General features: G+C 36.4%; 2 protein-coding genes and 2 long non-coding RNA genes across 4 annotated transcripts; 2 read left to right on the top strand and 2 right to left on the bottom strand.

Annotated features, from left to right (window-relative positions):
- Window positions 1–10,046: 10,046 nt before the first annotated feature.
- LOC125189830 lies at window positions 10,047–10,520 on the bottom strand. The gene has a single exon (XM_048087059.1). The coding sequence runs from the start codon at window positions 10,518–10,520 to the stop codon at window positions 10,047–10,049; it is 474 nt and encodes a 157-aa protein (XP_047943016.1).
- An 11,257-nt stretch (window positions 10,521–21,777) lies between these two features.
- LOC125187253 (exocyst complex component EXO70H1-like) lies at window positions 21,778–24,143 on the bottom strand. The gene has a single exon (XM_048083808.1). The coding sequence runs from the start codon at window positions 23,751–23,753 to the stop codon at window positions 21,939–21,941; it is 1,815 nt and encodes a 604-aa protein (XP_047939765.1). The 5' UTR covers window positions 23,754–24,143; the 3' UTR covers window positions 21,778–21,938.
- Window positions 24,144–37,266: 13,123 nt separating this feature from the next.
- Window positions 37,267–38,757, top strand: LOC125190761. Its single transcript, XR_007170956.1, has 2 exons — window positions 37,267–38,475; window positions 38,556–38,757. It is a non-coding gene; the product is annotated as an uncharacterized LOC125190761 (long non-coding RNA).
- Window positions 38,758–48,632: 9,875 nt separating this feature from the next.
- LOC125191145 lies at window positions 48,633–50,090 on the top strand. Its single transcript, XR_007171054.1, has 2 exons — window positions 48,633–49,808; window positions 49,889–50,090. It is a non-coding gene; the product is annotated as an uncharacterized LOC125191145 (long non-coding RNA).
- The last annotated feature ends 20,278 nt before the right edge of the window (window positions 50,091–70,368 follow it).

Here is a 70,368-nt window from a genome sequence, read left to right as displayed (position 1 = left end):
ATAGGCTAGTAAAATATAGTGTCAAGATAGAACTATTCATATGTAAACTTTTGTGTACATTATCTTCGTGTATTCAATGTGAGTTCCCAGGGTTCAATCCTTAGAGACACCCGGGGTATTCGAATATTTGGAATGTGTAATGTACTAATATGGAATTCAATCGTTACGATATTTCATTTATGCAAAAGTTTGAATGTTTGAGATGACTTGTTTTAGTTAATCAAGGATTGCACTAAAATAGGGGAGGATTGTTAGATATTTTAGTGTAATTGGATTAACTTGAATGATCGGTTATTGTTATAATGATACATCATTTAAGTATGGAGGTGCGGAGTGCATGCTTATTTGAATTCTTTATAATATTAGGAGCGAAGCTCCTAGATAGATGAACGGGGGTCCAAGGGGCAGATCCCCTGGCTGGGGTCGAGCTGTATCGGAAATTCATCCGAAAATATAATTTCCGAAAGTCGAAGGACTAAATTGCAATTTTGGAAACCTTTGAAATTCGGTTATTTTCGGTTTCATCTCCCAACAGGTGCAATGCTTCATTGCACTGTTTCATCTTCTTCTTCTACTGATCATTTTCTGATTCAAAATTATCGAAAATACAAACATATGATCTTCTAATACTCTGAATTTTATCCGATCAAACATTTTGGCTGAACCCCGAAATTGATTTGATCTGAAAGTGATAAACACGACTTTCAGATATCCAGTTTTTGTTTCTCTGTTTTATATTTCCCTAACACCTCTCCACACCTATCTCGATTCCACACCCCACTCCATGCCAAGAGAAATCAGCCTACAGCCTTCTAGGGACAGCAAGGAAGTTGTCCTCCAGCTGCCACATCAAGATAAAAAGTGTTAGAGTACATTCTTCAAAAAATAGAGTTAAGAGTGCAATTACTAGAACAAGTAAAAAGGAGTGACTAAGCTGCCAGCTCATACTTCTTAAATTTGGAATAGAAACAAAGAGAGAAAGACTAAAGGAGCTCATCTCCTTAACCTGAAGAGTGAAAAATCCTTTTCCACCACATGATCAATTAAGGAACTTGATCACCAAGTATAACATCTTCCAAGACTTTCACCAAGAAGGCAAGGTAGCCTTTATCAAGATTCAAAAAGAGAGTTTAGCAATAACCCAACGAGGAAATTTAAAAACCCAATGGCTTCCACAAGAAGCCAACACTTGTGGCTATATATAGAGCCATATCACACAAGTTCCTTCACCCTCAAACCACCCCCAAAATTTGAGAAGGAGCAGCAAGAGGGAGAGTAGGATTCGGCATCAAGCTGCGGAGTTCCGGCAGTCAAGAGGAGCCGACCATCTTTCTTAATAATGCAATTGTCATTAAAAGAAATCGAATATCCATCAAAAAACAATTTAGAAACTGAAATTAAATTTCTTCTAAAAGAAGGTATCAATAAAACATTCTTCAAAATAAAAAATCTATCACTAGAAAAACGCAAGTAAACGTCTCTCACTGCAACGACCTGTTGGGGTTTGTATACTAAAAGATGCTTCGAGCGTACATGCCTTTGTACAGTCAGCTTGTGCATGTATACGAGAAACGCCACGTCCACTTGTTTACCTATTTATGAGAATAAATAATATAATATAATGGTTTATTATTGAAATATAATAAACAAGTCTAAGGCTTTTTACTAAGAAGGTCAAGTAGGGAAATTCGATGAATCTCCTCATGAGTTTTCCAGTAGGGGACTTGGCCAGATCTAGTAAGAAGAAAAACGTATTCACAACCTAGATAGGCTTTGGCTACCTATTGGTACGGTTGCGGTGTTTGTGATAATTCTCTCTTACCTAAGATGAGATTAGTAACACCGGTGTGGTAAAGCACTGAAAGGATCTAATCCGAAATGTATTCTTTATTGCTATCTACTGAAAGAATATATTTCAGAAAGTTTTGTATTTTCTAGTCTATGATATTAATATCAATATTGTTTATTCAATCAAACGCCACTTTGACTTATCAATATGTGAGAGTTTGTACGTAACTCAAGTTCATGATATCTTGGGTGGTAGTAATTGAATAACATGAAGGTATTGGAATATTATTTCATAGAATTCGCGTGCCCAGTGTGGTATGATTAAATCCCTAAAAGGGTGATCCCCAATGAGGTGTTTGAAAGAGGAATTTATTATTCAGAAATCTGCGCAGTTGGAATTTATTCCACGAATAATAAATAAAGTTTCAAACTAGAAAAACTCTTTGGAGAATTAATTTAATTCTAGTCACATAGCAGACAAAAGAATTAAATTGATGGATCAAGATAATCTTAAACGCGGGAAATATTATAAAATAAAATGGACCCAAGTTATTTGTAATTTGGTGATTTAAGTGGGAGTGCAATATTATTCTTTAGTGGAACAAAATAATATTCCATTGATAATATATTAAATCATGGGTCATTTGATTTAATTAGTAATTTATCTAATGGGTGAGCCCAACACTTAAGTCATTCCATGGATCCCCATCCTAGCCCAACAAGTCCATGCTTATAAATAGTGTAGAGATGGGAAACCCTAGTAAGCACTCCACACATCACAAACCCTAACCCTAGCCGCCATAACCGGCGCTCTCTCTCTCCCCTCTTGCCTCGGTTTTCGTGCCTTTGCACGAGGGAGATTAGGGTTTTGGTTTTTGTTCTTGTTCTATCCTAATTCATAGGATTAGATCAAGACAATTTCGTGTTTGTGTTGGTTTTCCCTAGATCTCATATCACTTTTATTTGGTTCTTCGAGATCCGCCCACACGGATGGAGAATCAAGGACAAGGGAATAGGTTGGAAGATTCGTGGTCGATAAACCAAGGATCTCCGGGTGGTGCAGCTAGCAACGTCAATCCAATGATGGATTATGAGGTAACAATCGAATCTACATCGAATATGCATGATTATGTGTTTATTTGATGTTATATCTATAGATCTATGTTTATTGCATGAAATTGGAGTCGAATGCATAATCACCTAAATAGATCCGGTCAAGGACCTGTTTGGTTTCCGTGTCTTCCGCTGCGGTAGTCCCAACAACTGGTATCAGAGCCAATTTTTAGGCTCTGATTATGTATTTGATTAATTGAATTTTTCGAAAATTATAGTGTTAAAACTTGGGATTTTCGAAAATAATGCAATATGTGTTGGATCTATGTTTTTCTTGATTTTAATTTTGGATCTATGATATGATGTTCTAGATCGATGAAAGAATATTATGAATCTTGAATTTTATTCAAGTTTTTCACAAAAATATTCTAGATCTATGATGAACATCATTAGATCTATATATTCTAAGTAATATGTACTAGATTATATGTTTGTTGATTACATATATGTATGTGTTTAAGTGAATATATGTTTTTGAATCAAGAAATAAAGTGGTCCATGATTGAATACTTGGATCGATGAAAGAATATTATGAATCTTGAATTTTATTCAAGTTTTTCACAAGAATATTCTAGATCTAAACAAGTATTCATAGATCTATAGTTTTATGTTCTTAATATGCAAGAATAATTTAAATTGCTAAAAAGCTAGATGTTTAAATATGCATATTTGATATGAACATAAAAGATTGTTACAAATTAAGAAACGATTAATTAAGATTTAAGATCGCGGTCAAGCGAAGCGACCGCGATGAATCAAGTTAATTAAATTGAAAACGAATAAATGAATGCAAGGGTTTAAACCCTAGATGTGTTCAAGTGCCGGGCTGCCTTCATTGGGGATCCGAGATCCAGATCCGATGAGGGGAGGCAGCGGCGGTCTCTGTTTGTCGGAGAAGCGGTCAGCGGCATGGAGTTGGCGACGGACAGCAGCTTCGGCAGCAACTGCTTCGTCTTCGGACAGCAGCGCCGGACAGCAGCTGTGTCATCGGCTGACAGCAGCGACTCCGGGCAGCAGCAGCAGCGTCGTCGTCTTCGGGCGGCGGCGGGCAGCGGCGGCAGCACTCCAGTGGGAGCTCCGGAACAGGCAGCTGCGACAGTCATCTACTCCGGGCAGCGGCTGCACAGTCCAGTGACAGCGCGAACTCAGCAAGCGTCGGTGGCTGCTCCAGTGGGAGCGGCAGAGACGGACGGCGGCGGGCAGCGGCGGCGGCGGCTACTGCAGTGGGAGCAGCCGCAGGCGAGAGGCGGCGGAGGTCGGGCGCGGCAGCAGCGGCTGCTGCGAGGCCCGTGGCGGCCCAAACCCTAATTAGGGTTTTGGGTTGCATCGTCGTGTCGTCTCGTTTTTCGTTTTCGTGTTTTTGTTTCTTAAGGCACAAGTTATTTATAATTGTGGTTTAAAATCCTAAACCTAGAATAATTAAAATATCTTGTGGGAATTAGAATGATTTTGCAATTAAGTCAAGATTCTAATTTAAAAGAGAATAATTGTCTTCTTTAAATTTGCCAATTGGAATAATTAGGTCAAATAAATTGATTTAATTTGTTAATTAGTTGATTTTGATGGATTCTTTCCATCTAGATAATATCATGATAATTAACATAAGGAAATTCAATATTTGATTGATCTAATTTTTGGCTTTTCCTTAATTGGATGGAATTTTAAAGAATATTCTCTTAATATGCTTTCATGTTTTAATTTTAAGGTTTAATTGAAAATTGTCTATATTTTATTTGGTGTGTTATGGAATTATTTCCTAGATATATACCTAAGGAAAAGACATGAGTTTTTCAATTGTTTTAAACCTTCAAAATTTTCGAAAATTACATGTATAATAATTGGATGGATTTTAATTGGAATCCTATTCCTAGTTTGAATTTTGTCTTTAATATGATGTAGGTGAATTTTATTTCATCTAGATAACATCGGATTAATTAAAGAAGTGAAAAATTCATTTGGCATTAACATGCTACTAAAATCCTAAATTATTAAAGTATTAAATGATTAATTGGATTTTAATTGGAATTCAATTCCTAGTTTAATTTGAATTTTATCTTTAATTTTGATGAAGGTGAATTTGTTTCATCTAGATAACATCAAATGTGATTTAAAGGTATGAAAATTCATAGAGCATTAATTTTGCTATTAAAATCCTTAATTATTTATTTAAGTTGAATTTTGTCTTTAATTTTGATGAAGGTGAATTTTATTTCATCTAGAAAACATCATTTTGAATTAAAGATGTAATAAGATTCTTCTTGTCATGTGATTTTATGAAAGCTATGAGAATTTTAATTCTCAAATTTAATTGGTGTGTTTTAAATGGATTTAGTCTTAATTGGATAAATGCGGATTTATATATCCAAGTGGGCATTTTAAATTAAGACTTAGCTAATCTTTTATGATATACACCTAGACATTAATTTTAGGATAAGGATGAATTAATTCTATCTAAGTAAATCCTAATAGTATTAAAAGGTAATTCTAATAATCAAGATACGTTATTTTAACTAATAATGTATGATTGTTTAAGATTGGACTTAATGTCTAGATAATCTTGTTTATGTGAAGATAGAATTTTAATTCTATCTATTTATTTTAGATGCTTAATTAAATGATCAAGTTTCGTCATTATGTTTATGTGAACCTTTTGTAAATGTGTTTACATGTTTTATTGATGAATGATGGATATTTAATTTGAGTTATGATTTTATTTGTTAAAATCTAGTTTAACTCGTGCATCGCCTATGTACTTATTGCCTTGCATGCATAGCTAGTACATGTTTAATTATTCTTTGAATGTGGATATCTGCCTTATCTGCTTAAGTGATAATTAAACTATTAAAACCACCAACAAGAAAATATGAAGCGATAATTACAACACGTTTGTATATGGCCTCCATAAAATTGGTCTTAGTGCGAAGTAGTGACCGGCCTGTCTTTACGGGAGGAACATTACCAGTTCGTAAGTTTGGACTTCTCTAGATAAAGGTTATTAAAATCGTAAAATTAGTTTTTCAGTAATATCGCGACTGGTCTTTACCGGAGCAATATTGCTGCGAAATTATAAGGATTGTATTTTAATAATGCTTAGAGGGAGCTATAGGAGGAGGTGCTTGTCCGGTTCGACCTTTCTTTAGAGGAGTTCACGCACAAGTAAAGAATCCTTAGTGCTTAATTTTATGGTTATACGCTTTAGCATTGTTAGTCAGCCATGCCATTCTTATGGTCTCTGGACTATCTGTCGACATTGTGGCCAGTAAAAATAATGGATTTCTTGCATGAATAAGACTCGGCTTCCTCGTAGAAGAACGTTTGTGCTTGATTTTTGTGGATGTAAAATTGATGAATTGTTTTGTGGTTATTTGCAATTCTTTGAAATTTTACATGTTTATATTATTGGTATTTATTCTCAGCTTGAACGAAAGATGATTGATACTTGGGATATTTACTATGCCATACTTAGTTCGAGGAAGCATGACTCTGAATTGTTTAAGGAATGGAAAAGTAAGCTTGATGTTGATCGTTTGATCAATGACTTGAGGTTGATTCTCAGCAAGAATCGTCCGCCCACATACCATCTACAAGGAGAGGACAAGGAGTTTCGTGATCAGTGGCATACCGCGGAATGTCATCTCAAGGGCTTCGTTTTGGCCAGTGTTGGCAATGCCCTTGAGAGGTTTGACAAACCCAATAGGCCGTTGGTCAACAAGCCCACGTGGTTTGAAGAAAAGTCCTCTAAGGTAAGAGCTGGTATCGCTGTGAAGCATTTAAGGCATGATGTATTTGAAGAGGGCCAAGACGTGGGGGTATATGCCCTAGTCATGCTTGGCTACTTCAATAAACTTCACTTGTCGGGGGGGAAAGTTGACCCAGAAACCCAACAGATAATGATCCTTGATGGGCTTCCAGATAGCTTTAATGAAGTCAGAAATGAAATTTTGTTTAGCGACAAAAGGTTTTCGTTTTTGGAGCTTTATAACAAGCTTGTGATTGCTCAAACAAAGATGAAAAGAAGGGGTGGACTTTTGAGATGATCATGTTCAAGTCAGAAGAGTTTATTTTTGCTTTTATGTTTACATTGTTGAATTTTAAGAGTTTTTGATATTGTTTGGTTTTGATATCATATGGATTATTGATATGGAATTTTATTCCTAGACTATCAATTGTGTTTTTGGATTATCGATGTCATTTTATAATGCTTGCATTATTAGATAAATGAAGTTTTGATTATCCAATTATTTATGACATCAAATGTAACATGGTTAATATCAAAATGTTTACTTGTAATTAAATTTGTTGATTCAATTATTATGAAGTTTTCTTCTAGAAATATTGATTATTAAGTTTCTTTAATCCTTAAGTCTTTTGAACCATTATTTTGTTGATGAGTCAATAGAACATTAATGTTCGACATGGATTCAATACAAAATAAAATGATCTAATGATCGCGTTTGTTCAAATAAAGGTGTAAGAAAAATAATCACAATAATTGATTACAACACAAGTAAATTAAAATTCAACTAGAGACAAGATAAGTATTTATTATAAATACTAGAAATTCTTGTATAGTAAATATAGTGTGCACATTAAATTTATTTTAATGTTCCAAGCCAAGAGTTGACTATTTGATTAGTTATTATTTTATTTATTTTGTTGTGAAAGTGATAATTAAAATAGTGGGAGCTTTTCTTAATGAATGATTAAATTCTAAGTGTTTAATAAGAGCTTCATAGCTCGTTTTATTAAACTAGGATGAATTTAACTCCAAGCACTATTTAAATTGTTTTAATAGCCTTAAAGAATATTGAGACTAGTATTTTTCTACTTTTAAAAGTGGGAGCTAAATTTTGTCTCATAGAATATTCATAAATGGAATTAAGGTAATGTTTGATAGAGTTAAAAAGGGTTCACACCCTAGAATGAAAGAAGTGATGAATTGCACACTTTCTAAGACTCTAATAACATTAAAAGATATTTCCAAGTTAGCTATTAAAAATTAGAATTACTTTTGGGTTTCCAAAGGAAGTATTTCTAAAATTCACAACAAATGGTTAAATAAATGAACTCTTGGAATTTATGACTATAAAACAAAGAATGCAATCATTCGGTTTTATTTTGTCATAAGGACTAATTTCCAATTAGTCATTGTGATGAGGTAATTATGTTCATACATAAATTTACATCACAAATTATATAGCAAGGATAATACCAAGTTAGATTGGTATTATATAATTAAAGTTTTGGGAATCATATTCGACATGATTAAAACTTTATATGTTGCTATAGGTATTCTACTTTAATTAGTAGAAATTCAGAAGGATCAAAATAATGGATTTTGATAGAGGAATATGTATAAGTGCACTTGAGAAAGGCACATAAAATTATTCCACTGGATCAAAGGGCCTAGAAATATTTTGATCAAATTATCGTGCTCCTTAGCAAGAATTAAGGTTATAAATTACAAGTATATTTTCGTTTTATGTACTCTAGCAAACTATGTTGGTAGATTCTTTTAAAGAATTATAGTTTTGAGTACATAGTGGCCAAAGCCTGCTTTGAGTATAAGTGGGAGAAAATGTGTGTGAATGTGTAGCACAAGGCCAATAAAGCGGTTGGTATACTCGAAAGCATTCTTTGAGTATAAGTGGGAGATTGTTGGGGTTTGTATACTAAAAGATGCTTCGAGCGTACATGCCTTTGTACAGTCAGCTTGTGCATGTATACGAGAAACGCCACGTCCACTTGTTTACCTATTTATGAGAATAAATAATATAATATAATGGTTTATTATTGAAATATAATAAACAAGTCTAAGGCTTTTTACTAAGAAGGTCAAGTAGGGAAATTCGATGAATCTCCTCATGAGTTTTCCAGTAGGGGACTTGGCCAGATCTAGTAAGAAGAAAAACGTATTCACAACCTAGATAGGCTTTGGCTACCTATTGGTACGGTTGCGGTGTTTGTGATAATTCTCTCTTACCTAAGATGAGATTAGTAACACCGGTGTGGTAAAGCACTGAAAGGATCTAATCCGAAATGTATTCTTTATTGCTATCTACTGAAAGAATATATTTCAGAAAGTTTTGTATTTTCTAGTCTATGATATTAATATCAATATTGTTTATTCAATCAAACGCCACTTTGACTTATCAATATGTGAGAGTTTGTACGTAACTCAAGTTCATGATATCTTGGGTGGTAGTAATTGAATAACATGAAGGTATTGGAATATTATTTCATAGAATTCGCGTGCCCAGTGTGGTATGATTAAATCCCTAAAAGGGTGATCCCCAATGAGGTGTTTGAAAGAGGAATTTATTATTCAGAAATCTGCGCAGTTGGAATTTATTCCACGAATAATAAATAAAGTTTCAAACTAGAAAAACTCTTTGGAGAATTAATTTAATTCTAGTCACATAGCAGACAAAAGAATTAAATTGATGGATCAAGATAATCTTAAACGCGGGAAATATTATAAAATAAAATGGACCCAAGTTATTTGTAATTTGGTGATTTAAGTGGGAGTGCAATATTATTCTTTAGTGGAACAAAATAATATTCCATTGATAATATATTAAATCATGGGTCATTTGATTTAATTAGTAATTTATCTAATGGGTGAGCCCAACACTTAAGTCATTCCATGGATCCCCATCCTAGCCCAACAAGTCCATGCTTATAAATAGTGTAGAGATGGGAAACCCTAGTAAGCACTCCACACATCACAAACCCTAACCCTAGCCGCCATAACCGGCGCTCTCTCTCTCCCCTCTTGCCTCGGTTTTCGTGCCTTTGCACGAGGGAGATTAGGGTTTTGGTTTTTGTTCTTGTTCTATCCTAATTCATAGGATTAGATCAAGACAATTTCGTGTTTGTGTTGGTTTTCCCTAGATCTCATATCACTTTTATTTGGTTCTTCGAGATCCGCCCACACGGATGGAGAATCAAGGACAAGGGAATAGGTTGGAAGATTCGTGGTCGATAAACCAAGGATCTCCGGGTGGTGCAGCTAGCAACGTCAATCCAATGATGGATTATGAGGTAACAATCGAATCTACATCGAATATGCATGATTATGTGTTTATTTGATGTTATATCTATAGATCTATGTTTATTGCATGAAATTGGAGTCGAATGCATAATCACCTAAATAGATCCGGTCTAGGACCTGTTTGCTTAGAGCCAGAGGAATTAGGCGCCAGACTCAACATAGCTACTTTAGCTTGAACCATAAGGTCCTCCGCCGACTGAAGTTCAGTCAGCAGCTCAGCCAAAGTGTAATCCCACTTGTTCATCTCGAAATTGAGCTTGAACTGCTGGAAGCTAGGGGGAAGACTCTGAAGGATTATAGTAATCTGGGACTCGGGATCGATCGTCCCTCCCAAAACCTCAATCTGATTGAGGTGGCTCATCATCTTCATGACACGTTGCCACACAGATGTGCCTTCCTTCATAGACTTCGTCATGATACTCCGAAAGGCTTGAGACTTAGCCGTTCGATTTTGAGTACCAAAAAGATTTGCAAGATTTTGCATAATCTCGACGGCAGTTGCCATGGCAGAATGTTGATGCTTGAGTACTGAAGACATAGATGCCAACATGTAGCACTTAGCCATCTCATTCGCCTTATGCCACCGTTTATGCGCATTCTGAACTCCAATCGAGGCATTAGCCGCGAGAACTGGAGGCTGCGGAGTAGTTAGCACAAACTTATACTCTTCTGCTGTGAGAACGATATCCAAATTTTGTGTCCATTCTATGTAATTTTGGCCCTTGAGTTTGTTTTCTTTGAGAATTGCAGAAAGAGGATTAAAAGACATCTTGACGGATTTTATTGCACTGCAAACAGAAAAATTTACTATTTGTCATAAACTTATGTAAGGAAATTGAGTAGGTTAACCATAAAACTTTTCAAAGTCTTACAACAACAAAATTAATAAATTGTATCCTCCTTTGGAGGTTAATACACATTAAAATTTTGACAATTTTATTGGTCACAACACCGACGAATAGTCCAGAGACCACAAGACATGGCATGGCCGCCTAATGTTGCCTAAGCACGACCATCAGATTTAGCATTATAGAATTTTATTTCTACAACACACTCCCATAAAAATGTTCATGTGCTGATAACAAAACCAAGCTATCTCATAAATTCTGATTGAACCCTGAAACTCGCAGTTCCTTAGGATTATTGTCCCTACAAAGCAGGTGGCAATAATATTGGGAACCACTTTCTAGTTCATTCTATTTATTATGTGAGAAGTCCGCCCTTATGAACTTACTGTTTTCGTAGGATTATTGTCCCTACAAAGCAGGTGGCAATAATATTAGAAAATCAGCTTCACAAAATTTGGCAGTCCAACCGATGGAGACCATATATAAACTTTTAGTTCATAATTATCGCTTAGATATTTGAGTTATGATTTTTAATTAATTATCCTTTAGCCTTAAGGCAGATTAAGACTAATTAAATTCTTTTGGTATTTAATTGACTGGATAATTAAATCTTTTATTATCTTTAGTATCTTAGTTTAAGAATTAATTAATCTAGAATTTAATTCTTATTCATGTCATACTATAAGATATATCTAAAATAAAGTACATTATTTAAATCTTAATTAGACATGAAAAATTAAATTCATATAATTTCCATATTCAAGATTAGGAAGAAAATAATTTAATTAATATTTAATGTAATCTTATATATCTATCTTATTTAGGATTCTAGATATAATAATTAGGAAACTATTAAATTATTCTCATCTATATCATCTAGGATATAAAATATTCTTAAATATAGAAAATAATCAAAATATTCCTAAAATCTAGGGAAATCATCCCTAAATATTTTATTTCATTAAATAATATTATTTTTAATGATATCTTTTAATTTATGAATTAAATAATCATCAAAATAATGTTCCATCGTTATCTCGTTGTTCGAGGTTCGTTGTCCAGCCTTCTCCGGAGGTGCGCGCTCGAGGCGTGCCGCTTCCTCCTCCCTCTGCGGCGAGAAGACGCCGCGACTCCCTCTGTGAAGATTGACCAGCCCGCGGCTTTTGCCGCGATGCTCCGGCAGATCCCCCTCCCGGCGTCAACCTGCCGTGAACCAGCAGCAACCGCGTGCGGCGGTGCGGCTCTGGTCCGGCGTGGCTCATTTGAGGGTTCGACTTGGGTTTCGTCTTTAGGGGTTAGGGTTAGGGTTAGGGATAGCTCCTTCGGAGAAGACAGCCGCTTCTCTCGGTCGAGCAGCGAGCTCCGCCTCCCTCCACGAGCGTCGGCGACCGGCGTGGCTAAGCAAGAACCTGTCGCGGTCTCTGCGACGGCATGGACGAGCCCATGCTCGTGTTCATGTCTCCGTTGGATCTCGTCGTTTGCTCCCACTGTTCGGCGCCATCGTCGATCTGCAACGGGCCGCCACCTAGGGTTTGCGGTTTTGGCCGACGGCGCGCACGAGCCCACGCTCGTCTGCGCGTCGCCCCATCACCATCGACCCTCGGCTCCCACTGGTTCGATATCCTTCTCCGATCGCGTGTAGTGCGATTCGTCCCGGCACAAGCGCCGACGAATCGCACATCTCATACGATCGAATAATTCAAGTTCTTTGATTCGATAGTTCTTGAGTTCATCATGCATAAAAATAAACAATAAAATACAAGAACATGCTTCGAAATCAAATAACACATGCATACACGAATTTCGTGAAATGTAAATCCAAATAATCAGAGCCAAAACCTGGCTGTGATACCAATTGAAGGAACTGGCAGCGGAAGCGGTGCGACGGATTAACATAATTTAACTATTATTACTCGCACAAATAAATCACATAATAATCAGATCTATTTAGCAGATTATTTAGACAAAATCTATTCACGTAATTCTCACATTTATCATGCTCATAACTTGAATTAATCATGCTTTAAGAATATTCAAACCTAAAACATGCTTTTCTACGGAGCGCAGAAATAATACCTAATTAATTCTCCAAAGAATTGAAGATGGCTAGCAGCTTCTCCACGTCACGCTTTGAATACTAGACCACAGATCTTCTCTCTGGTTCCCGAACTGTACTCCGATATCAACGTGGGCTGATCTCACCAGAATACTAGGACTTAAATAAAGAAGAAAGAAGAAATCCCTTTTGGAATAGGAGAGAATTTCGAGCTCCTCTTGGACAAGGGGGGACGAAAATTATATCATATAAAATTATGATTTCTGTCTCTTTTATTCTCCTATTTATATTAAGTTCCTTTTGGGCTCAGACAGAGATCTATGGAAGGTTTTGGATATGAGCTCATCCAATTTACTTTTTACTAATTAAATTGAACCCACAATTTAATATAAGCTTTAATTGGAATATTACGAGCAGCCACTACAGAAGTAATATTGAACTCTCCCCATCCAAATCCGAAATTATAAGTAATCCGGGTTTTCGTTTTAACTTTCATTTCCCGCGCTTAAGATAAAAATACCCATTAATTAATTAATGTGTGCTATGGACTTAATTAATTAACTTCTTATTAATTCCAAGAGTGGACTTAGCATGAAACGCTTATTTATTATTCATAGAGTAATCAAACTCCAACTAGCTAGGTTCCGAATAATAAAACCTTGTTTCGTGGTCCTCTTGAGGACATTATCAAACGAGACTCTCCTCGCGCACGATTCAATATAATAGCAATCCTAGCACCGCTAGATATTAATCACCACTACCCAATATATCAGGGTTTATTGGGTTACGAAAAACCCGCACCATTTGATAACTCAAAGTAATGCATAATCAATACCGTATGCTCAATGCTAAACTACATTGATTAAGAAACAAATATTTATCAAGACCTCGCCTTTCAGTAGATAGCCTAAGGACAAGTCTTGCTGTTAGATCCGTTCAGTGCTATACCACACCAATGTCATCTTATTTCAGTAAGGCTTAGAAATATGCGGACTGACATTGCAACCTTTCTCGATGGATAATCTAATTCCATCTAGGTTGTGAAATTCTTCTTTTTCTTAGTTTAGGACTGGCCGTGTTACCTTAAAGTGGACGCCGCCCACAATCGGTCTACTCAAACAAAGACTTAGACTATGTTAAGTTAACTTAATACATTTAAACATGAAATTAATATCCATTAAATGTAAAAGTAATCTGTTTTATTCCTTAAAAAATAAAATAAGAGTTTTACAGTATTCAATCACTCGAAATGTGATTTCTAGTATACAAACTCTAACAGTTGTTTGCTCCAATTTTAATTGTTGCACTTTTTATTAATATTAAAAATAACTTTCAGTATATGAAGAGCTGCTTTATGGTGTGTCTAGAAGCTAATGATGGTTAGTGAAAGCGTGTTCTTAAAAATACTGAAGAAAACCCTCGGTCCATGAAATCCGCTAGACATTGGGTCTAGGTACTCAGAGAACCTTGAGCTACCTGTCGTCGGGCACACAATCACTTCCTTAACTTCCTCTTCAAAAATCCCTCAACCCGTTTAGCAAAAAAAACTAGTACGTGGAAGTAGGGATCGATTCCACAGAGATGAATGCGCAAGTAAACATGTTTAAAGACTTGGGGACTAATTTTGTTTTGGCTGCTGCCACCCAATTTTATGGTTGAGTTTTTTTATTTTTTTTATTTTTTTAATTTTTTTTATCCTAGACTTGGTAATTGAAATATGCTACTCTAACAACTAGATCTAGGCAGAAACTTAAAAACATGCATATAAACCGGAATAAGCGAGACAATTACTAGATCGAAAGAACTATTTCCTAAATTAACCTAAGCGTGGGAAAATAACCGAAGGTGGGGACCATTTTCTGAAAAGGTAGAGTACGGTTGAAAAGCTGCAAAATAACTAACTATAGGACTAACTAATAGCGACATCATCTTCTCCATGGCATGAAACAACCAGTTAAAAACAGAGCGAAAACGTAAATCGAAACGAAGCAGTCGGAATTAAAAGCAACAAAACCGAAGAACAGTTAAAACTAAGGCAGATCTATGGCTACTAGACGAAGCAAAGTAAAAACGATAGCAGAAAATCAAAGATCCATGCACAACTCAGTTCCCCTGTTCAGATCCACACTTCGGATGCTAAATCCAAGCAGCTGGGACAAACTCCGATCAAAATCATCTCCATAACTGCAGATTCGCCGATTCAACACAGATTAACAACAACAACCACAGATCAACTCAGATTTCCCAGATCAAGTACACAAAACATCCAAAGTTGAGAATAACAATCAACCTCCGAAACAAAACCTCAAAACATATAATCAACGTAAATCAACACAAAATCAACACCATCGTGATGTAAAATAAAATTCATAGATAAACGATAAGTAGCAAACGAGCAATCGACTTAAAACGGTGAAGTTCGACGGAAATCAAAACGCAAAAGCTGAAAAGTAAACAATTGTATCTTCTCCCTCCTTGAGGACGGTGTTGCAACAGAATTTCCCGAAGATGAACCTCTAAACTACCCGAGAATCCCCATTTTTCCCAAGTGTGTGAGTGTGTGTGTGAGCTGAGAGCTAAATCATGTATATCTTGTGTGTTGCATGCTCCTCTTTATATAGGCGTGGAAGTGGGTCCAGCAGGGGCTCTTTTGTGTGAATTGTCTTCTTTGCCCTCAACTTTGGACTCCCTTCGTCTAGCCAATTTCTTCCTTGATTCTGCTCACTTTTCGTCTCATTCCTTCGCTGGTCCACTGCCTTCAGTTCTTCCTGGACCTAGCGAATTCCTTCACACACCTGGCTTAAAAATTGTGTTAGACCCAGTAATTGGTGATTTTTCATCACATAACCGATGCATGAAATTAGCCTTATCAGTATACAACGTGGGGATAGTATATTTTAAAGGTCATTACCAGGATATCTATTCGGGCTATGGTGAACCATGCACATCAGAAGACTTTTATACATAAATAAACCAGACGAACGGATCTATTTGACAAATTATGAATTAATTGATTCACATGCTAAATAATTAATTGCATATAAGAACGCAAATAATTCATGCATAAAGAACTAAACTCAAATCATGAAATCTACGGTTTAAAAGTTATAGAACTGATTCTCAAAGGAATCAACGATTGCTTACAATGTATTCACATTAAGTTCTTCATACTCAATCACGAATCTTCTAATCTATTTTCCGAACTCAAGTTATGACCTTTGGGTAGGAAAAGCTGGTCAAAAGCCAAAAGGATTTGACTAGAATCAAGATTGAACTTCATCTTCGAGAAGAGCCTGAAATTTTGACCACCTATAGGAGGCATGAAATTTATGAGGGAATTTTCTATCTGTTTCATTCTAGTCTCTTTTATATAGAGTTTTTATGGCTCAGATAAAGTATCCATGGAGGTTGGACTTGAAGCAAACCTATTAGTTAAATTGAGTATCAACTAATTCAAGCTCAAACAGAATATTATTATCAGTCACTACTAAAAATTAATATTGATTGCCCGTTCAATCCCAAATTATGAGTAATATGGACTTTCCTCTTTAGTTAATTAATACCCTAAAATAGAAACAATATGATTTCTACTTTTTTCACTCTATTATTGTGCTTAAAAACAAATTTTTCATATTTAATGAGACAGAGGTAGTATCTTTTCCAAAAACTTTATTCATGGAATAAATTCTAACTGACCATGTTTCTGGATAATAAAACCTCTTTCTGAACGCCTCTTGTGGATATTATCAAATTAGACTCTCCCACCACACGATTCATTGCAATAATAATATTAGCACCATTGGATACTGATCAATGCTACCTAAGATATCAGGATTCTTGGATTATGAAAAAAGCGCTCCTTTTAATAAGTTAAAGTAATGCATAACTATATCGCATTCCTAATGTTATGTCGAAAATGATTAAAAAATAACAATCAACAAGACCTCGTCTTTCTGTAAATAGCCAAGAATGATATATCTACATTATTAGATTCATTCAGTGTTATACCACATCATTATCGTTAGTTGTTCTAGCGTAAGGAAACTTGTAAACTGACTCTGCTACTTTGCATGATCAGGTAGCAAAAAACTATCTAGATTGTGAAATACTCCCTTCGTCCCACAAAAGATATCACACTTTCCTTTTTAGTTTGTCCCTCAAAAGATGTCACATTTCTATTTTTGGAAAAAGTTCTCTCTCATAAAAATATAAAAATAATATTTTCTCTCTCCATTTAACACACAAAATAAAACCTCCTAAAATCCCGTGCCGCCCCACAAGTGTGACATCTTTTGTGGGATGGAGGGAGTACTGTTTTACTTCTATAAAGAACTGTCTGCGTCACATTATGTGATGACATGTTTGTTTCACGATTAGTCTATATGCTGAAGAATTATACATCCTCCATCTCCTAATAGATGTCACCCAATTTCTTTTTTTGTTTGTTTTACAAAAGATGTCACATTTTCTTTTTGGAAAAATATTTCTCTCACATTAATATAAATATACTACTTCCTCTCTATTTGTAACACAAAACAATACTCCCTCCGTCCCACAAGAATTTGCAGTTTCCAATTTGGAAACTCTTTTCTTTCCAATGTGGTGGGACTCATTCTCTCCACTAACAGTTGTTTAATTACTTTTTCTCTCTACCTCTCTCTTGCTTTACCATTTTTTGCATTAAAACCCGTGTCGAACCCAAAAGTGCATATTCTTTTGGCACTGAGGAGTAGCTCCTAAAATCTCGTGTCATTACCCTCAAATGTGCCATCTATTATAAGACATGGAGAGTACTTATTTGGATCTTATTCATTTAAATCTTTGAGAAAAAGTATAATCCACATTTGGGAGCCACAAATTGATAATTATGAAAATATGGATCACGCGTTGCTCTAGCTGCATCCCACTCAGACCAACTGCCAAAGAATGAATCACATGATGCTCGTGCTCCCCATTGTGAGTGCTCGTGGCTTGCACCACTCAACTGAGATTGTGACCCTGGGTAGACAGACCAACTGGGGGCATCGTACTCTGGACTCAGTGGCTCTGGTTCTGCATACTCAGGCTGCGGCTGCGACAACCTATGCTGTCGTGACTCGTGTATACACCCATGTCCACCTACCCGAACACCCGGCAGTCTATGACGCATTGAAGCTGGTGGGCGTGGCAGCATGACCACATCTCGCCGTTGCGAAGTTGGATACTCCATCACATCAGTATGGTTCGTCGCACGAAGGGCCACAACAGCCATTTCTCGAATCTGCCATAACCAAGGATCAGTGTCATGTTCAGAGGTCAAATGCCATATCCCCTGAATGGTCTCAATCTAGATAATACAGAATCATTACAACTAATCTATACAAACTTAAAACACAATACATTTTTATATACAATAACATACCAACACTTTCATAGATGAGGCTGATTCGTTCATCCCAGCAGTTGACTGTTTCCCAGGTGGAGTTAGGTACGACACTGTGATCCTATTGTACCACGCCATATAGCCTGGATTAATGCGACCATCCATGGTCTCCGTTGCATGGTCAAAAGTTGATTGGAACCTGTCGTGTCTCATATCCCACTCATCAATGAAGAATTTATGTTTCTTTGCCCAATCAGCGCCCTTCATCCCACGACGGTGACTTTTACACAAATGTCCAACATTCTTTAGCATCCTATCACGATATTCAGGAATAGGCTGGTAGCGGTTAAATTGTCGGCAAACTCGTCCAGCCTCGTGTGCCTCGACAAATGACCAACACACCAAGTAAGTGTCGCACAAGAAGGATGCAGTCGAATCAATGCAGTAATCAGGCAAGATACAATCTGCATACGGTGTCCACATAAACTACAAACATATAATATAAAAATCAAATTAGTTTCATAGTATAGTAAATTCATTAACTAAGACAACAAAAATAAATTTCACCTGGCCGGGACGAATCAGTGATAATTGATCACGATAATAAGCAACTGAATATCTGGGAGCATTTCCTATTTCAGTAACTCCATGCCACCTATACATAAAATTAATGTCAAAAGTTACCAAAAAAAATAATTAAGTGAGTTAATGTGAAAAATATATTACTTGGCTCCACACGGGGTATACGGCGTGTGCATAAGCGATATCACAAAGGATGGCCTCAATGTGGGCATTCTTTCCCACACCCATAGCTGCAAAAGAACCAAAAGAACCATAGGTCCACCCAAATCTCTTTTCTGCCTGCCTACAGATGCCTCGTATAAATAATGATACAGAAACGCTAAAGCAACACTACCCCAACTGATAGTAGACACTGCTTTCGGATCTTCAAAGGCATTTAACCACATAAAGGGGACCTTGCACCCTGTGGTGTCCAGTATAATAAGTCCCCCTAACAAGATCAGGGCATGTATGTGTGCCCTTTGGATGTATGCATAAGCATGCAGCTCATTACCCAAAGGTATCGTCACTTGGTGGATTAGAGATGTCATTAACAAACCGTCCTGCTTCGTTTCTGTTTCTACGTCAGGTATCCATCCCAACAGATCTCGACACTTGTTGGACCAATCTTCAAATCCGTTTGGGTCGTCACAGCTAGTGAAAACACGCTCGTCTGCTTTCAAACCCCACAGGCTTTACACATCCTGTAAGGTTACGGTAACTTCTCCAACTGGTAGGTGGAAAGAGTGTGTCTCAGGCCTCCAGCGCTCGATCAAGGCAGTAATAAGCTCGTTGTCCATCCTCATCGGCCTATTACATTCCAACACGCCTTTGAAACCCCATACATCAAGCCAATACTTCACATTTTCATGTATTTCCACTGCCCAGACCTTACTTTCCGTCCGACGAACTCTGAAAACATTTGATGTGCCATTTGCCATCAATGAGGCTGAAATGTGTTCGTTTTGATGAAAGAGTAGTGATGGATCCCCAGGTCCATAACATAACCGTCTTTCGGAACTTGAAGATGTCATCTGCTTCAAAATATTCACCCATTAACAAAACTAACATATTAATCAACAACTTAATATCTACATAGCACTCAAATACCTCAAAAATAATTAAACAAAATGTAGGCGACAAACTAAAATCTTTAGTAAGGAAGAACAATGAGTAACTATAACAAAAATTTGAAAAATATTGTAAAACACAACCAAACATCAATTTTTATCATAAAAACTCAACAATCCTACTTAAATTGCAACTTCAATTGACAAACAATAAGCTATATTCCAATTTGAAAACATAACCAAGATTCAATTTTTATCTTAGTAAAAAGGGGCGCAATCACAAAAACTGAATCACTTACTTCTACCCATTGAATTATATACATGTGAAACACACAAATAGGCAACAAAACAACAAAAATTGACCCTAAATTCATCAATTTCATCATAAACCCTAATTTTGCCAAATTAGGGAAAACCTACACAAATTAAGCAATAAAGGATCATTGTGGCCAAATTGAAGAACAATTACCGGAATATGTTTGTAAACGGTTGAAATTCGCCGGATGAGTCACTCCCTAAGTCGGAAAAGGTTGAAATCGCCACAGCTCCCCACCCTTTCACCTTCTGTTCTGTTCTGCGCGCTGCCTGCTTCGCGACTGATTTAAACCTGACCAAAGACACACAAGAGACATGCGTCACTACACAAAGACGCACAACAATTATGCGTCCCTATAAAAAGCATATTTCTTATGTGTCACTAAGTAAAAACGCACAATAGTCATGCGTTTCATTAGTAAAGACGCATATTGGTGATGCATCACTCCCCTGAGTAGGAATAGATCAATTGTTCTTCATTAAAATGGAATGCAATTAGCATCCTAGAACAAAAGAAGAATTTTCCCCCCACATTCTACTATGTATTTTCATTTACTTTCTTTACAAAGTCAAACAATTTTTTAAAATCCGTATCCATTAAATAGAGTTTGAGATTTCAAGGGAGTATATCTTTTTAAATATTTCATATAAACTAATAGTCATGTTTCAACAATATATCCCGGTTATCACGATTTTACACTTCTACAAAATCATTTTTCATATACATTCTATCTTTTCCATTAAAAATGAAATGTTTTCTAAAATGGAAACAACATTATCTCAACTTTTTTATCTCTCTCACTTTATTCTCTCATCATTAACTCACAAAACAAAACTGTATAAAATCTCGTGCCGAAAAATAAATACTTATGCAAATGGAACTGAGGGAGTAAATTGTATTACTCCATCGGGTCCCCAAAGAGTATGAACTATTTTCTTTTTCGTACATCTTTGAAAAGTTATGAACTTTCTAGTTTTGAAAAATCCAAACAACATATTACCCTTACACATCATTTTAATTACAATTTATACCATTACTATTAACAACTTATACCATTATACTAATGTAGACCCCACTCTCTACTAACATTAATTCCACTACCATTTTTCTCTCGCTTATTTTTTCCTTTATTTATTAAAACTCTTGCCGAATTCATTATTCATACTCTATGAGGATTCTACGAGGATGGAAGATATTAATTACTATCTCCTACAAACTATTGTACTCCATATTAAAGTCAAAGTGGAAAAAAATCAAGATTGCAACAAAAAATCTCGATTGCAACATAAAATCTCGATTCTATTTTGAAATCTTTAATCTTTTTTATGTATTCTATTATTTTGTCTTACTGAATATTTTCTCCAAACTAGTATGGGATGCGCTATATTATAATTTTTTAAATTGCTAACTCTGTCAATTCATTAATACGGTGTATTAATAATATTAACACGGTGTCAATTTATAAAGTGAACAAAATATATTGAAATATCAACAAAATTATGTGTTGACATTTTAATATCATCATGTGTGATTGATGAGTTAGAAGAGTTTGCAACTTAAAAAGTTTGCAATTGATCAACCTCCACTCATATACTATATTTAATTGTTGTAGAATTTAAAAGAAAATGTCCCATTTAGAGTAGCAGCTACGTCGGATCAAACTTGGACAATATCTCATGGATGGAGGAGTAGCTTATTTATATGAAACTAAAAAATCCATGCTTAAAAAAAAGTAAACTATATATAGTCAAAATGACAAAATCCAACTGATCAGAGACACCTCGCTAACTTCAACTTGTAGTGCGACGACGACAATGGAGACGCCGGCGGCGACGAATCCTCCAATATCTCAACAGCCGCATGGAACAAATCCGACAGATAATTCCCCAAATTGTCCGGCGATAACCTAACCAAAACCTCCAGATCCCGCTCCTCGTTCACAATCGCCACGTAGCAGCTCTCGTAGAACCGCCGGTACGCCGGAACAACCTTCCGCGCGATCGACATTTTTATCTCGTCGCGCAGCTTCGGATCCGGCACGCTCCACGCGCTCTGCTTTTTGCACGCCGCTTGGAACGCCGCGTTGAATCTCCTGAAATGCTCCTTGCACGCGGCGGCGGGGGACGATTCCGCCTCCGCAGCCGCCGGCAGCGCCGCCATCACCTTCGCCCACGCGACCGACTCGTAGCTCCCGGCGTAGAGCTTCACCTTCTTCTCTTGATTCGACAGCCATTCCTCGCCGAGGAGTAATCTCAGGGAGGTTGCTCCGACTCTGTCGACGACGAATTGGAGGTTGTTGGCGAGGAAGAGGTAGGAAAGCCCTATGTCTTTGTAGATCTCGGCTTTTTTGTCGAGTTTGCAGAGGAGGACGAGAATGATCCACGCGATTCGACTCGCTACTCCGGAATTGGGGGTAGGGCTCGCGCTGTCGAAGTAGGATTCAGGAAAAGGCGATTGAGCGGCGTAGTCATCGCCGGAGAGAATATCGGAGAGCGTTCCGGCGCGATCCGCTAGCAGAGCGACGTAATCCATCACTTTGTAGGTCAGCGGATGAATTCCACCGCCGGCGGGGGCCGTTTTCGACGCGTTTTTCTGAATCGACGAGACGAACTCGGCGAGAATCGCTTGAGTCGACTCGGTGAGCTTCTGGATTGAGGCGAGCGCCTGCGATTTGATCGGCGAGAGCGTTTCGTACGAAAAAATAGACTCGATTTCCGGCCAGAGATCGGAGATGGTCTCGAACAGGTTGATGAGGAGGACAATCTTCTCCGGCGATGCCTTGGTTTTAGCGAGGAGCTCTGGAAATCGGAGCAGATTCATACCTGCTTCCATGGTTGTATGCGCGATACATGTTTGATTCATTGTGTCTGAGACCGCAAAAACACGGTCACACAGCACTTTCTCGCCTCGGAAGATGGATTTCACCGCGATTTTGGCGGCAAAAATCCATTTGTCGACGTAACGCTGCAGGGATTTATGATCTAATCTCATAATCTGAGACGGATTGTAGGTTCTGATGCCGAGGCGATACACCTCTTCATCAACGATGGATTTCCTGGTGACTCTGTAAATGTTTCCGCACTCCTTGCTATATCCACAAGCAATCATTGTCTGAGCAATCATTTTCAAATCCGTCATGGCTCGGTCGAGCAGCAGGGAATCTGCATCCTCGTTGTCGTCCTCCTCGGAGTTGCTGAAGGAGAGCGACCTCGGGGAGAGGCGGGAGGAGCCGCTGGAGACGGATTGAGGGGTCAAGCAGTCCCTGTTTGCGGATAGGATGTAAAAGAACTCCTTCTCGAGGCGAAGCATGGCCAGTTTGATGAGATTGTTGGCTTCCCCGAGGAGGTGGGAGCAGGGGCGGTGGGCGATGAGGAAATGCATCGCGGTGCGCAGCTGCTCGACGCAGGCGATGAATTCCTGCGCTTGGGGTCGGTTTTGGTGGAAGATGGAGGTGAATTTTTCCCATTTGGCTATTAGGTTTGTGGCGTTTTGGATGGTTTCCTGGGTGGTAGTGAGAGAGAGGTTGTTTGTGAAGTGTGGGATTTCGGAGAGGGAGAGGAGAGCGGCCATAGTTATGATTGCCATTTTGGAGTAAGATTTGATTATATGATTGTTCTGGGATAGGAAGTGGTTAATATAGAAGTGGCAGAAGAAAGGGAAGGGGGTTGTGGTTGTGGTTGTAGAAGTTTCTTCTATTAGGTGGAGTGGACATTTGACTGACTGAGTTGGATGCTGGAATTTGGAAGTTAGTAGTCTCCAGTTTTTTTATGCACTTCAAAAGTTTTTCTGATTTTGCGGGCTCAAGATATGTGGTCGCGACGTTACGTTCAAAAAATAAATTGGTTATGTTAGTCTAGTTAAAATTATTTTGTATTTTTAATTTTATAATATTTGTTAGGTTTGTGATTTTTTCAAAAGTCCAATTTGTGACAACATATATTGGCGCACCTTTCAACATTACACTCCCTCTGTACTATATAAATAAGTTATATATCCGTCATATCTAGTTACAAGTTACAACAATATTTTTCATCCATTTTTACTTTATTATTATGTATGAACCTCATCACTCCTTACACAATTTAAACTATTATATTTCTTTTGTCTAACTTTACTAATTATACATTAAAATTTGTATCAATCTTATATGACATATTTCCATTGGAGGGTATATTATATCTGATGATTAACATATCATCTTCATTTCTATAACTATTTTAAATCTAGACAAATCTTAATGTTGTATATGTGAGAATTTCACTATTATTGAACATATCTTTATTTATTTAACTTGGATGATCAATTCTATCTATCACTGAAGTCAACCCTAATTAAGTTGGGAGATGACCAAGCTTATTTATTTTTCTAACACAGCCTATCGCGAAATCTATTTGAACTTAGGAATTTTAATAGGATTATTTTATGATCAGGTTTCAGTTTTATAATTCGCAAATCCTCTAATGTCAACCAATCCAAATACAATCGACTAAACAAATTCTTCCCGGAAGTTTCTTCCACATTCCACATTTCACGAAATTTCTAAGCATACATGCATGCGTTGAAATGCACTAATGCAGTCTACCCACAGTGTATCTATATGTGATTCTACATGAGAACTAGTGTGGAAGTCTTGATAAATTTTGTAGAAATATGTGACTGGAATATTTTCTTTTCCATATATACGTAGTATGATGATGCCATAACTCTTAATCTCTTATAACTTGGAATGATAACATGATATGGTAGTGATCAATGCATAATAAAAAAAATAATTAGAGATCGATCAAATCTCAACTATTAAATCAAAAAGTGGAATACAGGACCGAATGAATTTTGAACACATGGACATCGTTTTAAGAGTGTTTCGGTTCACTCCAACAGTGTTTTAGTTCATTTTAAATAAATTGTATTGAGTGCTATGAATTAAAAAGCCTTGATAATGAATTATGTGTTTTCAAATACAATAATTTTAAAGTTCAATCTCATTCTTCTCTTTTTTGATTGTTGTTGAGATTTGATCTCTAGTTATGCACAAAAAAGATAGTGTGATGTGAATCCTAATGTCTTAAAGAAGAATCAAAGAACCAGATTTGAATAAATCATCTCAAAAAGAAGGAGAAGATGATGTGCATCCGGGAAGCGCCAAACTAATAGAAAGAGTGAAGGCATACAATGAGCCAAACCGAAGCTAGGGTATGATTCAAACCATTTGTTGCCTGTCAAGACGATGTCCAAATTCTCTTATCTTACCATCATTATCTTCGTTCGAAAGAGCTTCACGTGGGTACTTTGTATGCTTCAATCGGAGCCGGATGAAGAAGTTACGGTCGTTTTGTTAGAGTTTGTATACTAGAAATCATCTTTCGAGTGATTGAATACTGTTAAAACTTTTATTTTATTTTCCAAATGAATAAACAGATTATTTTTGTCATAATGTTGTTATGTTTTACATTTAATGGATGTTTATTACATGTTTAAATGTATAAGTAACTTAACAAAGTCTAAGTCTTTGTTTTAGTAGACCGGTTGTGGGCGTCGTTCACTTTAAGGTAACACGGTCAGTTCTAAACAAAGAAAAAGAAGAATTTCACAACCTAGATAGGCTTAGACTACCTATCGTGAAAGTTTGCAATGCCTGTCCGATTATTTCCAAGCCTTACTGAAATAAGAAGATGTTGGTATGGTATAGCACTGAATGGATCTAACAGCGAGACAGTCTTTATGCTATCTACTGAAAGACGAGGTCTTGTAAATTATCATTTCTTAAGTACGTTAGCATTGAACATACGGTATTGATTATGCACTACTTTGACTTACCAAATGGTGCGGGTTTTTCGCAACCCAATAAGCCTGGTATATTGGGTAGTGGTGATTAATATCTAGCGGTGCTAGGATTGCTATTATGTTGAATCGTGCGCGAGGTGAGTCTCGTTTGATAACATCCTAAAGAGAAGCTTGAAATAAGGTTTTATTATTCGGAATCTAGCTAGTTGGAGTTTAATTACTCTATGAATAATAAATAATATTTTTTTTGCTGAGTCCTCTCTTGGAATAAATAAGATATTAATTAATTAAGTCCATAGCAGACGATAATTAATTAATAGATGTTTCTATCTTAAGCGCGGGAAATAAATATCAAGCAATGGAAATCCGGAGTACTTATAATTTCGGATTTGGATGTGAAGTGCAATATTACTTCTGTAGTGATTGCTTGTAATATTCCAATTATAAGCTTATATTAAATTGGGTTTAATTTAATTCGTAAAAAGCTAATTGGAGGAGCCCATATCCAAAGTCTTCCATAGATCCCTGTCTGGGGCCCAATATGTGACTTATTATAAATAGGAGAATAAAGGAGACAGAAAAGACACGTGTTTTTCACTCAAAATTTTCGTCCCCCTCTCTACATAGAAGAGGGACGATTTTCTCTCCTCCGAGGGAAAGGATTTTCGTCTTCTTTATTTAAGTCCTAGTACACTGGTGAGATCAGCCCACCCTGATATCAGTTTACAGTCCGGGAACCAAATAGAAGATCCGTGGTTTTGTACTAAAGATCTTCACGTGGAGAAGGCGCTAGCTATCTTCGATTCTTTAGAGAATCATCAAGGTATAATGGCTAAACCGTAGAAAAGCATGTTTTAGGTTTCAATTAATTTAAAGCATGTTTTATTTGAGTTATAAGCATGATACATGTGATAATTGCGCGAATAGAATTTGTCTAAATAATCTGCGAAATAGATTAGAATTATTATGTAATTGATTTATGTGAGCGCTTCCGCTGCCAGCCCCTACACGTTTGACGAAGGCTGCATGGAGCAGTGCAAACCGAGCGACGCGCTGGGTTCGCAAGGTGGCGACCTCCCAGATGCCTACAGAATTTTGACAGAGTCTCTTCCCATTTTGGGTGAGATGAATGTTTGGGATTCAAGACACATATGTTTGCCCCGAACTTGCTCTTGCAAATATTTCAATAACCCAACAAGAAATGAAACAATAAAAATGGTGGAAAAGGAAGAAGAAGAAGAATGTGTTTTTTTTTTGTCAAAGACACTCAGTATAGGCAGGGGGTTTAGGTAGACCCTCAACCCACGAAGAAGATGAAGGTGTTATGATTTAGATGGATGCTTTGAACCTATGAACCTTCTACAAAAAAAATGAAGACAACCCAAGCCAACTTTCACCAAAGCAAGAATTAATGGCTCCACAAAACTAGCAACACAAGAACTACTAAAGTATACCTTAACATTCAACCTAAGCCCGACAATAGATTAGAATGCAATCAGAAGGAATTTTGATAAATCTTCAAAGATGAAGATAAGTGCTCTCAAATGGAGTCTTTGTTCTTACAAAATTATTCAACGCTGCCCAAGAATAAACCCTTGTGTTGTATTTATTAGGGTGGAAAAATAGTTCCAAAAAGCTAAAAACACACGTCAAATCATGCCTCCGGACAAATCTGGTGGGTCACTAGGTTGGTAAGGGCGTGAAGCTGGTGACTCGCTGGTGAACTGCTTAAAAAATCCCGTAGGCATCTGGCAGGTCACCAGGTTCGCATTCCTAGCGAACCCAACGATTCGCTAGCTTTACACTGCTCCACGCAGCCTTCGTCAAACGGCCATAATTAACTTCTCAATCCGGGCTCCGATTGAAGCATACAAAGTATCCACACGAAGCTCTTTCTTAGACGAAGGTAATAGTCAAAAGATAAGAGAACTTGAACATCGTCTTGACAGGCAACGAATGGTTTGAATTAGATCCCAACTCTGATTTGGATCGTTGTATGTCTTCACTCCTTCTATTAGTTTGGCGCTTCGCGAATTCACATCATAGTGCCTCTATAATGCTAGTCTATAATCATATATACAAGTATATATGTTTAATGTACTCCTCTGTTCGCTATTAAGAGTCTAATTTGAGTTTAGCACAAGTTTTTAAGAAAATAAAGAAAGTCGGTGGAAAAAGATAGTGAAATGTGAGACCTATTTTTATATACTACTCATTCGTCCCACAAGAATATGCATTTTCCAATTTCTCTCTATTGAGGTGGGACCCATTCTCCACTATACTTTAATTACTTTTTCTTTCTATTTCTCTCTTACTTTTTCAATTCTCCGTTAAAATCCGTACCCAACCCAAAGTGCATATTCTTATGGGACGGAGAGAGTACTAGGTTTTTAATAAAAGTGAGTGAAATAGTGGAATATGATGTCTACCTAGCAACTATATAGTAAAAGTGATCTGAGACTCCTAATCATGGACTAACTAAAATTGTAAACCGAAGCTCCTAATGGCTTACAGAGTGAGTACTCCCTCTGTACGCTCATAGTTGAGTTATTTTTCCATTTTGGGAAGTTTTCTCATAGTTGAGTCATTTCTATATATAGTACTCCCTCTGTAACACCCCACTTTTTCGAACCCTAATTTTCGAGTCATAAAATTTTTGCATTAAATGCTTTTAATGCTATGAAGTATGTGGATTAATTGATGAGTGAATTAATTGCATGATTTCGTTGTGACCTAACTGCGATTTGGAGTTGAGATTTATTTGAATAGTTAAATATGTTGAGTATATGACGTGTCTGTTGAACAGTCAAAGATGTGGAAAATACGACGTGGCCGTTGAAAGGTCAATGTGTTGAGAATATGAGGTGAAATTAAAAATGGTTGATTTTGTGAAATGATTGTGTGAATATTTGGATGCGGGGTAAAATATATATTGTGGCGAATTATTTCCTAAGGGGTGAGTGAGACTAAATAGGATTTTCATAAATATCCTACACATTTATTTGGAATTTTCGACCCCCATGATTTATTGGAGAGGAAACCTATTTTCTTGGATATAATTATTTGCTTGGGATAATTATCCAAATTAAATTCAAAGTCCAATTATTTCTTATTTTCTCCATGAGAAAATCGATCCCTATGTTTATTCCAAGGAGATTTTCGAAAATCTCCTATTTATGGGAGAAGGGATTATTTTATTATATTATTTGATCCCTTATTTATTTTCTTCCATGAATAAACTTAAATATTCTAACATATCTTACCGTATCTAAAAAGATCTTGTCATATCCTATTTTAATTAAGATTTAAAATTGATTCATTGTGGAGGAAACATAATTCACGCCATTTCCCTATTTCTCTTGGGGGAAATTATTATTTTTATTCTGCTCCGTATATTTTATTCTACTCCGTAAAATACCAAATAAAATCATAGGCTAATTAAATAGCCTAGATTTCGAAATTCTCCTTATTCCTCCTCAAAAATCACGCCATCTACTCTCCAAATCTTCTCAAATCTTTAATTTATTTAATTAAAGATATTATATTTTGCACTCTATAAATAAGGGAGAAACCCTAAACCTATTTCTCAAAATCACGTCTCCCTCTCTCTCTCAATTCACGCCACTTTCTCTCCCACTCCTTCCCAAATTTTCTTCTACTTTTCTCCAAAATTTCTTCATCTTTTGAGAAGAATTCAAGTTGAAGCCTCAAGAATTATTGAAGAATCAAGATTCTACTTTGTTTCTACCGTTCGTTCTATCGAGAAAAGGTATTTTTATATTAATATTTTCTCATCTAACCGATAAATCGATGTTCTTGGACCCTCATGCATATAGATTGAGCGAAAAGGGGAAACAATTGATGAATATGAAGTGATGTGTGTGTGCGTGTGCATCGGTATCCGTGTGTGTGTGTGTGTGTTCGTGTGTGTGCGTGTGAGATGTGTTGAAGAACACTCATGCGTGACATGTTTTGATGATAGATCTGGAGTTGTGATGCGAATAAAATTGATTTGATGAGCATGTCTTGATTTTGAATGATAATATAAAACGAATTGATGGGAAAAAGGGAAACGTTGGGAACATGCATGATTTTTGAGTCAGATGATTGAGACTTACTTGTGATACGCATAAATTAAAGGTGATAACTCGCGCTCTCGACGTGATAGCAAGAGGAAGAGCGTACTTGTGATCTAAGGAGTCGAGGTGGGCTTTATTCACTAAACTCTTTTATTACCAAAGTAATGTTTGGTGTTATAAGGGTGGTTTAAAACGTTATGTCATGCCTATGATTGTTTTGATGATATTGTGTGTCTGATGCCTAGTTTGTGAGTCCGCTCCATTAGGCTATAGGGCTATATAAACGAATTCGGGTCTGAGTAGGGCCGCAAACCCTATCAGGCTAGTGTACACAGTTGGGATCGGGAGCCGTCCTTGCTAGTCGACCGGTTTCGTGGGCGAATAGTGTGGCCACACTTTCGTTGCACTATGGAATTGTTGATTGTTGAGAAAATGGGAGGAATTGTTTGACTGGCCAGTCTATGAAATTATTTTGTGATACTCGATGATATTCTTTTATAAATGCAAACTCGAGTTCACTATGGTAAGGGTGGCATATCTATTTAAAATGTTTTGGCATGAGTCCACTGAGTATGTTAAAGTACTCAGCTCTGCATGTATTTTCCCTATGTGCAGGTTGAGCGGCGACGAGCGGTTGACGGTGTTGAGCAAGTTAATTGAATAACATGATCATTTGAAACTCCGAGTGTAGTTGTGTCTTCATACATAGCTTCACCTTCTCTCTTGAATGCTTCCGCTGAACCATGAAACTTATCATCGTTTGTTTGAGTTTGAACTTATTCCTTTTGGTTTAGAATATTGAGACATAATGCGTTTTTGGATTATATTAAACCCTTGTCTTTTAAGCATAATTTATGATATTTATTCATGATTGATTTTTCTTACTTAAGCCGTCGTCTTATTGCTTTGAATAGTTCATTAATTACTTTGGTCAAATCCCTTTAAATGAAACCCTAGCCTATGTTCTTGTTGCTTTTAAGTCCGTCTAGGTAGCGATCGCCGTATTTATTATACCCTAGAAGGGCGGGTCGTTACACCCTCTGTCCCACCATAACAAGATTTAAGAAGTTGATATTTAAAAAGTTAAAGTGGAGAGAACAAAGTATGAGAGAGGAAAAGTAGAGAAGTGAGAAGAATAAAGTATGTGGAAAATAAAGTAAGAGATGATTTTTTACTTAAAATAGAAATGACTCAATTATGGTGGGACATCCCGAATAGGAATGTGACTCACTTATGGTGGGACATAGGGAGTAATAAGTTAACATATTTCTTTTCACCTCTTTTACTCTCTCTTACTTTATTCTCTTTTCATCTCTCTGTCTTTTTCATTTCTTACTTTATTTTTCCTTACTTAGCTCATTTAACGCAATTTTTCTTAACTTGCGTGCCAAAAAGAAACGCCTCAACTACCACAAAACGGATGGAGTATGTTTTATGATCACTAAGTTAAGGAAATGATTCAAGTTCCATTTTCTTCGGCAGTTGGAAGTCTTATTGTCCTTGGCATAGTAGGTAGTACCAGTCTAGCATTGACCAAGATCATTGGATAGTGGTAAAGATTATTCTATAAATTATAGAAGGACTAAAAGGCGTGGTTTAATTTACAAGGGGTACTTGTTGTGTTTTGTGGATCATACCAATTCAAACTTTAAGACTAGCCGGTACTTGAGATAATCGAACTCAGGCTATGTGTTCACTAGGAGATGGAGCTAAGACATGGAGGAGCGTAAAGCAAAAAATGCATCCCGAACTGCACCCCGAAAGCAAAATATATGGTTTCTTCTAAAACTGCTAAATCTATATTCATAAAAAGCATACCAAAAAATTTTGAATATTATTCTGCGTATTTCTAAAAGTATTATTTCCTCAGTCTCATAATAGATATCACACGTTTTTTTTTACAAAAAAAATTTCTCCCTCACATCAATATATAAAAATATATATTCTCTCACCCCTTAACACACAAAACATCTTTTATAATCTCGTGTCATCATCCAAGTGTGACATCTATTATGGGATAAAAGGAGTACAATGGCTACTCTAGTGAAATGACTTACTCAGGGGAACCACGAGCCTTTAAGGCTAATGAGCACATAGTGTGAAATTATCATATCAATAAGGGATTTAGCTCTAAAGTGAGACATTAAGGTTATCTAGATAGCACTAGAGAACAATCTAACTATTTTTTCACAAAGTGCTACCCAACAACACGTTAGATAGCACTAGAGAACAACCTAACTATTTTTTCACAAAGTGCTACATGACAAGACGTTTAAACGTCATATGGGAGGATTGGTAGTTCGATGGATCAAAGGACTAGACCTGTTTTTAGTGTAAGTGGCACATTTTGATAGTAAAATACTCTCTCCGTCCCCTATTAGGAGTCACTCTTTGATCGGGCATGAGTTTTAAGAAATGTAAAGAAAAGTTGGTTGAAAAAGTTAGTGGAATGTGGAACCCATTTTTTTATATTGGTTTTATAATAAAATGTGAGTGAATTGAGTTAGTGGAATGTGGGACCTACTTACTATTTATGGTAAAAATGAAGTGTGACTCTTAATTAGGGACGAACCGAAATGAAAAAGTGTGACTCTTAATAGGGGACGGAGGGAGTATGTTTTTAGTGTAAGCGGCACATTTGATAGTAAAGTATACTCGAAAGCATGTTTTGTGTGTAAGTGAGATATTATTAGGGTTTATATATTATAAATGATTCAAGCAGCTAGGATACGGAAAACTCAACATCCACTTTAACCCGTTGCGAGAAGAAGTTATTATATTACATTATATTTGCTTATTCATTACTATGGTCAAACATTTATGGCTAAAAGCAAACAAGTTTTAGTCTTATACATTATACATTATACATTGGGTATTAGGATATGGGTTTGTGTTAAAAATGACAACTCCTGTTAAAGTGACACTGTGACACCACTTATACAGCAATATTGTAAATGCTACATAACAATATTATAAACGCTACACAGCAATCTATAGATTGCTTTACTGCGTGTTGAATATTGCTGGCCAAGAAAAATTACTGTATAGTGTACAAAATATTGCTGGCAGTCTTTTTCAGATTTTTTTTTGCCACGTGGCAGCTTATTATTCATCCACGTGTACAAATGATTGGCTATAAATGATGGTATGATGTTATTTTAAGAGGTGGGGGCACCCTAACCCTCCCCTTAGGATATGTTCTTATAGTAGGTGACTCAATAAATTCCTCGTATTTTGAAGTCAAACGAGTCGTCAATATTATTATCCATAGTGATCTAAATCTACTAAAATTGAATTAAACTAATGCGCAATTAATTTGTAATCATCCAATGAGTATGGCCGGTTCAACTTTCACGAATCTCTAATTTGTTTAATCACAAATAAAATTTTCGAAAGCCTTAGTTCTTTCAAAGAGATTTTGAAACCTCCTAATATCATATGTTAAATCATACTGTATTGCTCATAAACTAAACGTATATAATACGCATATGTGGATATACCATGCGGATTCGATTAACTGATCAATATAAATACTGAAATACATACATCAGGAAGTATAATCTAATTAACGATATAATCTGTGACTAATAGAAATCAATATATTGTGAAAACAACCGCTTAACGACTAACTTGGTTTGCGCAATAAACTAATACACTCATATATAGACTGATTCTCTTGACTTATAAATATTACATTATTTTCCACTAAAATAGTTGTTTATTTATTAGTCAATAAAACCTGCGTGTCCTATATTTTCCACATATATTAAATCATTATTAATATAATTTATTACGTTAAGCATCTTTGACATTATTTCATGCACACATGTCATGCTTATAGTATACTTAAATTAATTTTTTAAAACTCTTTCCTATTTCAATCATGTTGATACATCAATGTGCATATATCTGACACACACATATATATAGATATTGATTTGGAATTCTGGATATATTGACCAAATAAGTACAAAACATACGAGTGGTATTTTATCAAGGGTAGGCTTAGGCTATATAATTTTCAGATCAAAGTTTGTCCATTTTTTAAGAAATAGTAGATCATACTTTACTTTATTGACAGAATGATATATTTAGGTTTATTTTCAAATTTTGATTGAGCTCACTTTTCCACTACTGGATGTTAGCGTTAATTGGCACCATAAAATTTGGTCGAATTAAGCTAAACTACATCGTATCTGGTCACAAGAAAATAATAAAAACTCTACACATCATTAATTCTATTCGAGTGTGATTAATTCCATGCAATTTCTCGATTCTAGACCAAAAAATTCAATCCCATTATGATTGGAAAACTATATCAATGTATAAGCTAAGTATTGTTTTTTAAATATAAAAGGACAATTATTAACCATTTAATGTCAAATACTAAAATCTATTAGAGACATATATAGCCAACGGTTCATCTTAATATCATTAATTCTTTTATCATATATTCGGATTTAGTGATTTTAAATTTTAATATCGACCACGACCATTTTTATCTTCATATATGTCCGGTATTCATAAAAATTAGTTATAAAATCTTAAATGAGTTAGTACGGTTGCGCACATCTCTTTCTCACCCTTTTGAGTAGTGATTAATTGGTCTTCATCTTTATATAATCTTGCTAACCCCATCTCCTTCAATATAATCGATTTCCAGTGAGATTTTGGATAAACCTAATTTATCTTCTCTGCTTAACCAATTGATTGATATTCGTAGTTGGTATATATCTTTCACAAGCCCTTCTTAGTACTCGTATTTATGTATTTCATATTTGCTTCCTTTTTTTTTTATAAGCTGAAATGTTTAAGCCAAAACAGTACATTAGAAAAGTCCCGCAACAAACTACACTAAAAAAAAAACAAGCAAAAATAGAAGCTAATTAAACACCACATAAGGATAAACCCTACCTCTCAAAGAGGTCCCTGTGAATCAAACAAAACACGAAGCACACCCAAATGAGATGAAAGAGCACGTACAGGATCACAACACTAAGTCAAGCCCAAAAAAGCAAGCAAACATCCAAAGAAAACTCATCCCATTGCAGCAAAACAAAACTAAGGCCGGGGAGCAAGAAAAGAGCAATACAAAAAGACCTCAGTCGGACATAATAACTTAATCACTAATTCAATAATGCAGCTTATGTGGTCACAATGAATTTGAAATTTCATATTTGTTTTCTTTGTTTGATTCATATCATTCTTCTCAAATTATTTTGATATTGATAAAAACTAAAAAGACAGATATAATAAGCGATAGATAAAAGTATTTGATTCGTATATGTTTGTAATATATTAATTGCACTTATATCATTTTGTTATTCTTGTCAAATTGTCAATTCATTTGACCGATGAGTTGTAAATCTTAAAGAAAAAAAAAACAATATTCAAGCTTAATTTAGTAGTATTTGATAAATGAATCAACGTAAGCAGAGCATTAAACTATTGAATTTGATTTAAATATCGAACGTTTCAATTATAGCAGTATTACTTAGTGGCTTGTAACTAGACATTTGTGAGGTGATCAATTACTTATAACACATGGATTTGACTCAAAAAACGGCTGACTTTACAAAGGAGAGGTTTCTTGTGTTTCATAAAATACAGATATTTATACACATATGGAGATTTTGATTCGTAAACATTGATTAAAAGTCTACGAACATTGAAAGTTTATCCTGAATCAAAAACTAATTTCGAATTACTCTTGATCATTAGAAAAATATAAAAATATAAGATCAATATCTTTTTATGCTAGAAAATTTGCTATTGATATGGCAAAAAGAAATTATTTTGATAACCAAACTCGTTTTATGTATACTATTACACTCTTTAGTTGATAGCTACCATAAGAAAAATAATTCCAATCAATATAAATAGAAATTAAGATTATGTCACGACCACAACTCCCTAGTGCTAGTGAGCGCAGTTATTTCGCGATTAAACAATTCTCAACAATCATAGGACAACATAAGAAGGGTGGAACCACTTAAAGCAATAGTCTCGAAGGCATATGGCTACATAGTCAGAACGAGTTCAGAGTATCCAGTTCATAACTTTCTAGCACATAACTCTAGATTGCAGCGGAAGAGTCCAAGACAAAATAGCACGTATGAAGACATGCTAATTTGGGTTACCTAACTACTTATTTAAAAGTCTTGTCCCAACACCTTCGCCTCCTCGTACACGTTCAACCTGCACATTAGAAAAGAAACATGCAGGGTTGAGTATTTGATATACTCAGTGGGCACATTGCCGAAACATAATTTTCGTAAAAGTTTTGTCAGCCAATTGAGTGATCACGGGGTTTTAACTTAAAAGTCCCGAGTCACTAAAAGTATTTTTGTTCGTAAAATTGATTGCACAATCACATAACATATATACCATATCTGAAACGTAGGTGAACCGGGAATGTGGCCACATTCCACGACGGTCACTGGATCGGCCAACTTAAAAGCTAGCTCACGATCCCCATATGTGTACACTAGTCCGAGTAGGCTTTACTTCCCCACTGGGACCCGAATTCGATTTAACATAATTGGCATAGCCAAGCAGATAGGTAATCCATAAAACATAAAATGGCATGACAAAACATAAATAGCATAATTTTCACATAATCATGCTTGAAGGCAAGTTCACATTTTAAAAGAAATGCCCACCTCAAAAGCTTAATTCCGTAGTCGAAAATTCCTTGACTTGATCTTAAACGATGTGTGAGGACGTCCCTTTAGAAATAAGGTAATACTTTAATTAGACTTTAAGACGTCAAATAACTTAAACATGAATGCATCCTAAGTGCGTGGTCATTTTATTCTTCTTCTTAGTCTTCTAGAAAAGTTCTAGAAATCTTGAAACATTAATTAAATCGGGAGATTTAATTTATTAGAGAAGCTTAAGACATTATTCATTTAACCTTGAGACTATTACTTTCCATGTATCTCGTTCGAAATTAAATTATCATCTCGGGATTTAATTAGCGAACCTTCACATAAAAATTTGATCGAGCAACTTAGGAGGGCTCGTGATTTAATTAGGCACAACAAGCCCAACTCCTACTTTATTTTAATTAGTGGCCCAAGCTCCATAATAATTCTATTAACAGGCAACCCACTTCTCTATTTAATTTCTTGGTCCATACTTTTAATTAAAGAGGCCCATCAAAACAAAGTAGAATTGGCCCAACACTAATACTCCTAACTCCATCGGTCCTTCTCTCAATTCCCAACTCACACAAAATCCCCAAATTGAAGAAATAAATCCCTAGATCGTCTCTCTCTCATTCTCGGTTCTAGGCGTCAGATCGGAGATCCGATGTCGCAGCGTATCTCCTCGCCGTCCTCGACGAGAGCTGCAGGCGCGCCACCGTCTCGTCGCCGGCGCCGGCATCTCTCTCGTCCACGCTAGCCTTGGCAGCCGGCATCCAGCGGCTGTCCCGCCGTCGCAGTCCAGCCGAGCAGCGGTGCTCCTCCAGGAGACTCGTCGTCGCGGTTGCTGCTGTGACCGCACCGCCTGTCGCCGTTTACTACTCCTCCGATGAGAAACTCGAGTCCGTCGATGTATAGAGATGAGTTCTCCTAACTTCCTTCTCGCATTTTCGCTAGAAAAAGTTGCTCTCTACAACTTGATTTTATTGAAGAACATGAGTCTTATCCGTGTGTGGATTTTTGGTGATTTATGGATCAATTCCTTTAATTGGATGTTTTCAATCAAAAGCTACTGTGATTTGTGAACTATTTGAAGTTCTAAACATGAAAGGATATAAGAACTGAAGTTGTTGAGCTATGGCTACAACTACTGATCTTATCATTAGATTACTGGGCATTTTGTTTGGAAAGAAAATTATTAGACTTAAAGGTGCTATTGTTCTATCAATTTATTTCTAGTATGCTGTGTACATGAAGTGTTGATTTTCTAAACATGTTTGATAAGAAATTGTGGTGAAAGGGTTTACCTTGATGCTTCCTCTGTTGTTAAAAGAAAAATCACAGCAACTTCTCCACCAAGCTTCCCCCTCTCACTTAGTTTCTCATTGGGATTAATTGGAAGTGGTGAAGGAAAAAGTGTGAAACTGAAAAGAGATATATGTGTTCATATATATTGGAATCTGGTTGAGGATGTGGTTAAAACTGAAAACCTGCAGCCTCTTGTCTTTTGTTGAGGACTTGATGGCTGTTGTTTGCAGTACATGGTGTGTACTCGTGGTATTAAAAGAGGCTGATCTCCTCCTTTGTTTTTCTCACTGCAGCAAGATCTCTTTGATGATCTCCATCCTACTTTTGTTTAATTTGTTTTGTTTTTATTCTGGAGTACAAGCACTCTTGCATTTATACACTTTGTCTGATTATTGCAGGTCATAAGAGAGAGAGACGGCTCATGGGAAGAGAGTGTAGGGGCTGACTTGCCCTTTTAGGGAGGCCCTAGCTGCATTATAGCTAAAACAAGTTTGTTCCCTTTCTCTTACAGGAAGTTTCCTTTATTTCTCTTGTACATATGCATTAAATATCTTGTTTGCACACTGCAGGCCTTGGAAAAAGGATTGGTCCGCTTCTTCAAAACATCAGGCCAAAGACTCTTGGGCTCGAAAGAGAGGCCCAACGTTCACATATTTGTATTCTTAAATTCTCTCTCATCAACTTGTATGTAATTTATTTTGTAATTAGAGAGTAGCTTGATATGTATTTGAACATTCTAAATCAGAAATGTAACTCCATATTATTTATTGATGTTTATTGGATTTACTACATGTATGCATAATTGTTTCAGTCCGATCGACACCTTTCAATTTAGCAACTAAGCAAAGTCATCGACTAATATTTCTGATTCGAAAGTAATTAGAATAAACGAACGTTTCTCTGGTTCGACATTAAACGTTAAGAAAAGGATAATAGAAGAGCGGGTATTACATTCTACCCTCCTTAGCAAAAATTTCGTCCCGAAATTTGCTTGTCACTCAAATAGTTCTGTGTGCTTTTCCTTAATCTTGTCTTCCTATTTCCACGTAGCTTCTTCGTGGCCGTGATACTTCCACTGAACTTTCGTCATTATAATAGATTTATTCCTCAACTCTTTCTTTCCGACCCAAGATTGCTTCAGGCTTTTCTTCATGGCTTAAACCTGGTTCCAACACCATTTCTTGGTGAATTACGCGTTTGGGGTGGAACACATATTTCTTCAATTGTGACCTATGAAAAACAATGTGCACATTTCTGAAGCTCGGTGGTAGCGCCAATCTATACGCCACAGGACTGACTTCTTCTAGAATTTCATAGGATCCGGTGAAATGTGGCCTTAGCTTGCCTTTGACACCGAACCTTGATATCCCTTTTGATGGGGACACTTTCAGAAAAGCTTTGTTTCCAGCATTGAACTGTAGGTCGGTTCTGCGAACATCCGCGTAAGACTTTTGCCTATCTTGAGCTTCCTTGATTCTCTCAGATCTGACGGACGATCTCTATCATTTCCTCTACAAAATCCGGTCTGAGCATCTTTCTCTCACCAACTTCATCCCAGTAAAGCGGTGATCTACATTTCTTTCCTTGCAAGGCTTCGTATGGGGCCATGTTTATAGTTGCCTGATAACTGTTGTTGTAAGCAAACTCTATAATTGGCAGTACTGGCTCCCAATTTCCTCCACGGTCGAGCATTACGGCTCTTAGCATATCTTCCAAGGTCTGGATCGTTCTTTCAGATTGCCCATCAGTCTGTGGATGGAATGCAGTACTGAAATTCAATCTGGTGCCCAGCTCTTGCTGCATGCTTATCCAAAATCTAGAAGTAAATTTCGGATCACGGTCTGATATGATTGTTACTGATATTCCATGTAATTGCATGATCTCTCGCACATAGATCTGAGCTAACTTGTCCGATCCGTAAGTGATACGAATTGGTACGAAGTGAGCGCTTTTGGTGAGGCGATCTATAATCACCCAGATGGTAGTATTTCCTCATTGGGACTTTGGCAATCCTGTTATGAAATCCATCGCAATGTGTTCCCATTTCCATTCGGGAATTTCTAGGGGTTGCAATTTCCATAGGGTCGTTGATGTAGAGCCTTCACTTGTTGACATGCTAGGCATCTTTCTATAAGCAACGCTATGCTCCTCTTCATGCCATCCCACCAAAACTCTTTCTTCATATCTTGATACATTTTCGTACCTCCTGGGTGGGCAGTGTAGGGTGTCTCATGCGCCTCACTCATGATCTCATTTCTGAGTGCCTCGTCATTGGGCACACGCAATCTTCCTTCAAAAGTGATGGCGTTATCCGCCTCCTCGCAGTAACTTTCTTCTTTTCCCGTCCTCACTTTAAGACGAATTTTCTCCAATGCTTCGTCACTCCTTTGAGCCTCAACAATTCTGGCCCTTAAGTCTGGTTCAACCACCAAGGTAGTGATCCTACTTCCTACCGTCTACGGTGCTCCTACTACTTCCAGTCGCATCTTAGCAAACTCATGTAGGAGCTCCTCATTCTGCGTGAGGAAGGTGGCCAATTGGGGCTTAGCCTTCATGCTCAGGGCATCTGCCACTATATTCGCCTTGCCTGGATGGTAATTTATACCACCGTCATAATCCTTGACTAATTCGAGCCATCTGCGTAGTCGCATGTTCAAATCCTTCTGTTCGAAAAAGTACTTTAGGCTCTTGTGGTCCGTGAAGATCTCGCATCGAACTCCATAGAGGTGATGTCTCCAAATCTTCAAGGCATGTACCGCTGCCGCCAATTCCAAATCATGTGTTGGGTAGTTTAACTCGTGCGGCCTCAATTGGCGTGATGCATATGCAATCACCTTGCCATTCTGCATCAGCACACATCCGAGTTCGATCTTTGATGCATCTGTGTACACCACATAACCTGTTCCTGGTGCTGGCACGACTAGGACTGGTGCGGTGGTCAACTTTTCTTTTAACAGCTGAAAGCTTGCTTCACACTTCGGTGTCCAATTGACCTTAGCTCCTTTCTTGAGCTGTTGAGTCATTGGTCTTGCTATTTTAGAAAATCCCACAATAAACCTTCGGTAGTATCCAGCCAAACCTAAGAAACTTCGAATCTCATTAGGTGTTGTTGGTGACTGCCAACGTTGTACTGCTTCCACCTTTGCAGGGTCCACTCGGATCCCTTCTGCCGTTACTATGTGTCCAAGGAAGTTCACCTCGTTAAGCCAGAACTCACATTTGCCAAACTTAGCATAAAGTTTCTCGGCTCTCAACGTCTCTAAGGTGGTTCTCAGAAGTTCCTCGTGTTCCTTCTCGTTCTTCGAATAGATAAGTACATCATCTATAAAGACTAGGACGAACTTGTCCAAGTACGGGTGGAACACGCGGTTCATTAGGTCCATGAACACCGCCGGGGCATTTGTAAGCCCAAAAGGCATTACAGTGAACTCGAAATGGCCATATCTGGTGCGGAACGCCGTCTTGGGTACATCGTCTTGTCGGACTTTCAGTTGGTGATAGCCTGATCTCAAGTCCATTTTTGAGAATACACCCGCCCCTCGAAGTTGGTCAAAAAGGTCATCAATCCTCGGTAGCAGGATACTTGTTCTTGAGCATCAACTTGTTCAACTCTCGGTAGTCGATACACATTCTCAGTGTTCCGTCCTTCTTCTTCACGAAGAGCACTGGTGCGCCCCATGGTGACACACTGGGTCGGATGAAGCCCAGGTCTAGTAGTTCCGTAACAGTATCTTGAGTTCTTCTAACTCTTTAGGTGCCATTTGGTATGGTGCCTTTGATACTGGAGGCGATCCTGGTTCGAGATCGATTGTGAATTCCAATTGCCTGTCTTGCGGCAATCCTGGTAGTGCGTCAGGAAAGACATCCGGAAATTCTCGTACCACTGCTACATTCTCTATCTTTCGGTCCTCTTTCTCTTCTCCATTCAGATAAACGAGGTATGCAGGACATCCTTTCCTTATCATAGTGGTTGCTTGTAGTGCAGAAATTATGGACTTTCGTCGCCTCATGGAGATTCCGTGAAAAATTTTGGGTTCCTTCCTTGGGTATTGCAGAGAGATCTGCCTTTCCTTACAAAGAATGGTAGCTTAGTTTTCAGCTAACCAATCTATTCCCAATATGATGTCGACGCTCCACATCAACATCACATGCAAATTGTGAGCCACTAACTTAAGGTTTTCCATAGTGAATTCTACGTTCGAGCAAGTTCGTGAGATATCTATAAGGCCTGTTATGGGTGAGGACACCCTCATCTTATGTTCGATTTCATCAGTAGGTAGTTCTAAGGTATCTATTGATTAATTGATTTTCTCTGACTGGTGAAGCCATCCCCAGCTTAGGTTACATCGTCACATACTAAGTTCTCTAATACTTGCATCGGTCGTAATTGTAGCTAGCGGGTTTGACCTCGTAATCCCCCTCACTTAGCTAGGGTAGTCTACCTTTAACAGGCTTTAGGATACTTTTGTGCTTGTCGCGATCCATTTTGTCATAATTAAGCACAAACTTCATTTTGCTTATATTTATCCTTGAATACATAAATAGTATAGCGGGGTATTGGCTTCTTTCTTCAAACATTGTTGGCTTCATGCCCTTTTGTTCGACTGAACGATTCGTGGTAAATAATTTAGCATGACTTTCCAAAATGATCTAGGATGATCTAGGTGCCATGTCTAGAGTAACAAAAAACTCTATCGCCATTTCCTTTTTGGATCGCTTAATCGGGGTGTGCCATATCATAGAATACTTCTTCGCATTTTGTTGCTAACGTTTGTTCTTACTCTACCTCGTAGGACTCCATATCCGTTCTCTCGTGATAACTCCTTAAAGAAAATTTTTTGGTTCCCTCCTCCCGTAGCAGGGATGTGAGGGTAGTGGTGCTATCACGCGTTCTTTTTCTCCAATGTCTCTCCAACCTGTGGCTCTTTCTGGCCAACTATTAGATGAATCTCTCTGGTTGATGGAATTAGTTTCGTCAAACATAAACTACGAATGAAATCGCATTTTCTCCATGATTTTCACTACATATCCATGATTGAGTCTTCATTTCTTGTGGCTCACTTATCTGATCCATTAAACATCTGTATATATGATCTTCTACATCGTCAAAACTCATTTGATCCATATATATTCCTTAACATTTCTCTTCTTAAGCCTAGTTACCTATCCTCATATCATAATATTCGATCTTTTACCAGCTTGTTACAAGCTGTGCGTATATGTGGAATATTAAACGTTTCGTGTTGTCGATTATGTGACGCTTCTGGTTGTGTATCATTTTCTACACGTGTGTCAACATAAACTTATATATCATACTTATCTGAGAGAAATTAAGGTTGTGCCTTTCCCAAGAGTCTTGTATCGAGAACTCAAAGATTAACCTAATAGTCTTAACTTGGATAGGAAACATAGATGACTGAAAATTTGGAGGGCTCCAAAATATCAAAAGGGACAAGAATATCATCTCTTGTTCGACTCTTATGAATTTTCATCATCAAATTGCGACAATTGATTTTGAAGGAAAATACCAAGTTCAATAGGACTTATCGTGTCAATTCAAAGAACTAGGTGGTCCAAACGGTTTCAGATAAACCCATAGAATTTGAAAACTCACTTCTGATGGGAGCTTGAAAGAATATGAGGTAGGTCATGGAAATAGGATGATATTGAACTAACTGTCAATTTCCATACTAGGATGTCGAATAATATAGTTCAATTTTCAGCTCAAATTGACTAGATCCGGGCATCAAGGATGATGGTTTCAACATGTCAAGACCTCGGATGATTAGTCGCAGGAGGGTTTAGAGATGTAAACAATTGCCATGAATTAACATTGATCATGGTTCACCAACATCATAATGTGGAAATCATGGAAATACATCAATGGATTCACAGGTAGCGACCAAAGTGAAAGAAATATTTTTGGAAAAGTCAACTACCATCAAGGAAAATACAATACATTAGCCTTATCTTAGTGTTTCAGAAAGAAATCATGAGCTAGAAACAATGCATGTAGTGGAACGGAGATAAAAAGAGTTTTCACCCCTATAAGAATGGAATAGTCACAAATGAAGGAGGTGAACAAAAGTTCCAACGAAATGTGCCTTTCTCTGAGGAGAAATGTCTGAACATAGGCAACTGAAGGGTGAAGTTATGTCCCGAGAGTTAAAGAATCTGGGATATTGATCTTATAAATGGTGGGTCATATAGGAGGCAACAACCAACAAAGATGCTTGAGAACATATGAGTCTTCCGAATTTAAGATTTGAAAGTAAGTCACCACTTTCGTTGAAAAAAAAATGATAGTGACTTATTATTTGCAAAAACATGGGTCAATCAAAAGTCTTAAATAGACGGCAGGACACCCTTATTAAGGATGCTCAGATAATGTCCATAGAGTGAGATTATTCTGGAGGACATGGTCGTAAGCAACTTTAGAATCGAAGGTTTATGACCAGAGCTTATGAAGTCAACACTTTACATTTTTTGAATAATGAGCTCCACTACTATAGCCAACGAACTGAAAGAGAGTCACAGTTTTCATAGGAAAGGAAAAAGTGAGGCATTACTTGCATAAATGCGAGTCAATCTAAAGTCTAAAGTAGACGAGGGAATTTTCATTAAGGAGGTTCATAGAAAGAAATCGATGGGAATCCAAGTAAGTACTGTTGACCATAATCATCTGTTCCAGTTATGTGACACTTTCTTGTTTGTTCTTTCAGAGCTCGTACATGATCAGAGTGTTCTAGGAAACCATACATTCCAACTAGGATTCCTGGTGTTACAACTAATAACTACCGTTGAAGGTCATTGATAAGGCTAATTTCATGCATTGGTAATGTGCAAAAAAATGTTATAAATTGCTGGGTCTAACACGTTTCCTAAGCCAGGTGTGTGAAGAAAATCGCTAGATCAAGGAAGTAAGGAAGGAGATGGTCTAGCGAAAGAAAAGGACGAAATGAGCAGGATTTACAAGGAAAATTGGCGTGACGGGGGAGTCTACAGCTGAGGGCAACAAAGTCATTATCAATACCTCGCTGGACCCACTAAAGCGCCTATAAATAGAGAGCAACATGCAGCGTAATGGATATAGTTTTCACTCTTCTTAGCTCATACATTTTACACACACTTGGGAAACATTCTGGGGGATAATCGTGATAGGGGGGGTACTTTCTAGAGATCTCGAGTTTGGTAACACCGTCCCAGTGAGGGCGAAGATACATTTGTTTTAATTTCAGCTGTTTTTGCTAGTTTCCACCGTCGAACTTCACTTTTGGGAGTCGACTTTGATGTTGATGATGTTTAACTGTTTATCGCTCATGGATCTGAGTTTAGCTGTTTAATTTCAAGTTACTTTTGCTTAGATCTCTCTACTGTTAGCGTAATTCTTAAATTGCTATGTCGATCTCTGTTTATTTCGTTATTGAGGTGTTTGATGTGGAATTGGGTGACAGATCTGTGGTTGATTGAGTGTTCGGAGCTTAAATTTGTAAATCTGACGTGATGGAGAATTTCTTCTGTTTGGAGTCCGTGTCGGACGCTTGGATCCGGAGTGGATTTAGCGTCTGAAGTTGGTTTTGGCGTGTGAAAGAAACAGTAGTGGATAGACTTGTTTTATTTCCTTTGTTTTCTATTTCCCTTCGTCTAGGTATGCAGATCTGTAAGTTCTTCGTTATTTATGCATAGATTTGATTCCAAGTTAGTAGCTCTGTTTTTTATTTGCTTATGTGTTTTCTCAAGAAGTTTTATGCGAATTTGGTTGTAGAAGACGATGTCACTGTCAGTTAGTACTAGAGTTAGTTATTCTGCCACTTTCCAGTCGTACTCTGCTTTTTCTTAGAGGTGGTCCCATCGTAGAATTATTTCCTAGGTCTAGCTGTTAGGTTAAGTTTCTTTCTAATATTCCCAAGTCAAGTTAATTTTAATTTTTCCTCAACCCAAGAAAATGCGTGGCAGCAGCCAACACCAAAAATACTCCCAAATCCTTGATTACGATTCTTACGCATCCTTCTCTGTGGGATCGATCCCTACTTCCCTATACTTGTGTGTCCGACAACCGGGATTCCACGCAACCTACGAGTTCCTAGACCAAGTGATCTAGTGGACTTGCTGGATTTGGGGAACCTGCCTTATTTGAATATCGCAACACTACACACACACCACACTTGTACTGTCACAACCAAGAGATAGGTAGCTTCAGTCATATTTTCATAATGTTCTCGATAAGTCAGAACGGTCATTCTCGTAAAACATTGCAATCTCCTTCGTGCTTCACAGCGTGCTATAAGTATTGTTTCGAGGTCCCGTAGCCTCTTTGACTTGCTACGCAAGATTGGATCACTTAATTAGATCATAGGTACGATATCTTTTCGTGTAAGATACACCTCCTTTACTGGATCGAGGGTACGCTCATTTTGGTTATGATTGAGATCATAAAGACAAATGGAACTTTCTATTGTTCACATCATTAAAATGTTCGATAGACGCCCATGTGTCTAGGTAGTTTTTCGTATCTCGTGCGATCGTTACCATCTAAGAATAGATGGATTCATTCATAAATTATAAGGTTCATTCTTGTACATTTGGAATTGTTCCAAATACAACATCATGAATCGTGGTTTTGTCAAGATATAGGGTAGAGGAAAAGGTGTGGAGTCCACTTTAGACACATTCATCTATATTTCCTCATTTTTAAAACAAAATTAGGGGTTTACCCTAACTTGCATATACTCGTTCGTTTCATCGCTTAGAAAAGCAGTTGGGAAATCATCAACTTATATTACTGTTCAAGAGCGTTCAGCCAAATGTACTTCTTAGGCATCCTATGTTCGCATGCATTAATCATTACGTAACTTTATAAAAACTTCCTTAATCTATCATCATACTTCACATAATAGAGCATGCGTAACTAATAATACTTAAGCATTTGTCTCAAAGACATTCTTATGCTTAACATTTTAAACTTGAAATTCCATGGTTCGTAGAAAAAATGGAATTTGCATACTTTTCCTTGAAAACCTTGAACATGTTCTAAATATCTTCATAAAGAATCATTTTTCCATTTATTAAGTTCTTTCATGAATAACTGAAAATTTTCTAGTAAGAACTTCTTTCTTACCTCATTGTTACGGTTGAACGTGACGAGTCGAGGTGTTGGGTCCCTTTAAGCTTTACATTTTAGTCATATTCTAGTCTAGTACTATCATTCTAGACTAAGGCTTGAAAGAAGGTTCTTGGGTCCAGAGCGAAAGAACGGTGCTCTGATACCACTTTGTCACGACCACAGCTCCCTAGTGCTAGTGACCGCAGCTATATCGCGAATAAACAATTCTCAACAATCATAGGACAACATAAGAAGGGTGGAACCACTTAAAGCAATAGTCTCGAAGGCATATGGGTACATAGTCAGAACGAGTTCAGAGTATCCAGTTCATAACTTTCTAGCACATAACTCTAGATTGCAGCGGAAGAGTCCAAGACAAAATAGCACGTATGAAGACATGCTACTTTGGGTTACCTAACTACTTATTTAAAAGTCTTGTCCCAACACCTTCGCCTCCTCGTACACGTTCAACCTGCACATTAGGAAAGAAACATGCAGGGCTGAGTATTTGATATACTCAGTGGGCACATTGCCGAAACATAATTTTCGTAAAAGTTTTGTCAGCCAATTAAGTGATCACGGGGTTTTAACTTAAAAGGCCCGAGTCACTAAAAGTATTTTTGTTCGTAAAATTGATTGCGCAATCACATAACATATATACCATATCTGAAACGTATGTGAACCGGGAATGTGGCCACATTCCATGACGGTCACTGGATCGGCCAACTTAAAAGCTAGCTCACGATCCCCATATGTGTACACTAGTCCGAGTAGGCTTTACTTCCCCACTGGGACCCGAATTCGATTTAACATAATTGGCATAGCCAAGCAGATAGGTAATCCATAAAACATAAAATGGCATGACAAAACATAAATAGCATAATTTTCACATAATCATGCTTGAAGGCAAGTTCACATTTTGAAAGAAATGCCCACCTCAAAAGCTTAATTCCATAGTCGAAAATTCCTTGACTTGATCTTAAACGATGTGTGAGGACGTCCCTTTAGAAATAAGGTAATACTTTAATTAGACTTTAAGAAGTCAAATAACTTAAACATGAATGCATCCTAAGTGCGTGGTCATTTTATTCTTCTTCTTAGTCTTCTAGAAAAGTTCTAGAAATCTTGAAACATTAATTAAATTGGGAGATTTAATTTATTAGAGAAGCTTAAGACATTATTCATTTAACCTTGAGAGTATTACTTTCCATGCATCTCGTTCGAAATTAAATTATCATCTCGGGATTTAATTAGCAAACCTTCACATAAAAATTTGATTGAGCAACTTAGGAGGGCTCGTGATTTAATTAGGCACAACAAGCCCAACTCCTACTTTATTTTAATTAGTGGCCCAAGCTCCATAATAATTCTATTAACAGGCAGCCCACTTCTCTATTTAATTTCTTAGTCCATACTTTTAATTAAAGAGGCCCATCAAAACAAAGTAGAATTGGCCCAACACTAATACTCCTAACTCCATCGGTCCATCTCTCAATTCCCAACTCACACAAAATCCCCAAATTGAAGAAATAAATTCCTAGATCGTCTCTCTCTCATTCTCGGTTCTAGGCGTCAGATCGGAGATCCGATGTCGCAGCGTATCTCCTCGCCGTCCTCGACGAGAGCTGCAGGCGCGCCACCGTCTCGTCGCAGGCGCCGGCATATCTCTCGTCCACGCTAGCCTTGGCAGCTGGCATCCAGCGGCTGTCCCGCCGTCGCAGTCCAGCCGAGCAGCGGTGCTCCTCCAGGAGACTCGTCGTCGCGGTTGCTGCTGTGACCGCACCGCCTGTCGCCGTTTACTACTCCTCCGATGAGAAACTCGAGTCCGTCGATGTATAGAGATGAGTTCTCCTAACTTCCTTCTCGCATTTTCGCTAGAAACAGTTGCTCTCTACAACTTGATTTTATTGAAGAACATGAGTCTTATCCGTGTGTGGATTTTTGGTGATTTATGGATCAATTCCTATAATTGGATGTTTTCAATCAAAAGCTACTGTGATTTGTGAACTATTTGAAGTTCTAAACATGAAAGGATATAAGAACTGAAGTTGTTGAGCTATGGCTACAACTACTGATCTTATCATTAGATTACTGGGCATTTTGTTTGGAAAGAAAATTATTAGACTTAAAGGTGCTATTGTTCTATCAATTTATTTCTAGTATGCTGTGTACATGAAGTGTTGATTTTCTAAACATGTTTGATAAGAAATTGTGGTGAAAGGGTTTACCTTGATGCTTCCTCTGTTGTTAAAAGAAAAATCACAGCAACTTCTCCACTAAGCTTCCCCCTCTCACTTGGTTTCTCTCTGGGATTAATTGGAAGTGGTGAAGGAAAAAGTGTGAAACTGAAAAGAGATATATGTGTTCATATATATTGGAATCTGGTTGAGGATGTGGTCAAAACTGAAAACCTGCAGCCTCTTGTCTTTTGTTGAGGACTTGATGGCTGTTGTTTGTAGTACATGGTGTGTACTCGTGGTATTAAAAGACGCTGATCTCCTCCTTTGTTTTTCTCACTGCAGCATGATCTCTTTGATGATCTCCATCCTACTTTTGTTTAATTTGTTTTGTTTTTATTCTGGAGTACAAGCACTCTTGCATTTATACACTTTGTCTGATTATTGCAGGTACATAAGAGAGAGAGACGGCTCATGGGAAGAGAGTGTAGGGGCTGACTTGCCCTTTTAGGGAGGCCTTAGCTGCATTATAGCTAAAACAAGTTTGTTCCCTTTCTCTTACAGGAAGTTTCCTTTATTTCTCTTGTACATATGCATTAAATATCTTGTTTGCACACTGCAGGCCTTGGAAAAAGGATTAGTCTCCTTCTTCAAAACATCATGCCAAAGACTCTTGGGCTCGAAAGAGAGGCCGAACGTTCATATATTTGTATTCTTAAATTCTCTCTCATCAACTTGTATGTAATTTATTTTGTAATTAGAGAGTAGCTTGATATGTATTTGAACATTCTAAATCAGAAATGTAACTCCATATTATTTATTGATGTTTATTGGATTTACTACATATATGCATAATTGTTTCAGTCCGATCGATACCTTTCAATTTAGCAACTAAGCAAAGTCATCGACTAATATTTCTGATTCGAAAGTAATTAGAAGAAACGAACGTTTCTCTGGTTCGACATTAAACGTTAAGAAAAGGATAATAGAAGAGCGAGTGTTACAGATTAGTTGAGGTTTACCAAAAAAATTAAAAAAAGAGAATTTAAGATCGAGGGCGCATTGATATCGTTGTACAACTATAAAATTCAACTGTTCAACTAAGAGTTTGATCAATAAGCTTTTTTGTTTTGATAGAAAAGTTTAAATAAAGAAAAAAAATAAGTATGATGTTTGACATCCAAATTGTATTATAGAAAAACAAGTGAAATGGTAATATTGCCTTGATTGATAATTTTTTTTCCATTCAAGATGATCATATTTTAAGTGGAGTAACTGATTGTGATAAAGAAATAAAATTAATTAGATATTTTAATAAAGATAGAGGAAAGAGAAATACATTCCTTAATATAGCAAATAGACATCTTGAATGAAAAAAACTAGAAAAAAAAACATCATATTGAGTGAGGGAAAAAATATTTGTTGATAGTGAAGGAACTGGCAGCGGAAACGGTGCGACGGATCTATTTAGCGGATTATTTAGACAAAATCTATTCGTGTAATTCTCACATGTATCATGCTCATAACTTGAATTAATCATGCTTTAAGAATATTGAAACCTAAAACATGCTTTTTTACGGAGCAGAAATAATACCTAATTAATTCTCCAAAGAATTGAAGATGGCTAGCAACTTCTCCACGTGACGCTTTGAATACTAGACCACAAATCTTCTCCGATATCGAGTGTGGGTTGACTAGAATACTAGGATTTAAATAAAGAAGACAGAAGAAATCCTTTTAGGAATAGGACAAAATTTCGAGCTCCACTCTATATGGGGGGGGGGGGGGGGACGAAAATTTTGAGTATTAAAACTTATAATTTTTGTCTCCTTTATTCTCCTATTTATATTGAGTTCCTTTTGGGTCCAGACAGGGGATCTATGGAAGGTTTTGGATATGGGCTCATCCAATTTACTTTGTACTAATTAAATTGAACCCACAATTTAATATAAGCTTAATTGGAATATTATGAGCAGCCACTACATAAGTAATATTGATCTCTCCCCATCCAAATTCGAAATTATAAGTAATCCGGGTTTCCGTTTAACTTTCATTTCCCGCGCTTAAAGATAAAAATGTCCATTAATTAATTGATGTCTGCTATGGACTTAATTAATTAACTTCTTATTAATTCCAAGAGTGGACTTAGCATGAAACACTTATTTATTATTCATAGAGTAATCAAACTCCAACTAGCTAGGTTCCGAATAATAAAACCTTGTTTCGCGCTCCTCTTGAGGACATTATCAAACGAGACTCTCCTCACGCACGATTCAATATAATAGCAATCCTAGCACAGCTAGATACTAATCACCACTACCCAATATATCAGGTTTATTGGGTTACGAAAACCCGCACCATTTGATAAGTCAAAATAATGCATAATCAATACCGTATGCTCAATGCTAACCTACATTGATTAAGAAACAAATATTTATCAAGACCTCGCCTTTCAGTAGATAGCCTAAGGACAGGTCTTGCTGTTAGATCTGTTCAGTGCTATACCACACCAATGTCATCTTATTTAAGTAAGGCTTAGAAATATGCTGACTGACATTGCAACCTTTCTTGATGGATAGTCTAATTCCAACTAGGTTGTGAAATTCATCTTTTTCTTTGTTTAGAACTGACCGTGTTACCTTAAAGTGGACGCCGCCCACAACCGGTCTACTAAAACAAAGACTTAGACTTTGTTAAGTTAACTTATACATTTAAACATGCATGAACATCCATTAAATGTAAAACATAACAACATTATGACAAAAAAAAGCTATTTTATTCCTTGGAAAATGTGCTAACGTCTAATTCTCCCACTTATACTCGAAACGTGATTTCTAGTATACAAACTCTAACAATCTCCCACTTATACTCAAAAACACTTTCGAGTATACCAAATGTGCTAACGTCTAATTCTCCCACTTATACTGTAAGCGGATTGAGGTCTTGAATTAGTCGAACTCGCATTCCTTCAACATGGCTTTCATACGGCTTGACCGCTAATGCCTTCGTGAAAGGATCTGCCAGGTTGTTTTCTGACTCAATCTTGACCACTTTTATGTCTCCTCTCTGCACTATATCTCAAATGATATGATACTTCCTCTCTATGTGCTTGCTAGCTTTATGAGCCCGTGGTTCCCTCGAATTTGCCACAGCACCAGAATTGTCACAATAAATAGTGATGCTCTTGGGCGTATTCGTAACCAAACCTAAATCCAGAAGGAAGTTCTTAAGCCATACAACCTCTTTTGCAGCCTCCGAAGCGGCCACATATTAACCTTCCATGGTAGAGTCTGCAATGCATTTCTGTTTTACACTCTTCCAAATTACAGCTCCACCTCCTAAGGTAAACATATATCCGGAAGTTGATTTTCTCGAATCTACATCAGCTTGAAAATCTGAATCTGTATAACCTAAAGGATAGAGCTCGGCTGCATTGTAAACTAGAACATAGTCCTTAGTCCGATTAAGGTACTTGAGTATGTTCTTTACGGTAGTCCAATGTCCTTGGCCGGGATTTGATTGATATCTTGCTACCATGCCAACAGCAAAGCAAATATCAGGTCTAGTACAAAGCATAGCACATGAGACTACCAACAGCCGAGGCATATGGTATTCTTCTCATCTCTGCTATCTCAGACGTTGTCTTAGGACACATCTATTGAGATAAATAGATGCCATGTCTAAAAGGTAAGAAACCTTTTTTGGCATCTTGCATGCTAAATCATTTAAGTACTGTATCGATGTAAGATTCTTGGGATAAGCACAACGTTCTCTTTGCACGGTTCCTAAGAACCTTGATACCGAGAATGTGTCCCGCTTCACCCATATCTTTCATCTCGAACTGGCTGGACAACCAAGTTCGCACTGATGACAACATCTTTTTATTGTTTCCAATTAGAAGAATTCCATCTACATATAAAACTAAGAACACAACATTTCCCTTTTCAACCTTCTTATACACGCAGCTTTCATTAGGGCATTTTTTTCGAATCCAAACTTTTGTACAGTTTGATCGAAACACTGGTTCCATGATCTAGATGCTTGCTTGAGGCCATAAATGGCCTTCTTAAGCTTCCAAACCATGTGTTCCTTTCCCTTTACTACATACCCTTCGGTTTGTTCCATGTAGATGGTCTCCTCAAGACTCTCGTTTAAAAACGCAGTCTTAACGTCCATCTGCCATACTTCCCAATCCATGTAAGCTACTATAGACAAAAGTATACGGATTGATTTGAGCATGGCCACTGGGGAGAAGGTCTCATCGTAATCGATGCCTTTCTTTTGGGTATACCCCTTAGCCACTAGTTTTGCCTTGAAGACTTTAACTCGTCCATCGGGTCCACGTTTACGTTTGTATATCCACTTCCTCCAATGGCAGTACAGCCTTCGGGTAGGACAGACAAATCATAGACGTCTTTGTCTACCATTGATTGTAGTTCAAAATCCATTGCTTTCACCCATTCGCAATGATCAACATCTGTCTGCGCCTCTGCAAGATTCCAGGGATCAAGTACATTGTTGTCCGAGGAGTGATCCATACACTCTCCCAAACCAATGTATCTTTCGGGCTCATGAGAGACCCTCCCACTGCGACGCGGCACTACAACATCTGGAGTATTAGTTGAAGTTTCTGGAATTGTTGTTACACTAGGTAATTGTTCTTGGTTAATGGAAGTTGTGACTGGAGTTAGCTCTTCAAGAGCTATCTCACTGCTGGACTTATGATTCATTAAAAAGTCTTTCTCTAAGAATGTGGCATGAGTGCTCACAATTACTTTCTGATCTCGGAGACTATAGATGTAACAACCCGGATTTCTAGGGTATAATAAATACGGCGACTGCTACCTAGGCGAACTTAAATGCAACAAGAACATAGACTAGGGTTTCATTTAAAGAGATTTGACCAAGGTATTTCATGAACTACCAAATAAATAAGTCAACGGCTCAATCAAGGAATATCAATGAAGAATAGATACCATAAACTATGCTCAAAAGTCAAAGGTTTATTGTAAATCCAGCAAAACGCATTAAGTCTCAAAATCCTAAACCAAAAGAATAAGTTTAAATCAACCAAAAGATAATAAGTTCCATAATTCAGCGGAAGCTACCAAGAGAAAGTGAAGTCATGTATGAAGACACAACTACACTTGAAGTTTCAAACGATCATATCATTATTCAATTTATTAGCTCAACACCGCCACCCGCTCGTCACTGCTCAACCTGCACATAGAGAAAACACATGCAGGGCTGAGTATTTTAAACATACTCAGTGGACTCATGCCAAAACGTTTTAATAGTTATGCCACCCTTACCATAGTGAACTCGAGTTTTTGCATTTATTTAAAGAATGGCATCGAGTATCACAAAAATATTTCATGGACTGGCCAGTCAAACAATACATCCCATTTTCTCATCAATCAACAATATCATGGTGTGACGAAGTGTGGCCACACTTTCGCCCACGAGACCGGCCGACTAGCAAGGACGGCTCCCGATCTCCCGTGTACACTAGCCTGATAGGGTTTGCGGCCCTACTCAGACCCGAATTCGTTTATATAGCCCTATAGCCTAATGGAGCGCACTCGCAAACTAGGCATCAGGCACACACAATATCCAAAATAATCATAGGCATGGCATAACAGTTTAATCCACCCTTATTTGCAACATAAATGAGTTTAAGAATAAAGCCCACCTCGATTCCTAGATCACAAGTATGTTCTTCTTCTTGCTATCACTCCGTGAGCGCGAGTTATCACCTTTAATTTATGTATTACAAGTAATTCTCAATCATTGATCAAAATCATGCATGTTCCCACATTTTCCCTTTTTTCCCATCGATTAGTTTTAATATCACCAATAAAAATCAAAGTACGATTATCATATCGCTTTTATTCGCACAACAACTCCAAATTTATCATCAAATCGTGTCACGTATGAGTGTTTTTCACACAACACACGCACACACACACACATGGTTTCTCACACACACACCTATGCATCCCAAATTCATCAATTGTTTTCCCCTTTCACTCAATCTAAATGCATGTGGACTCAAGAACACCGATTAATCGGTAGATGAAGAAAGATTAATATAGAAAATACCTTTTTCGATAGAACGAACGGTAGAAACAAAGTAATAGCCTTGATTCGTCAAAGATTCTTGAATTTAAACTTCAATTCTTCTCAAACGATGAAGAAATCTTGGAGGAGAGTAGAAGAAAAATTGGGAGAGAGTGGGGAGAGAGGAGGCGTGATTTTGGAGTAGTGGGAGGTGTGTATTTTGTGATCTAGGGTTTAGGTTTTGCCTCTTATTTATAGAGTGCAAGATATAATCCCATAATTAAATATATAAAAGATTTGGAAGAGATTTGGGAGAGAAATGGCGTTAAATCGGGTGAGGAATAAGGGGATTTCGAATTTTAGGCTGTTTAATTAGCCTATGATTTAATTTAGATATTTCACGGAGTAGAATAAAATAACACGGAGCAGAATAAAAATAATAATCCTCTCCAAATAATATGAAAGTGGCGTGATTTATTGATTCCTCCACAAGAAATCAATTTCAAATATTATTTAAAATAAGATATGACAAGATCTCCTTAGATATGGTAAGATATGCTAGGATATTTGAATTTATTTATGGAAGAGAATAAACAAGGGATCAAATAATGTAATAAAATAATCTCTTCTCCTATAAATAGGAGATTTTCGAAAATCTCCTTGAAATAATCATAGGGGCCGAAAATTTCATGGAATAAATAAGGAATAATCGGACTTTGGATTTAATTTGAATAATTATCCCAAGCAATAATTAAATCCAAGAAAAATAAGATTTCTTTTCTACAAAATAGGATGGGTCGAAAATTCCATGTAAATAAAAAATGCTCCTATTTAATTCTCACTCGTCCCTTAGGAAAATAATTCACCACAATATTATTTCGCCCCGTATCAAAATATTCACATATTCGCATCACAAAATCCACCATTCAAATTTCACCGCCACGTCACATTTTCAACGACTTTGACCATTCCACGGCCACGTCATATTTTCCACAATTTTGACTATTCAATAGCCACGTCATATATTCAAAAAGTTTGGCTATTCAACTCTATCTCAACTCCAAATCGCAATTAGGTCACAAGAAGTCATGCAATAAATTACTCATAATTAAATTCACATATTTCATAGCATTAAAAGCATTTAATGCGAAAATTTTTACGTCTCGAAAATTAGGGTTCGAAAAAGTGGGATGTTACAATAGAATTCATAAGCTTTCGATCCTCTAGGGTAACCTATAAATACACATACCTCCGTCCTAGATTCCAGGTTTGTTGGATCCTTTTCCAATACATGGGCCGGACACCCCCACACTCTGAGATGTTCCAGATTTGGCTTTCGCCCAGTCCACAACTCATATGGGGTAGTAGGGACTGATTTAGAAGGTAAGTTGTTTAAGAGATAGCTTGCTGATAGCAAAGCATGCCCCAAAAACGAAGTAGGTAACCGTGCATAACTCATCATTGAGCGGACCATGTTTAATAAGGTCATATTCCTTCTTTCAGCTACGCCATTCTGCTGGGGTGTGCCCGGCGCAGTCAGTTGGGATTAAATTCCCGCCACTGATAAGTAGTCCAAAAACTCGGCACTTAGGTATTCGCCTCCGCGATCAGATCGCAGGTATTTGATACTCTTATTATGACGCGTCTCTACTTTAGCCTTAAACTCCTTGAACTTGTCAAAAGTTTCATACTTGTAGCGCATCAAATAGACGTATGCAACTTTCGAGAAGTCATCTATAAAGGTGACGAAATATCGAAAACCGCCCCTTGCCTCGGTTGACATTGTTCCACACACATCAGTATGAATGAGCTCAAGTACTTCCTTGGCCCTATTACCCTTTTACCTAAAAGGTCTCTTAGTCATCTTGCCTTCCAAACGGGATTCACATTTAGAAAACGGTTCCTTCTCACGACCTTTAATAAGATCTTGATCAACCATAGCATGAAACCTTCTTTCGTTGGCATGACCAAGTCTAAGGTGTCATAAGTATTTTTCGTTCATTGAAATTGAAGGTTCTTTTCTTTTCTTAGAAACTTTCGATGTAGCATTGAGTTCTGATTTACGTTGCTTAAACTGTGTAAAAGTGATTGTGTACAGATTGTTTTCCATGATACCACGACAGATATAAGAACCATCTTTCTTAATAACGCAATTGTCATTAAAAGAAATCAAATATCCATCAAAAGACAATTTAGAAACTGAAATTAAATTCCTTCAAAAAGAAGGTATCAACAAAACATTATTCAAAATCAAAACTCTATCACTACTAAAACGTAAATAAACGTCTCCCACTGCAACGGCCGCTACTTTAGTAGCGTCGCCACGCTAGACTTTGATCTCACGATCATGTAACCATCCTTTCACCTGCATTAAGTCAGGATCAAAACATATATGATCAGTTGCTCCAGTATCAATAACCCAAGTATGAGTAGATGTCGAAGCCAAACATGACTCGACTACTAGAGCATGGTGCATACCTGTAGCCTTGCCCTTCTTAGGACAATATGGCTTCCAATGACCTTTCTCTCCATATTTGAAGCACTTTCCAGTGGGCTTCTTATCACCCTTCTTTTTCTTCTTTCCCTTAGCATTCTTAGCTCCCACTGGGTTCAGTGCCTTTTTCTTTCCTGCGCGAGGCTTAGAGCCAGAGGAATTAGGCGTCAAACTCAGCATAACTACCTTAGCTTGAACCATGAGGTCCTCTGCCGACTGAAGCTCAGTCAGCAATTCAGCCAAAGTGTAATTCCACTTGTTCATCTCGAAATTGAGCTTGAACTGTTGGAAGCTAGGGGGAAGACTCTGAAGGATTATAGTAACCTGGGACTCGGGATCGATCGTCCCTCTACAAAACCTCAATCTGGTTGAGGTGGCTCATAATCTCGAGGACATGCTGCCTCACTGACGAGCCTTCCTTCATAGTCTTCGTCATGATACTCCGAAAGGCTTGAGACTTAGCCGTTTGATTCTGAGTACCAAAAAGATTTGCGAGATTTTGCATAATCTCGGCGGCAGTTTCCATGGCGGAATGCTGATGCTTGAGTACTGATGACATAGAAGCCAACATGTAGCACTTAGCCGCCGGCACTGCCGGGCGTGGAGTAGTGAGCACAAATTTGTACTCTTCGACTATGAGAACGATATCTTAGTTTTGTTTCAATTCTATGTAATTTTGGCCCTCGAGTTTGTTTTCTTTGAGAATTGCAGAAAGAGGATTAAAAGACATCTTGACGGATTTTATTGCACTGCAAAGAGAAGAATTTACTATTTGTCATAAACTTTTCAAAATCTTACAACAGCAAAATTAATAAATTGTATCCTCCTTTGGAGGTTAATACGCATTCAAATTTTGACAATTTTACTGGTCACAACACCGACGAATAGTCCAGAGACCACAAGACATGGCATGGCCGCCTAATGTTGCCTAAGCACGACCATCAGATTTAGCATTACAGAATTTTATTTCTACAACACACTCCCATAACAATGTTCGTGTGTTGATAACAAAACCAAGCAATCTCATAAATTCTGATTGAACCCTGAAACTCGCATTTCCTTAGGATTATTGTCCCTACTTTGCAGGTGGCAATAATATTGGGAACCACTTTCTAGTTCATTCTATTTATTATGTGAAAAGTCCGTCCTTATGAACTTACTGTTTTCGTAGGATTATTTTCCCTACAAAGCAGGTGGCAATAATATTAGAAAATCAGCTTCACAAAATTTGGCAGTCCAACCGATGGAGACCATATATAAACTTTTAGTTCATAATTATCGCTTAGATATTTGGGTTATGATTTTTCATTAATTATCCTTTAGCCTTAAGGCAGATTAAGACTAATTAAATTCTGTTGGTATTTAATTGACTGGATAATTAAATCTTTTATTATCTTTAGTATCTTAGTTTAGGATTTTATTAATCTAGAAATTAATTCTTATTCATGCCATACTATAAGATATATCTAAAATAAAATACATTATTTAAATCTTAATTAGACATGAAAGATTAAATTCATATAAATTCCATGTTCAATATTAGGAAGAAAATAATTTTTATATTATTTAATGTATTCTTATATATCTATCTTATTAAGAGATTCTAGATATATATTATAATTAGAAACTATTAAATTATTCTTATCTATATCATCTAGGATATAAAATATTCATAGATATAGAAAATAATCAAAATATTCCTAAAATCTAGGGAAATCTTCCCAAAATATTTTATTTCATTAAATAATATTATTTTTAATGATATCTTTTAATTTAGGAATTAAATAATCATTAAAATAATCTTTCTTCAATATCTCGAGATCAAGGTTCGCATGATCATAAACGATGAAGATTCGCTGGAATGGCGAGTTCGCCGTTTAGCGTCGCCGGTCACCCTGCGCACAAAGCGCGGCGCTTCCTTTTCCCTCCGCGGCGTTGACACGTCGCGTTTTTCCCTCCGTCGTCTTCATCCAGCCGCGCAGCCAAGGCAACGCAGCTCTGGCGATCTCCCTCTGCCCCGACTATCTCGCGCGTTCCAGCAGTAACCGCTCCAGGCGTGGCTGCTCTCGGTCACGCATCGCCACCTTGTCGCAATGTCGACAACCTTTACGCCGTCAGCTTCGAGGAGGACCAGCACAGCGGTCTCGACGGCGGCGTGGACAAGCCCATGCTCGTGTTCACGTCGTCGTGTGATCGCATCGATCCTTCCTCGATCAGCGCTTTTTCCATATAGCACCGGGACCGGCGGTGGTTCTCCGGCGGTGCGCACGAGACCATTCTCGTCAGCGCATCGCCGGTCGATCGCCTCCTAAACTCCCACTCAATCGACACCGTCGTCGATTTGTATCGGGCGCCGCCTAGGTTTTTCGGCCTTGGCCGGCGGCGCACACGAGCCCTTGCTCGTCAGCGCGTCGCCCCATGTCCGTCGACCCTCGACTCCCACTGCTTCGACACCCCTCTCCGATCGCTTGTAGTGCGATTCGTCCCGGCGCAAGCACCGACGAATCGCACATCTCATGCGTTCGAATAATTCAAGTTCTATGATTCGAATGTTCTTCAGTTCATCATGCATATAATAAATAATAAAAATACAAGAACATGCTTCGTAATCAAATAAGACATGCATACATGAATTTTGCGAAATTTAAATCCAAATAATCAGAGGCAAAGACTGGCTCTTATACCAATTGAAGGAACTGGCAGAGGAAGCGGCGCGACGGATTAACATAATTTAACAATTATTAATCGCACAAATAAATCACATAATAATCAGATCTATTTAGCGGATTATTTAGACAAAATCTATTCGCGTAATTCTCACATGTATCATGCTCATAACTTGAATTAATCATGCTTTAAGAATATTGAAACCTAAAACATGCTTTTCTACGGAGCAGAAATAATACCTAATTAATTCTCCAAAGAATTGAAGATGGCTAGCAGCTTCTCCACGTGACGCTTTGAATACTAGACCACAAATCTTCTCTCTGGTTCCCGAACTGTACTCCGATGTCAGTGTGAGCTGATCTCACCAGAATACTAGGATTTACATAAAGAAGACAGAAGAAATCCTTTTTGGAATAGGACAAAATTTCGAGCTCTACTCTATATGGGGAGGAACGAAAATTTTGATTATTAAAACTTATGATTTATGTCTCCTTTATTCTCCTATTTATATTAAATTCCTTTTGGGCCCAGACAGGGATCTATGGAAGGTATTGGATATGGGCTCATCCAATTTACTTTTACTAATTAAATTGAACCCACAATTTAATATAAGCTTAATTGGAATATTACGAGCAGCCACTACAGAAGTAATATTGAACTCTCCCCATCCAAATCCGAAATTATAAGTAATCCGGGTTTCCGTTTAACTTTTATTTCCCGCGCTTAAGATAAAAATGTCCATTAATTAATTGATGTCTGCTTATGGACTTAATTAATTAACTTCTTGTTAATTCCAAGAGTGGACTTAGCATGAAACGCTTATTTATTATTCATAGAGTAATCAAACTCCAATTAGCTAGGTTCCGAATAATAAAACCTTGTTTCGCGCACCTCTTGAGGACATTATCAAACGAGACTCTCCTCGCGCACGATTCAATATAATAGCAATCCTAGCACCGCTAGATATTAATCACCACTACCCAATATATCAGGATTATTGGGTTACGAAAAACCCGCACCATTTGATAAGTCAAAGTAATGCATAATCAATACCGTATGCTCAATGCTAACCTACATTGATTAAGAAACAAATATTTATCAAGACCTCGCCTTTCAGTAGATAGCCAAAAGACAAGTTTTGCTGTTAGATCTGTTCAGTGTTATACCACATCAATGTCATCTTATTTCAGTAAGGCTTAGAAATATGCTGACTGACATTGCAACCTTTCTCGATGGATAGTCTAATTCCAACTAGGTTGTGAAATTCATCTTTTTCTTTGTTTAGGACTGACCGTGTTACCTTAAAGTGGACGCCGCCCACAACCGGTCTACTAAAACAAAGACTTAGACTTTGTTAAGTTAGCTTATACATTTAAACATGCATGAACATCCATTAAATGTAAAACATAACAACATTATGACAACAATAATATATTTTATTCCTCGGAAAATAAAATAAGAGTTTTACAGTATTCAATCACTCGAAACGTGATTTCTAGTATACAAACTCTAACAATCTCCCACTTATACTCAAAACACTTTCGAGTATACAAAATGTGCTCAAATGCAAACCATATATTTAATACAACTCAAAACTTTAATCCTAGTCATTAATAACAGATCTGTGGTTAATTTTGCGTAGGATTTCCATCTCAACAAGAGCATGTATTTTGTCAACAGAGAGTATTTTTGTAAGTTAAGTTTTTGGATGGTTCTTGCGTTCCTAATTTCCCTCCCACCTTCCAAAACTGAAAATATTCTTATCTTTGAAATTCAACAAAAAAATCTACAAAAAATGAACACAGGTTTTTGAATTAAAATAGAATCGATAAGGTTTGAACAAATATTCAACATCAGCAGAACAAAAGAATCAACGCAATTTCAACGCAAAGAAATCACCAACAGCAGAACAAAAGAATCAACGAAATTTCAGCGGAAACAATCAACACAGATTTCATAATTCAACAAAAAAGCAACACGGTTGATTCAACACAAATTCAACAAAAAATCTACAAAAAATCAACACATATTTTAGAATCAATACCATTTCAACAAAATATTCAACATCAGCAGAACAAAGAGAATCAACGCAATTTCAACGCAAAAAATCACCAACAGCAGAACAAAAGAATCAATGAAATCTCAGCGCATAGAATCAACACAAATTTCAGAATTAAACAAAAAAGCAACATGACCGGTTCAACACAAATTCAACAAAAAATCTTCATAAAATTAACACAGATTTTAGAATCAACATAGAATCAACACGATTTCAACACAAAATTCAATATCAACAAAGAATCAACGCAATTTCACCGCAAAATTCAAGCAATTTTTTTGACGAAAAGGAGAAAGAGCGACGAAAAGGAGAAAAGTTGGAATGAGGGGAAGTAATTGAAACGATTTAATTAACATAAATACTGGAAGGAGAGAAAACGACGAAATCGAGATTACACAATTATTCTATAATTAGATGATTCACCGTGTTATGAAAGTGTCTAATATACCCTCTGTTGATAGATTCATAGTAGTTAATGAAATTTTAATCTGGAAACATAATAAGCATTGATCTATAATAATTAGTAGTTAGAATTAAAATTTTAATTTTGTATTACATATATGGTTTTCATTATATCAGTTCCCTAATTTGGTATATGTAAGTTGTATAACTCCTAACTAAGCTAATATAATGATTTATTAATTAATTTCAATTGTAACTTAATTAATTAATCTGGATAATTAATCAAACTAAATCAAACTGAAAGGGCATTAGTTGTCAGAATTTCATATTTAACTACTACTTCGTATCTCATATTAAATGTTCTATTCCATTTGTCCCAGCTAAAACAACACATTTTTTAATCGGCTCAAGATTCTAAAAATTGTTAGGTAATGTGTTTAATTGAACAGAGAAAAAGTGGGTGTAAGAATCCAATAGAGAGAGAAATGGAGTTGAATATTTTAATTAGGAAGAGAAAAAGATGGTTGATTTATCAATTGAAGAAGAAATGTGTCAACTTAGTTGAAACAAACTAAAAAGGACTACCTCATATTAAATGTTCTATTCCATTTGTCCCATCTAAGATAACACATTTTTTAATCGGCTCAAGATTCTAAAAATTGTTAGCTAATGTGTTTAATTGGACCAGGGAATATTTAACATTTGATAAGTATATCTTATATTCCGCCAACTCATTTCATTCACAGTCTAAGTGAGTCACATTTCTTTTAATATATAACCCCAGCCTAAGTGAGTCATTTCTTTTTTAAAATATTAAACTTCATTTTATCACTTACTTTATCCTTTCATCTCTTCTAATTTATTTTTTCTTCTAGTTTATCTTACTTTATTCAAAGCTATCTCCGACACTATTGGCACAAGAAGTGCTTTCATCCATTCTCTCGCAGCTGTCAAATTAGTTAATGAACTTTCTAATGTGGCAACAAGTCGAAGCCGCAGTTCTAGGGTACGGCCTCGAGTCATATTTGGTGGGGGATCAAGATATACGTCTTTAGTTTGTTACGGGAATAGCAAATGGCGCAACTATCCCAAATCTAGAATTTCTTCTTTGTTGGTCTGAGTACAACCAAAGATATCTGACATCCTGTAGTTGTTAGGATTGATATACAGAAAAGCATTTTCGAGAATGTTGTATTAATAAAATTGTTTGTATACAATAAAATCTATAATTCATTTTTAATCAAGGAGATGAAGTAATTTTATTTTATTAGTGTTTGCTTATGCATTTATAAGATATTTCTTAAATATTTAAATGTATAATAAGCAAACAAGTCTAATTCTCATGCATAGTGGTTGTGAACAACATTCACAGTAGATAACGCAGTCAGTTCTTTGTAAAAGTAAAGCAGTAAGTATTTCACAACCTAAATAGGTTTAGAAAGGTTGCAGTCTCACTCTGTTAGAGTTTTGTATACTTTTAAATCATTATTCGAGTAATTGGATATTGTAAAAACTCTTATTTTATTTTCCAATGAATAAAACAGATTATTTTGTTATAATGGCGAATGTTTTTACATTTAATGATTGTTTTGCATATCTAAGTGTATAAGAAACAAAACAAGTCGAAGTCTTTATTTTAGTAGACCGGTTGTGGGCAACATTCACTTTAAGGTAAGATGGTCAGTTCTGAACAAAGGAAAACAATTTTCACAACCTAGATTGTAACGAATGCATTTTCTAAGGATATAAAACATGGTTGATCGCGACTACGAGAGGGTTAAAAAGCGGGGAAGAAAGGGGAAAACAGTTGTATAATTGGGAATAACTCGAAATAACAGGCATAGCTCAAATAAAATCAGAGTATCTCAACAATCAACAACTTAAAAAGAATACTATCTCAGCAATACGAGAACTCAAAAGAACGACAACTGCTCAGTGAACATATGCCAAAATACATTCTGAACACTTAAATTTCCTCAACACTCACTGCGCTCATCACAGCTCAATCTGCACATTTTTAAAACATATGCAGGGCTGAGTACTTGATGTACCCAGTGATCACATGCCAATATTTTTTTTTTTAAATATTGTATCAGCATTTACAAGTGAACTCGGGGTTTTACAAAAAGCCGAGTGACCAAAACATTTTCTCATTAAAAGTATTGTTGCAGCCCATTTTTCTCTCTCCTCCTACCATATCTGAACTTCATGTGTGAAACGAGAATGTGGCCACATTCTCGATCACCGGAGCGGCCAACTCGAAAGACGATCCCCTCTGTATATACTAGCTTGAATAGGGACTCACTCACTAGACAAACCCGAATCTATACATATCTAATGGAGCAGTTGTGAAACTACCTCAAAAATTACTATAAAGCCCTTTTTGGGGAGAAATTGAAATATATCATGTGAGAGGAATCTGTCTGTCTAGAGGCATGTGCATTTTTTACAAAGCTGTTAAATATGGAGCTAATTGAAGGAATGCTGGTCCAAAGAAATAAAAGCATCCAAAGTAAGTTTTGGAATAATTATAAAGCATCAGTCTACAAAATGAAACATAGATAGAGAAGGGTGAGAAGAAGAAAGAGGGAGGAGAAAGATTGTCGACGAGGTCAGCGGCGGTCTCGACCTGGAGCAGTAGAGACGGCCACCGGAAGACGCATTCAGAGGCTGGGTGTAGACGGTGCGACGCAAGCTCTATGCGGGCAACTGCAACCACAGCTGTCGGATTCAGAGGCGCAAACCGGAACCCCACAAAGAGAGAACTCGGAGACTCCAGCGGAGTTACGACGATGGCTGGAGAAGGCAAACGTCGACGGATCCATGTCAGAAGGGAGAAGTGGATGGCGGCTGTGTCTGAAGGCATGCCCAGTGGCGGCGGCGACTCATGGACGCGGGCGAGAAGAGGTGGAAAATGGAGACAAAGCGGCGCGTAGGATTTGAATGTATTATTTTACTATTGGGCTTTAGTTTTGAATTTTTGTGTATTGAAAATTGGTACCCTTTTTAAGATAAATTATGAATTATAATGTATTGAATCATGATATTATTATTCTATATTTATAAATGAAATATTTTGAATATTACTTAGTAAATTAAGTGTGGTTGGTTTTTTTTTTATTATTGATTTAAGTGAATATATTGACAATTAAAATTTAATTTTAGTAATCACTTCCTCACGTTGGTCTTTTTTTTTAAAAAAAAAGACCAACATGAGTAATCTTTTTAAGTTGCAAATTATATTTTCAAGAGTCAAGAGATTTTAGTCTTCAATTACGAGGTTGATGTTACTTTTAATATGTTACTTTGTTATTTACTAAAAAGTTTTCTAGAGTTTAGGAATTATAATTGATCGGTCCAAATATTTTTGGACTTTGTATATATTTTTAAAATTAAATTATATGGAATTAAGTAATTAAATTTATATGTTCATTTATTATTTTTTATTACATTTGGTATGGGTTTGTGTTAAAATGACAGCACCTCTTAAAGTGACATCGTGACACACGTATCCAGCAATATTATTAACGCTACCAGCAATAGTATAAACGCTAGACAACAATCTATAGAGAATGTTGTCTAGCGTATTGGATATTGCTGGCCGAGAAAAAATTGTTGTAAATTGCTTTCTAGTGTATTGGATATTGCTGGCCGAGAAAATTTTTCCTTGAACATTTTTTTATGATTGCCATATGGCAGCTGATTATTCGTCCACGTGTATAAATTATTGGCTAGGAATGGTGGTATGATGTTACTTTAAGAGGTGTTGTCATTTTAACGCACCCCATTTGGTATATTGTTTAAGATTTACGATTACAAATAATTTTTCATATATATTTAATGGAATTTATATAATTTATTGATATATCGATATTTAAATTACTAAAGGTAGTGTACATAATTAGAATTGAGCTAAGAACTAGCATAATTTATTGATTTATGATATTAGTATTCTATCTCAATGGATGTAATGTTTTGAACATTACTTACTAATTGTCATTATACTACTTACTAAAATATAACTTTTTAGTAATTAATATTATACTCCCTCCCCCAGCGATAAGTTACCTATTTTTTCTTTTTCCGTCCGTCGCCAATAAATATCTCATTTCACTTGTACTATATTTGGTAATTGGACCTTACATTCCATTTAGTACTTTAAAGTAACACCATACCACCATTCATATCTAATCATTTGTACACGTGGACGAATAATCAGCTGCCATGTGGCAATAAAAAAAATGTTCAAAGATAAAAAAACGGCCAACAATATTTTATACACTATACAACAATTTTTCTCGGAGAACAATATCCAACACGCTAGACAACAATCTATAGATTGTTGTCTAGCATATTGAATATTGTTGTGTAGCGTTTTTAATATTGTTGTATATGTGGTGCAACGGTATCACTTTAAAAGGTGTTGTTATTTTAACACAAACCAATATGAAACCGTTTAATTTTATTAATACTCTATTCATTTGGATTCATAAAAGTGTATTTTCTTCGTTATATAATAGTAAAGTTATTTTTCTATTTTGGAACACATTTTCTCACTCTTTCTTTCCTCCATCTCTTACTGTTTTCTCTGTACTTTTCGTCTATCCAACTTTACTATTTTTTATTCAATTCATTACACATCTTTTTCTTAATCTCCATACCGGAAATAAATGTGTCCTCTATAATGAAACGGATAATTAAGAATATAAAATTATACCTATGATAATAATATTTCATATTTTGAATTTTTTTAATAAGAATATAAAATTGTATCGATGATAAAAAAAACTTAGCAAATTAAAATTGACACAACATGTATATCTTTTTGAAAAAATCAGTCTTCAGTCGTGGACAACTCTATGTTGCTATGTCTAGAGTCACGAGCCATGAAGGTGTGAAGATTGTTTACAAAGAAGTTATTCAATATTTACGAACTACTGGTTTATTGTTATTTTTATAAGTTTTTTTTGTTTACACTTATGAATACCTATGTCATGCTGATCGAATAAAATCATGAACTATTTATCGTTCAAATTATTTGCTTTTTTTTTTCTTTTGGATTTAGTAGAACATTTTCCTTTAGTAGTATATCTTACTATTATATTTCATCCACACATCTCCTATTTGTTATTTCTTTTATTTAATGTTACTACCCTCATATTAAAAATTAGAATTGTATAAAACGTACGATGAGTATGAAATGTTTCATTTAGAGTATGTTGAAAGAATTACAAATTTATTTTTGTTGTTGTTTATAATATTTATAACGTTTTTAATTGTTTATAATGTTATGAATATTTTTTATAATTAGTTTATATTTATATTCTTATCTATAAATATATATTTTTTATTATTTACTCTATATTCTTTATTATAATATATTTATCTGTTAATATATATTTATTATTTGAAAGTCTTTTGTCCCGTGCATAGCCCGGGTGATAACACCAGTTCGATTAAACTCATAGTAGTGACTCCCCAGTAGGCGATCAAATAGGCACATCCTCAAAAACAAAAGTATGACTCAATATATTTAGAATTTCAGCACATAATTCATACTTAAGATATTGCATAAATTTAAAAGTAAGCTCACAATAATGTACTCCCTCCGTCGCACAAAAGATGTCACACTTGTGGGATGACACGAGATTTTAGGAGGTTTTGTTTTGTGTGTTAAATGGAGAGAGAAAATATAATTTTTACATTAATGTGAGAGAGAACTTTTTTCAAAAATGGAAATGTGATATCTTTTGTGGGACAAACTGAAAATGAAAATGTGACATCTTTTATGGGACGGAAGAAATAGGATTTTAAAGCCCACCTTGTTCGCTTATAATTCTTAACTTGAAAATTCTCACTCCACTTTTAACTCGCATGCAAAGGAAAATCCTTTTAAAATTAAAATAATTAACTCATCAAAACTCAAAAAATATCTAATTAAATTAAAATACATGCGTCTTATATGGGTGTTAATTTTATTCATGGTCTTCTCCTTAGGAAGACTTCTAAATTCTCGTATTTTAAACTCGGATAAGCATCAGCTTAGGAAATATTTAGTTAACTTCATCCATAAAACAAGGATTTCCAACCCATCACTAAATGTACTCCAAACGGCCAACCCAACTCAAAAAAAAAAAAAAGGAACTGACCCATATCTGATACACCACCAACGATTAAACACATCTCAAATTAATCAAAGGCCCAATACTAAAAATAATGGTCCAAACTAAAGTATCAAGCCTAAATTAAATATTCCTATCACTAGGGTGAGCAAAAAAACTGAAAACCGAATATCTAAATCGAACTAAATCGAAATTTTGAAATTTGGTTCGATTTTTTCGGTTTTTCTATTTGGTTCGGTTTTAAAAATAAATAAAAAATTCATTTTTCGGTTCGGTTCGGTTCGATTCGGACGAAAAAAAATAATGAAAAATCGAATTATATTTTAAATATAATATTATATATATTTATTCTATTAATTTAAATATATTATATCATATATATAATATATATTCTTTTAATATATTTTATATAATATGTATTATATATATTCTATTAATTTTAATATTTCTTTTTGTATTATCTTAGTATATATAAAATAAATAAATTATATATATATATATATATATATATATATATATATATATATATATTTTTAATATAGGAGAGTGATCAATTGCTAACTAATTAGCAATCCCAAACTAAGACTAAATCTTAGCAATTAGATTAGAAGATCTGGTGGTTGAAATAATGCCACATGGATTATATTTTTAATCAAGAAAATTAATAAATAAAATTAGAGGGTATTAATGTCAATTCCCTCTCATTAAAATCATCTTAAAATTTTAAATTTGCGTAACTCTCTCGATTTAAATTATTTTTTCGCAAAAAATATATCAAATTAAAGATAATTTTATAAGGATTCCAACGAGATCTCAATTGCATATGTTTCGACGACGTTCGGATGATGAAATTTGATATTTTTTATTTTAGTTTTCGTAAATGTTGATAACTAGATTTTTATTAACAAATATATCAAAAAATCTCAATAAAACCATGTAAAAATCTCAATAAATATATGTTGATATTTTCTTGTACTAGTGTTGATATTCTTATGTCATATTGTTGATATTTGTAATACACTATGTTGATATAAAAAAACATTCACGAAAATTATCATATGATAACATAATGAAGATATTACCCTTTTGTTGATATTTTGTCTACTATTTATTGAGATTTGTAAGATTTAATCTCATTCACTCATTTTAAAATCTATGGGTGGAGATTTGTTCTTGATTTTGGATTAGCGTGCTATAAGCATTAGAATATGACCCAATTAATATATACTCCATATTTTTTCGGTTTTTCGGTTTTTTATTGAAAATTTCGGTTTTCGGTTTAATTCGGTTGTTTTAGT

This window comes from Salvia hispanica, chromosome 5 (genome assembly GCF_023119035.1).
Source record: "Salvia hispanica cultivar TCC Black 2014 chromosome 5, UniMelb_Shisp_WGS_1.0, whole genome shotgun sequence".
Lineage (NCBI taxonomy): Eukaryota > Viridiplantae > Streptophyta > Magnoliopsida > Lamiales > Lamiaceae > Salvia > Salvia hispanica.
Note: the sequence above shows the minus strand (reverse complement) of the source record. Positions and strands in the feature narration are given on the sequence as shown.

What these genes read in the sequence shown, in the direction of transcription:
- LOC125187253 (XM_048083808.1), bottom strand. Translation starts at nt 23,753, where the DNA reads ATGGCAATCATAACTATGGCCGCTCTCCTCTCCCTCTCCGAAATCCCA.
- LOC125189830 (XM_048087059.1), bottom strand. Translation starts at nt 10,520, where the DNA reads ATGGCTAAGTGCTACATGTTGGCATCTATGTCTTCAGTACTCAAGCAT.